The sequence below is a fragment of the Scomber japonicus genome, chromosome 12, assembly GCF_027409825.1.
Source record: "Scomber japonicus isolate fScoJap1 chromosome 12, fScoJap1.pri, whole genome shotgun sequence".
Lineage (NCBI taxonomy): Eukaryota > Metazoa > Chordata > Actinopteri > Scombriformes > Scombridae > Scomber > Scomber japonicus.
This window is the reverse complement of record NC_070589.1, coordinates 6,358,353-6,418,528: the sequence shown is the minus strand read 5'-3', so window position 1 is coordinate 6,418,528 and position 60,176 is coordinate 6,358,353. Positions and strand designations below refer to the sequence as shown.

At 39.4% G+C, this 60,176-nt stretch overlaps 3 protein-coding genes across 6 annotated transcripts; 2 read left to right on the top strand and 1 right to left on the bottom strand.

The window, feature by feature from the left end:
• Nucleotides 1-1,889: 1,889 nt before the first annotated feature.
• On the bottom strand, nucleotides 1,890-10,634 carry odr4 (odr-4 GPCR localization factor homolog). 2 transcript variants are annotated; one of them, XM_053329781.1, is made up of 14 exons: nucleotides 10,565-10,634; nucleotides 10,064-10,167; nucleotides 9,286-9,402; nucleotides 8,369-8,461; nucleotides 7,783-7,889; nucleotides 7,644-7,680; nucleotides 7,356-7,499; nucleotides 6,782-6,877; nucleotides 5,203-5,250; nucleotides 5,005-5,124; nucleotides 4,800-4,914; nucleotides 2,804-3,016; nucleotides 2,220-2,273; nucleotides 1,890-2,025 (listed from the first exon to the last, which is right to left on the bottom strand). In XM_053329781.1, the coding sequence occupies exons 2-14, from the start codon at nucleotides 10,160-10,162 to the stop codon at nucleotides 1,955-1,957; spliced, it is 1,314 nt and encodes a 437-aa protein (XP_053185756.1). In that variant the 5' UTR covers nucleotides 10,163-10,167; nucleotides 10,565-10,634; the 3' UTR covers nucleotides 1,890-1,954. The 2 variants fall into 2 exon arrangements, with proteins under 2 accessions (XP_053185756.1, XP_053185757.1); XM_053329782.1 differs by having other exon boundaries at nucleotides 2,804-3,010.
• A 598-nt stretch (nucleotides 10,635-11,232) lies between these two features.
• On the top strand, nucleotides 11,233-35,971 carry LOC128368890 (nucleoprotein TPR-like). 3 transcript variants are annotated; one of them, XM_053329794.1, is made up of 55 exons: nucleotides 11,233-11,478; nucleotides 12,257-12,361; nucleotides 12,804-12,868; nucleotides 13,064-13,154; nucleotides 13,349-13,452; nucleotides 14,433-14,597; nucleotides 14,681-14,773; nucleotides 15,022-15,102; nucleotides 15,313-15,400; nucleotides 15,770-15,907; nucleotides 15,993-16,087; nucleotides 17,049-17,246; nucleotides 17,346-17,453; nucleotides 17,535-17,758; nucleotides 18,140-18,303; nucleotides 18,436-18,560; nucleotides 18,652-18,800; nucleotides 18,917-19,079; nucleotides 19,380-19,514; nucleotides 20,319-20,459; nucleotides 20,557-20,761; nucleotides 20,875-21,077; nucleotides 21,173-21,313; nucleotides 22,226-22,342; nucleotides 22,630-22,833; nucleotides 22,936-23,132; nucleotides 23,220-23,367; nucleotides 23,586-23,723; nucleotides 24,451-24,582; nucleotides 24,724-24,854; nucleotides 25,031-25,241; nucleotides 25,354-25,503; nucleotides 27,292-27,405; nucleotides 27,600-27,683; nucleotides 27,781-27,993; nucleotides 28,606-28,644; nucleotides 28,987-29,163; nucleotides 29,416-29,527; nucleotides 29,609-29,802; nucleotides 29,898-29,968; nucleotides 30,061-30,260; nucleotides 30,374-30,553; nucleotides 30,734-30,846; nucleotides 31,319-31,393; nucleotides 32,082-32,312; nucleotides 32,400-32,601; nucleotides 32,968-33,158; nucleotides 33,641-33,721; nucleotides 33,835-33,926; nucleotides 34,098-34,210; nucleotides 34,341-34,439; nucleotides 34,582-34,723; nucleotides 34,842-34,939; nucleotides 35,195-35,293; nucleotides 35,556-35,971. In XM_053329794.1, the coding sequence occupies exons 1-55, from the start codon at nucleotides 11,328-11,330 to the stop codon at nucleotides 35,603-35,605; spliced, it is 7,530 nt and encodes a 2,509-aa protein (XP_053185769.1). In that variant the 5' UTR covers nucleotides 11,233-11,327; the 3' UTR covers nucleotides 35,606-35,971. The 3 variants fall into 3 exon arrangements, with proteins under 3 accessions (XP_053185769.1, XP_053185771.1, XP_053185768.1); XM_053329796.1 differs by having other exon boundaries at nucleotides 32,082-32,315; nucleotides 34,612-34,723; XM_053329793.1 differs by having other exon boundaries at nucleotides 32,082-32,315.
• A 15,555-nt stretch (nucleotides 35,972-51,526) lies between these two features.
• Nucleotides 51,527-56,449, top strand: dusp12 (dual specificity phosphatase 12). The gene is made up of 8 exons (XM_053330003.1): nucleotides 51,527-51,609; nucleotides 52,617-52,881; nucleotides 54,199-54,312; nucleotides 54,405-54,523; nucleotides 54,684-54,771; nucleotides 55,005-55,096; nucleotides 55,835-55,914; nucleotides 56,117-56,449. Exons 2-8 carry the CDS (start codon nucleotides 52,619-52,621, stop codon nucleotides 56,258-56,260), a joined length of 900 nt encoding a protein of 299 aa, XP_053185978.1. The 5' UTR covers nucleotides 51,527-51,609; nucleotides 52,617-52,618; the 3' UTR covers nucleotides 56,261-56,449.
• Nucleotides 56,450-60,176: the final 3,727 nt, after the last annotated feature.

Here is a 60,176-nt window from a genome sequence, read left to right as displayed (position 1 = left end):
GTGCCTGCTGAAGTTGGAAGTTGGTGGCAAGATGGAAGCATATTTTGTATAATTAATGTTATTTTTTTAATGGTAGAATTTGACATAGTTTTATTTTCTTGATCATTTGAGCTGTGTTCATGCATATATGGCATCAAGCCACAGATTAAAAATTGTGGGGTTTTTTTTGTTGTTTTTCACCAGATAACATCATTTAGCTGTATTTTTCCCAAATGACTCAGAACACAGGAATGTATCAAGGAGTCATATTTTGGCAGGGGGGTGAAAAAATGCAGTTTTAATAGGTTTCAATGGGGAGATTATTGTCCCTAAGGATTCCAGAGGGATTTTTTTTTTTTTAAATCTGACACTACTCCAAAATAAGAATGCATTAAAATGTTGTTGCTTATCAGTGACATATCCCAGACTGTGATAATACCCCCAAAATAATTCACTTTGCATTCAGTATACGTAAAATTATTCATTTTTGGGTTTTGTTCTTTTAATTCTAATTACTTGTTTTGAAAGTGAAAAATAATATTAATTCATAATCCCCTCCCACCCTCCCCACACACACCATCTCGCCACAAATCACTTCCACCAGATGTTACCCACTCTGACCACTAAAATCCACCTCAATCATTTTGAGCTTCCAGTCTAGCTGACATGTCAAATCACACACTTGTTGGTCGAAAGCTGAATAAATAGTTGAGCTGAGCTGGGAGCAGATCTGCCTACACTCAAGATGATGGTAATATCACCCAAGCAGACAGCAAAACAGTTTTTACTGATACATGTGTATAATAATCACACAGCACAGCTAGATACTGGTTTCAAAATAAGGGTCACTAAGTGAGCGAGGCAACTTCACACACTGCAAAAGCAAACATATAATGCACTTGACAAATCAACTTGTACACACAGCACAGACATGCAACCAAATGACATTATCTGGTCAATCACAACAGATAAAGCGACTAAATACACACACAGAATAATGGTTCTTACCAGAAGAGGTAATGTCCAGCTCTTTCACAAACTAGAACTGGAGACATCAAGAGAGCTCCGGAATCCACTTTCCACGGAAAGTGGACACGCCCTTGTTTGTTATTGCTAAACTTCCTCACTGAACCTTTAGTCACAGCTGGCACTGTCCATTTTCCTAAGTGATTATTTTTCCTGCACACTTGTTGATACAAACTAAGCACAGAGCATCGTGACCTGCTGACGTATCATCACTTTCCCAGCTGTCAAAATGAGAAATGAAACAGTCGGTCATGAGCCTTGGTTTTCCTGGCATGAAAGTGACAACATCGACATCAAGAAAGTGTGTGTATCTCTGTGGAGTCCGACCAAGAAAAAAAAAAAGGTGACCCTGTCTGAGCATGAGTTGCCCAGATTTCCCGTATGGTAGATCCGGACCAGTTTTTTGCTAATGCGGTCTTTTTGCAGACATTTCTGTCCCTAAGGAACTCTAAGTGGAAATGAAAGTGAAAGTTACAGATAACACGTACTATAAGAGTAGACATAGCATAATAGAACACTTTGATAGCAGACATCATGACTTGTACAAATGTTTGTTACTGTTCTGGTTTCTGGAAAAAATGTTTGTCTCATTCGCTGCTAAATGTTTACCAGTAAGTCTCTAACTGTGTGTGTCTGCTGCTGGTCACGTGCAGCAGCTGCAAACAGCTGCTCCTGCTGGAAACAAGGCTGATGTGAGGACTCAGAGTGAACCAAATCAGTAAAGTTAGAAGCTGTTAAACCAAAATGAGCTGAAAGAAGCTAGAATACTCAATTGAGCTGAAGTGATGTCCAGAGTCAGCTGATAAGTCTCTCTAAGTCAAATGTATGAACCCTCATTTTAATTGCACTTTTGCATTTTTGCATTCAAACAACAGACAGAAATGTTCAAATCAAAATACTTTATTCTGGGGTGTGTGTGTGTGTGTGTGTGTGTGTGTGTGTGTGTGTGTTAAACGTCGTTGAGATAGAGCATCGAGGCAGCAGTGGCAAGTAGGGCGGCAGCAGTAGCCATGGCAACACCTAAGAACACAGAAAAACATAATCGGGACTGTGCTCATACACACACACACACACACACACACACACACTGTGCTCATAAACACACACACAAATAATACAATATATGGCTCGGCTGCCGTTGAGATATAACAAGAATCTTAGTGGAGGTGTGCTGGAAACGTGTGTGACTATTTGAACAGTGCAGTGTGTTTTACCTATGTAGTTATTTCTCTTGGGTTCCTGTACTTTAACATTTTCCACAGCGGGCTCTGAAAACACAACAACAAAACATCAGTGATTTAATATAGTAATAAAGTAATACAGCTTGTAACTCAAAGATTAATGTGAAAAACAATGGATTTAAGAGAGGGAAACTGGATCATTTACAGGTCAGTAATTGTTCTCTGGCAGGGTTTTCCTAATTACATGTTGTAAAAAGTTTATTTAGTGATATGTGAAACTGTAGAAGAGATAACTTTGCTAAAGAAAGCATTTGAGGGGTGAAGTTGGTTAATAAAATACCACAAAGAGATTTTTACTACACTGTGCCTGTATTTAAATCTTACAGATTATCTATACTTCAGCTTCAGATTTAAATGACATTTGGATTTTATTATTTTAGATCTTTGGAAGTACGTAAGGGGTTATCTCCCCTTATTCTAATTAGTGGAATGTGCCATTTTCTGAAAAATTGGTCACAAACAATCCTGAGACTCCAAAAGAAGATCCTGTGTTAAGAAGTAATAGTACTAATAAGGTGAATTAAACCAGAGAAATAAGTAAGATATTATCATTTCACCTGTTGCAACACTGGCAGCACTGCTCTCTAAGACCTCAGCAGTTATTTCCTGCCTGGTATCCAAGTCTTGTTCGGCTGCGTCTATGTCCAGCATCTCCTTCAGCCTGTCAGTCACCTCGGACAGACCCTCGTCACTGAACTGGTACACACACACACACACTGGCCCGCTCACTTTCACAGGACAGAAGACACGACGAGGGAGAGAGACTAGCTCTGGAAGAGAGAGGGAGAGAGACACAGAGGGTGAGAGCTACTTGATAGATTATAAACAATACAATCATGAAACTGCTTGAATTGAAGTATTTCTAACTAATGTTACTGTAGTTAGTAATAAAGACACTGAAGTGAGACTGTGTTCATTGTGATGAACAGCTGCCACCTTCACTACAAATAGGAATTACAGCTACAAATTTGAAAAGTAAATCTGGGGTTGTGAAGTCAGTGCAAAGTGGGGTTACCAGACTTCCATTGCTCGCTCTTCATCCCTGATTGAGGCTACATTTGCTAATAACACTCAAAAAGACAGTGTTGATTGTGAAACCTATTTTAAAAAATAACTGTAAAAATGCTGAAGTCTCAGTCAGTTGGCAATGAGCTTCCCATTCATTTCAATTAGGAAGGGGGCAACTTTTATTTGTTCCTGGTTACATATTGATCCAGCTACCAAAGCATGAACTGCAAAGCATGTGCAACAATGCTCCAATCTTGATGTTTTTAACTGAAACCCAGTTAGACTAAGATAACAGTGCAGCTGTTCTTATCAAGTCGACTCCTCCCAGCTTCAGTTTTATGGGTGAAACTAGAGCGCATAAGAAATCAGGTCATGGTTCCCTCCAACACAAACAGATGATGAAGTGAGACTTCTATCACCTGAAGAATATATCAAGGATTAAAGGACTTATACTGTATGTCTAGTGGATCACATCAGTCCACTTCTCAGATCTTTACACTGGCTTTTTGCCTGTCAAAGAATTGATTTTAAAATACTACTGTTGGTTCAGAAAACACTGAATGGCTTAGAGCCAAAAAATCTATTTCTTATCTGCTGCTCTGTTATGAACCATCCAGACCTCTCAGGCTTTCTGTTCCAAGAGTCAAAACTAAACATGGAGAACCAGCATGTTGTTTTTTATGCTCCACATATATTGCACAAACCTCCAGAAAACTGAAAGTCTGCTGCAACTCTAACTTCCTTTAAAAGGCTGAAGACTTCTCTATCTGCTACTGCTGCTGTCTATTATTAAAACAAATAATGATTCATTTCTTATAGTGTACTCTAACTTCTATTCTTGTATTTTATAACTGTCCTATTTATATTTTAGCTTATTTTTGTTTTCTATTCCCTTAGCTCTTTATGTATTTAAATGTCAGTTTATTGTGCATTTCACATTTTAACATCAATTGAAAGTACATCAAGTTTTGGACTGTCGTGTCACCTATAAGTGAACTCCTGCTTTTATTTCCTCTTAATAGGAGCTTGACTAGTGCAGTTGGATACAGATGAGACACTCACATCATGACACACGTTTATCTTATTTGTTTAGTGTTCACCTGCACTGTTCCACATGTGTTTATCTTTTGGTTAAACTGGATTTTTGTAAAGTCACCTTCCTTTTAGGATACACACATGCTACCTCTTTGCTGGGATTGGCTGACCCTAAACCCACCCAAGACCATGACCTTATCGTCAATTATCTATAGTCTAAAGCATTTGATTGGTAGAGCATGTTGGAGGCGGGTAGCTGACTGTTTGTGTGTGTTTGAAGCGCTGTCATAGGCTACTTTTGGGGACAAATTTCAGACTTAGGACTAGTTAATAAGGGACAGCTTGTGCAACTGGTGAAAAAAACAAGTCCCCAATTTGTAAAAAGGTAGTTTTTTTGGGTCAGTGGTTATGGTTATGGTTATGGTTAGGGTAAATCTCCAAAAATGAATGCCATCCTATGTAATGTCTCCAAAAGTGACCATCATCTGATATGTGTGTGTGTGTGTGTACCTGTCTGTTGTTTGTCTCTGCTGCTTCCCTTGCTCTCCTCTTCTGATGCCTGCAGCTCCTCCAGCACCATCTGAACCCTTGTGGCCACCGTAGAAACCACGTCTCTCTTCAGCAGCTGTCCACAATGACCATTTCATTCTAAAATGATTTGTTTTTTCTTTCACTTTCATTTGATACCGTGTTGTCTATTGTAATAACAGCTTACCTTCTCAGCCAGTTTGGCTTTTGGTTTGTAGCTGTGCAGGTAAATTCTGCTGTGGATGGCTCCTCTGACTGACACACTGCCTCCACACCTCTGGACCACATCTGTTAACCTCTGTTCTTCCTGACACACAGGAGTTTAAAACAATATAATACAGAATACAACATAGAATGTGCTTATTTGTGTATGTGTATCTCTTACTGGTGAGATGAGCAGCTGAGTTGTGTACGTCTGTCTCACATTCCTCTTCTAGAGAGAGAGAGAGATCAGACACAGTAGGTTAGTATTATACTCATATCTTTCACATAATCCAGAGAATGAGTTAGCTTCAGTATTGTATTTGCATGCAAGGTAGGTCTACTCTCATCAGCAGTGTCTTGCTTTCAATCCAAATGTGACTGTTCAACCATTTTGCCAGACTCACTGTTGTTTAAGTGCCTTGCTCAATGGTATCTAAACAGTGTGTTGTGAGAGATGTGACACACCGGTGTATCAAATTCCTAGACTGCATAAGTGAAATTGGGTGTAAGGGGGCAATTAGAACTAAATCAAGGGGTCAGTATACTGTGTCAGAACTGCTTTTATTTTTTTCTACTTCATTTTGTTAACACATTCTAAAAGTTTGATCTTTTTATCGATTTTATCTGTTTCTGTCTTATAATCTCTTTTTACCCTAGTTTTTTTATTCTAAATTGTAATAAACTTGTTCTCTTATTGTCTCTTATTTTACTTATTTATTTAATTAAATAAAACAATTCTATTTAATTATTTCTTTTTTTAAATTAAACAGTATTATTCTTATTTTCTCTTGTGTGCATGTAATTAAATTTCTGTCTTTTAATTTGTTCTTTTTTTTAAATTCCTTTTCTTTATGTTGTCACTTGTCTTATCATCAGCTTGTCAATCAACTAATTGTAAATCACTTTGAGCTATATAAACCTGTATGAAAGGTGCTATATAAATAAAGTTTGATTGATTGATTGATTGAGTATCGGACAGTTTAATAGCTATGGATTTCTGTAACTTTCTGAAAAAGATGACCCAACACATCCATCACTATGATTGGTCAGCTGTGTGGAGTTTCAGAGAGGAGACAGTGTTTGAATTTCTCTCTCAAGCTGATCTTTCATTCTTGACACAACTATTTCTGGAGCTGCAAATGACAATGATATTTTATTATTGATTAATTGGCCAATTATCATATGGTTTAAAAAATGTCAAACTACTGCAAAGTAGTTTATAATACTATGAGACAGGAATGTAACATGAGTTATCATAGCAGCAGTAGATGTATCCTCTGTTTTAAAGACAGTGTAAAGTGAATTCAGACTTTTTCTTCTAAACACATTAAATAGGTCATAAATGTGTTTGTAAAAAATGTGTAAAAAGCATTTCAACCATTTAGATTTGAATTGTGGAGTTAGGCTTCACAAACTGTGTTTCAACATTTCTGTGTTCAGGATTTAGTGATTAGCATAAACCCGCCCCTGCTGCTGTAGAGGTATAAATACATTCAGCACACACTACTACTACAGTCTACAGTTAGCTGAGTTAGCCGCCGAGTTAGCGACCGAGCTAGTGAACGAGCTAGCAGCAGAAAGCTCTCAGACCATGTTTCTGGTAGAGGTGGTGACTTTGATTGACAGGTGACACTTGGTAGGGGGCGGGGTTTCAGCAGAGCCTGGGTTTGTTTAGTGGATCTCTTTGTGTTGGGACTCCTGCTGAGGTCTCTCAGCAGCCTTCCTTAGGTAAAGACAGATTTAGGTTAAATGTATACAACCTGTCCTGATGTGAGCTCTGTGTCCTCTGGCAGCTTCTTTCCATCAATCAGACAAACGCCACTTTCTATCTGCTGTGCCCACACTCTCAGTTCCTCCTGAAACACAGAGTGACCAGACAATAGTTCCACTGAAGCTTTTGAAAATGTATTTAATATTCAAGTCAGGGTTCCTACACATTTGGAATTTCAAAATTCCATACTTTTCCATACCCTAATTTCCAGACTTCTCTGTGTTTGTTTGTTGTTGTTTTTTCAGAGAATATGTGACATCTGTGTAAATATATCAGTGTATCATATTTCACATCATATTTAATTATTTTTAATAGTGGATTGTAGCCAAGTACCATAATGTCATGCAAATAAAAACAATTTTAGACACAGTATTTTAGAACAGTGGTAATAGTCTGGAATACTTTATTTTTCATTTTCCATACTTTTTAATACCTGGAAATTAATCAGATGTATTTCCATACTTTTCATACTTGCGTAGGAACCCTGTCCCTGTCAAGTGTGCGTGCATGTGTTCGTGTGTGTGTGTGTGTGTGTGTGTGTGTGTGTGTGTGTGTGCGCCAACCTTAAGACATTGATCCATGCTTTCTGTACTGGTTTTGTTGCCTGGCAGCGGTACTAACATATCCACATTCAGACAACATGAAATCGTGATCCAGGAGGAACACACATCTGACTGGTACTTCCAATCAGCAGGCTTGGCCATACTCTGGAACAGACAAGCACAATGATATGATTCATACAGAACAACTGCATGCTTTCCCTCACCATGGGTAGATCAGTGAGGGACTAGAATACTTTTTAAAAAGCAATCTGCATTGGATTAAATGTAGAATAAAAGATGTAAATTTACCTTGGGATCTCTGACATCGAAGGTTCTGCAGACTGTTCTGATATGCAGAGTTAAAGAACATCCACAATAAGTATGTCATTCATCTATCCTCTCAGCTGGTAGCTACCTGATCCAATAAGAAGGCTGCGTTAAAGGATACTTCCTAGTTTTGGGGTTGACGTGCAGTGTAACGCACTCTGTGACATCATCATCGGCAGGGCTCCACAAACGCTCCGAGGAGATCAGGTTCTCCGCTGCAAAAACCAACTACACACACACACACACACACACACACACACACACGCACACGCACACGCACACGCACACACACACACACACACACACACACACACATACAGGGATCAGGTGGATAGAATACACTCACAGATAAATGTGCGTATAAAATGTTTAAATGTCCTTCCAGTATTTATTTTATATTATGAGTGAATATTGGTCTCCAAATAAATGTTAATGTTGCTGTGTGTCTGCTGGATGTGTAAGTAGGTAGGTGTCTGTTGGCTGACAGACTAACATTTTTTTTAAAACACATTTTTATGTTTTTCTTGTTCTGCACCTAGTGGCTTCAGATTTTCAAAATGCAGCTTTAAAGGGAAATCTCTGCTGATTTTACACATCAAAGTCTTTTAAAAAAGCTGCATGTAAGGTGTTATTTTGATAAGGAAGAAGTGTGGAATGAACATATGTGGAAGACAATACCATTCATTCTGTGTTTATATGAGCCTCACCTGTCGGAGTGAGGTTAGTGTGTCCTTAGCATCAGTATCAGTGATGATGAAGACTCCTAACACAGACAGGCCTCCAGGCAGCATCCTGGACACCTGGAAACACATCAGATCAGTAGCAGATATATACTCTAACACTGCACAACAGATTAAAGGGGCCTTGTAATGCACATTTCCACGTCTTTATTTTTAATATGGGGCTCTACTGGAATATCTTTGCATGATTTACAGTTCAGAAAGCTCCTTATTTAACTCATACTGAGTATTTACCCTTCAGTTCATCCTCTGTGTGAAACAGGCTGTTTTAGCTCCTGATTCTCCCAATGAGCCTGCATCGCTCTGATTGGTCAGCTCGCCAAAGCTGCCCATCAGCAGACCTCTAGCTACATGGGAAGCTATGTCAACACTGGTAAAAACCACTTGCCTTTTATGGAACTGTATTTGTCTTTCTGTCATTTCAGCTTTTCAGCTTTGCTGTCTAACTCCAATGGATATAACCCATATGTTATACTATATATAAATAACTTCATGTATTTGATTCTATAGTTAAACCTTTACATGAAGCTATATATATATTTTACAACTGCTTCAACCCAATGGAAATCTTTCTGTTGTCTTTGTTTCTAAAAGTATTATTATTCCTCAACCATAGGTTCACACTCAACACTAGATGAGTGTGTATAGAGATAATGAACCTAATGTCTTGTTTTCTGTAGTGTATATACAAATTTGCTTTCTGACCATTACGTGCTATTCATTGAAGCAGGGGAGCATCAGCATGCACTTCAACAAAGCACATTTGTATAACAGGTATTAACTGAGCAGTCATTCCACAACTTTTACCTCAGTGCATACATCAGAGTGACATTCAGGATCATCACTTCTGTATTCATCGTTACACATGTGAATATTACACCTACCTGTCGAGCATGCTCAGTGAACCACTCTTTGTCCAGAGAGTTTCCAGCCGCTGCAGTGGACTCCTCTCTTTGAGGCGTCCGAGTTGCCATGACGACAAAGTCCCTTTGATTTGAGCTCTGAAATATATAATCATTCATATCAATTACTGTATCTTAACTTCACATAGAGTAAATCTCCCACATCATATCATGACATCAATCAGTATGTTTACTCACACAAGGAATTTGACCCAGGTATAGTGGCATTCAGTGTGCTTACACATTATAACAACACAACAATCTGACGATGACAATGACGGGGAAGAAACTGTTTCTTTGTTTTGTAGTTTTGGTGAACAGTGGTGATGACACTTCATGACAGATATATTAGCCAATATACATCCCTAACAGAATTTTCTCTGTCACTTGAATGTTTTTGCCCTTTGTGAAGTTGACCTAGTTACAATAGCTGTGAAAGTTAACTTAGAAGTCATCTACAGTACCAGTACAAAGTTTAAACACCTTCCCATTCACTTCAATGAGAAAGTGTGTTCAAAGTAACTTTTGACTGCTATTGTATGTTTGAATGACACAAAGCCATCACTTTAACATCTTGATGAAGTTAACAATATTATATACTTGCTTCAGTTACACAAACCCCATGTCTAAAACATGCCTTGGATTACTGGAGCAAGTGATATCCTGCTTTTTCATTGATGAGAAACTGTTACATATGGTCTGATGTTATCATTCTGAGGTGGAAACATGTTCACCATGAGTTACAGCTACACAACCTTACCTGTCCAATAAGCAGGCCTGTGACAGGACCTGCTTGTTGTTCACAGAGTTTGGACAGATATCCCTCCACAGCACCTTCCACTATATAACCACGACCCATACTGCCTACAGGAGAGTGTGGAAAGAGATGGGGAGGTGGTACAAAATGTGGTCAGTTCTCATTAGATAGATAGATAGATAGATAGATAGATAGATAGATAGATAGATAGATAGATATTACGTATGACAGTTACTGCACTTATCATTAACTTATCTACAAAGATGCAGCTGCTAACTGAATTAAAGAATTAAAAGCAAAAAGTTCAAACCTCATACAACTAAAGCTTCATAGATATATAACACTATACGTCTGTGGTTAACCGGTATAGTTAAGTGCCTCTGTAACTGTAGCTGTCCAGTAATAACTTACTACATTTAGCTAACCTGACGTGGCCAAAGTGGTATTTTAAATAAGTTTCTACGTCTTGTACTTCAACCCGTCCACGTACAGTGAGATAAATACCTGAAAGAAGCAAGCCAGAGAGTAAAATGTGCACCTAAAAGCAGGCAGCTTGGCAGCTGGCAGTGGTTCGTCAGCAGAGGAAAAAACTCTGTTTACCAAAGTGCTTTGCGCAGTGACGTACATCCGTCGCACGTCTCTGTCGCGATTGGGTTAACCGAGGTCAAAAATGGTCAAGTTGGACAACAAAAGACAAATACAAACAGGAAATTTATCTTCACGATAAAACTTGTAGGAACCACTAAATAATGTTTTATTTCCAACATTACTAATGTAGCGCTGTATGATCAGACCAGAGTTAACTATCATACTGAGAATAAAGGGGCAATCACATTTACATGTCTACTATGAAAACTAAAATATATGTGCTTCTTTCTGTGCTTGGTCAATTGACTTGTGTTTTTTTCAGCTATCAGACAGCTATCACGCGGGTTTCAATAAGAAATAGTAGTAGATTCAATACATTTTAAGGATTTTAGCACGATAATTTAACCTTTTTGAGGGAAAACCACACCAGAAACAAATGTTTAATCAAAGCAGAAATGTATTTACATTTTTTTAACTCGTCTGGAGATCTTTTAACTTAATCGTCAATTAGGGCTTTATTTTGAAAGGTTGCGGAGGTTATCCACTTTTGTACGAGTGACGCTTGACAGTTTCTTGGTTAGTTCTCAGCGGTTTAGTGAACAGGACAGAGACTCAGCACATTATTTCCCCCATAGTTTGGAGTTCATTCACCGTAATTTTTCGGGGGTGCTAGTCGGAGATGGCGGCCGTCCTGCTGCAGGCTCTGGAGCGGACGGAGTTGAACAAACTCCCGAAAGGCGCACAGAACAAGCTGGAGAAGTTTGTGACGGAGCTGCAGAGCGCTAACGAGGCGCTCCGGACTCAGCATGAGCGCTACAAAGCAGACAGCGGTAAGTTGCCACAGCAAACTCATATAGAAAAGTTAGCATGTTATATTTGATAGAAATGCAACGGGTTAATAATAATATGTCTTCTGGTCAATTCGGCAAATAAACCGGTGGCGTGTGAGGTTTATAATGCTGACAACAGCCCGCTAAACGTTAGCTACGTTGTTACTGTCAGGCTAACTGTGGCGGAAGAGTGTGATGCCAACACTTTTTAAACATGACATTTTTATTTGGTTGTCGCTTTGTGGTGTTTTGAGTTAATGCCGAAATTAAGAACAAGTCCCACATATTTGTTAAAGCTGCTGTAAAAGTCTGTGCTCTGTTTATATTTTTGTTAAAAAGCTAGGAAACATTAAATGACACGAAATTGCAGTGGAGTTTGGCATTACTTCTGTGACGTCTGAATGAAAGAAAGCCATGTTTCTCTGGAGTCCATCCCACAGTATGATCACACCATGCTTCCAGGGAGAAATGTCTTTTTTTGTTGGCTGAGAAAAAAAACATTGTTATTGTCAGTAATGTTTAAAGCGTGGACTATCTGCGATATTGGAATAAGTATGAAATATGTATCAATGACGCACATTATAATAAAGTGCATATGTCCATTTGCACAGCATGATGTTCATTTACAGAAGTGAAAACCTGTTGCTCTTTTTAACCTTAGTCTTTTGACACACAGCAGGGGGAAATTTGTGTAAAACTGCATGTGTCTCTGTTATGTAGTAATTCATAGTATGTGTATTGTATACTCATTCCTGTTGCATGTTTTCTGCCCTTACAGAGCAACAGTACTTTGACATCGAGAAGAGACTGGCAGAGAGTCAGGAACAGTTCCTTTCTTCCACCAGAGACCTGCAGACACTCAAAGAGGAACACAAAAAAATAAGTGAGTTTTCACACACACCTAAACTCCTCATAATTTACAGCGATCACCATGATGTTTTGTTTTGCTTAATTGATGAAAACACCCATTCTTCAATGTACTATGCTGTTGGCTTAAAATGTCACTCTCAGGTGTATATAGAGTTCTTTTAAAAACTGAAGCAGTGTTATTAATTCAAATTCAAACCATTAAAACATTCAATTGTCTTACACAGTCATTGTCTTTTACTATGCAGCAGAAGCATGTTGTCTATAACAACACAGAACAAGGTTAATAGTTCAGTATACCCCATTCTTATAGTCATAGCTTCATTTCAAATCCAGTATCTTGTGCCTTTTAACACACAGAGAGTGATGGGATTTGCTTTAAAGCACATGGACTCTCAAAACATTACCCATATAACTTATTGGCCTTCTGTGAATGTCTGTTTTTCCTCTCTGTGCAGATGAAGAGCTGACCACACTGAAGGGAATAGAGGGAGAAACATCTGAAGATAAACCAACACAGCAGGTAAACATATCTATGCATGTGGAACTGTGCATATACCCCATACACATGACATTCCAGCTACCAGTAAAGACAAAATAAAATAAAGTTTAATGAGCTGTTTATTTAGAGTCCCAAAAAATCAAATACTTTACTTTATCTGCAAACTCTGGGAAATATTATAGTTCACGTGTGTAATCTATATGTGTGTGTATGCAGCAAACCAAGACCAAGTATGAGATCGAGGCAGAGAAGCGAGAGCTGGAGAGGCTGCTGGAGAAAAAAAAGCATGAGGTGGAGAACCTGACAGGTGAGATATCACACTGTTTGTAATGTGATGATGCTGCATGTTATGTTTCCATCAACACTTATAATTTTCTCCTCAGGCATTTGATAATATTGCAAGCAATTTTTCAGACTGTCCAGTTTACACTGTGTGTGTGTGTGTGTGTGTGTGTGTGTGTGTGTGTGTGTGTGTGTGTGTGTGTGTGTGTGTGTTTGCAGAGGATGTGAAACGTCTCAATGAGAAGCTGACAGAGACCAACAAAGTCAAGACGGAGCTGATGCTAAAACTGGATGAAGTCCAGTCAACAGAGACCTCTGTACAGGTACACAGAACATTATGTGAAAGCCACTATTACTCCGTGTTGAACATTTAATGCAGTTTGAATGTGGAACTGCTTTAATATGCAGTTCTTCCAATGGCTGGACTATGTGGAAGTCACTTCACACCACCCAAATTCTTTTAAAATACAAAATCTGATATGTTTCTCCATGACTATTAACATTTTTAAATTTTGGTCTTTGAATTAAAAATAAATCATAAAGCATTAATTGACAGTTTAATTCTAGTGTGCTTTATCAGATGAGGCAAGACAGTTTAATTAGCATCTGCTTAAAAAAAAAATTAAAAAAAAAATGGTGAAACTGAGCTGGAAAGTTTTTTTTTTTACTGTCAACAGTTATATCCTCTAAACACTGAACCACTGTGTGTGTGTCACAATTTATCAGCTTCTATTTTATTAACACCAGATCATTACAGATTAAATGTCATTTACAAGTGTACAGCTGAAACGATAAGTCAGGAAACCAGTATGTGGATCTAAAGGAAGTGAGGTGGTAATTGTTTAATTGATCATTTTAATCAAAGTGACTAATATTAGATGGGTCCAGGTTTTTAAATGTGAGACTTCGATGCTTTTCTTTCTCTTACATGATAGTAGATTGAATATTTTTGGGGTTTGGACGGTTGGTTGGACAAAAAAGGTCATCTGAACATCTCACCTTGTGCTGTAAGGGCTTGAAAATAATTATTAGTGGCAGCTCTATTCAGGTCTGTTTTTTTGAATTTGAGATTTCAGTAAGAATAATATTTACTAGCAATTATAGAATAAGTTGTCTCTTCACATCTTTTATTAGATGGGTATTTTTTGTTTTTTGTTTGTCACAATTATTAAAATAATGACATTACTGCTGATCCAGATCATATTTATTGTATTGATTTAATTATACATAGGCACCTGGTCTTGTTTTATTGCATTGTATAATCTTTACTTAAAGTAAGCTGTCCATGGTTTGTGTGTGGTAGCACCGGGAGAAGCGTATGGAGCAGGAGAAAGAGCTGCTGGAGAAGAAAATCGAGTGGTTAACCACAGAACTGAAGACCAAGACTGAAGAAGTGCTCAACTCCAACAGAGACAAAGGCAAAGAGATACTGGAGCTGCAGGGGAATCTGAAGAGCAGCAAGGAGCAGGTAACACACACACAACATACACAATATATACACAAATGTAGAATCATGAAGACACAGCATCCTGATATCATCATCTTCAACAGGTGAACAGACTGGAAAGTCAGCTGACCTCTCTGAAGGAAACCAGTGAAAGCCAGAGTAAAAGAGCTGAAGACCTCAACAACAAACTCAAACAGGTAACAAACACATCAGCAGGTTTAACATCTAGATAGAATAATTACAGAAAGTTGCCTCGGGTTGCTAAAAAGAGCTTCAAAGACTTTAAAATAATCTTCTAACCGTCAGGAATACATCAATAGGTGATATCAAATGTACTTATACACTGGTACAACTTCATATGTACAGGACAATAATCAATTAGGCTGTGTTACCTTAAACAAATGTAGTATTATCCATTGCTCATGTGGTTTGTATGTATCTCCAGGCTAATGATGAGAGGACCGCCATGGAGGAGAAATACCGCAATGAACTCAACGCTCACGCCAAGTTGTCTTCACTCTACAAGGTGAGAAACACTGCAGGACACCTGGAAGAAATGTTTACCTTAAACACTTAAAGCATTATGAATAAGAGGCTTACTCTCTACACCTTTTTACTTTTATTTGAACATCTGAATTCTGATCGAAACAGAGTGATTCCCCTCTCCCATCTCATCATGTCCATGTTATTTTTATTTGTATGTAATCAGTATTTGGTGTGTTTGTTCTTCCTACAGAGGCAAGCAGCAGAAATGGAGACTAAGAACCAAGAACTGAGCAGAGCAGTGGAAGGGCTCAGCAAGCTGCTTAAAAGCACCGGGGATGGTACGACTCCACTCTTTATTTGACTTGTCAGAAAGTTATGACCCAGGTCATAAAAATAAAGTGATTATTCTGCACTGGCACCGCTATGTTTTGTTTTGTGCACTTTGTGGTTTGAAACACATCATTTTTTAATTTCTTTGCCACCGTTAGATGTTTGACTGTTACTAGTAGTATTAGTCTGTGATGCTAAAAATACACTTTGTACTAAAGGTTTGTGATTGTTTATCCAGATTCTGTAAACATCTGTCTGATTTTGACAATATATGGTATACCAAGCACCTCATTTTAATGTTAAAAATCTGCAAACCAAAAAGCCACTAACTGTTATGGATGATCAGTGTAATTAATGTCACCTTGATGTCCTCGCAGCCAACAAGGTGCTGGAGAAGAAGGTGTCAGAAGGAGAGGAAGTAAAGAAACGCATTGAGGCAGAGCTCAAAGAGAAGATCAAGAAGATGGAGAAAGAGCTGGAGAACTCTACAACCAAGGCTGCTGGCAAACACTGCTGTAAGTATTATGTAGAGGAGTTGTTAGTTTGCATTATGTGTGCATTGTGAGCAGCTTTATTTACCAGTCATGTGTTGTGCTGCAGGTGTCCCCTCTCTGACTGAGGAGCAGCTGGACTCCATGTGTCCTTCAGCAGCCGCCATCGCTGCCATCGTCAAACCTGGCATGAAGTTCTTCGATGTGAGTTTAATGAGACAAACGGAGACATATTTTCCTGCTATCAATACACATCATGTTATTGTATATCACATTTAAACATACCTGAAGGTCCCATCAAAACTATATCAATACATGTTTATTTCCAATTCAGTCCTTCATGTTGTAATTGAACATTTAACACTAGCTATCTAACCGAATGATGTTGTCTTGTTAACTGACACTATTTCACACAAGGTGGAGTCTTTTCTTCTCCTTTTTTTCTTTTCCTTATCAACTTTATTCACTTAATTCTCAAATAAATGATAGATGACAAAGCTTTCATTTGAATTCAAAGAGATTCAGTAATATAGGGATGAGTCATCTGGAGTTTTATGGTATCTTTTTAGTATGATTAATTGAATATGGTGTCCTGTACTGTTGAGTATATTGAGTTTGATCTTTTTTAAAGGCCCAACTAGGGGCTACAATTAGCTACAACTGTGGTATGTGGTATTGATTCATGATTTTTATTTGTCCATGTACAAATAAACATTAAATGCATTTAAAAAGAAAAGAAAATTAGACACCAAATGTCAAGGCAAGGCAACTTTAGTTATATAGCGCATAGGGGCAGCTCAGTGTGCTTTACATAAAAACAAAATATCGGAATGATTTAAAGTAAAAATTGGAAACATTAAAACATACAATTTAAAAAAAAAACAAAAAAAAAACAAACAACGTACAGAAAAATAGAAAAAGAGAAGTAAAAGTATAAGTAAAAAAAAAAGTATAAAATATGAGTAGAGCATAAAATAATGATTTGCTTTAAAATTATTTGCCAAATAAATGAAATGCATTAAATAAATTCAAGAAAGCCACTGTTTTCTACTACTTCTTGTAAGTTTTGAAAATCAGTGTGTCAAGATATATGCAGATAAAGCTGTCAAATGTCTCTGCAACTTGTAGATGACACAGTTCTTCCTCTCTGCCTCTGTGTTTTTAGATGTATAATGCGTATTCAGAGTGTCAGACTCAGCTTCAGCTGGAGAAGCAGGAGACCAGGAGAGTGAGCACGGTGCTGGATGAGATCGTCCAGGAAGTGGAGTCCAAAGCGCCCGTCCTCAAACGTCAGCGGGAGGAGTACGAGAGCATGCAGAGATCCATGGCTTCACTGTGTAACAAACTGGAGCAGGCTAGAACGGTCCGACACATGTTCCTGTTTGTCAAAGTGGACATTTCAGTATTCTGTCAAGATATTTTCTGATGTAAAACTTACATGCTGTTTTTTTGTTGTCATTAGGAGATCTACAGTTTGCAGAAAGAGAAAGAGGAGATCAAGCAACGCAGCGATGCCCTGGAGAGAGAAAAACTGAGGACAGAGAGACAGCTGGAGGATACATCTACACAGGTACACACACTCAGCTGATGACAGTGATGAAAACACAGATGCCTTTTTCTTTTCTTATTTTACTTTCCGTCTCTTGTCCAGGTGTGCAATCTCCTGGTGGAGCTGGAGGAAGCCAGAGGGAACCGGGTGAGCAAGGATGACGGCAGCTCGGCCGACATCTCCAGCACCACCGAGGTCAACAGCTCACGCCAGCTGTCCTTCCGCAGCGTGGAGGAGCTCCAGAGGCAGAACCAAAGCCTGCTGGGAAGGCTGAGGGAGGTGGAGGAGGAGAGCGATAGACGGCAGAACCAAGTGACATCAGCACGGTAATTGAGTACTATTACTGTTACAATGGAAGATAAGGAGTTGTTGTGATGTTAAATGAATAATGCTATTAATTAAATGTTGGGATTCAGTGTCTGTCTTCATTGATCATCCACTACTTTGATCGGAGACTGTAATATATCAACTAATCTTAGATGTAATACCATGCAGCTGTACAGACTTTCTCTTGACATCTCCTTGAATTCATTTCAGTGAAATATCTTGACAACTATTGAATGGATTACATTGAAAACTGTGTCCAGAAGATTAATCTTAATAACATCAACAATCATCTGAATCTTCATTTAGAGCCCCGCTTAATTGGTTTTAACTGTGGTCGAGACTTTGATGGTTCATGGTTCTGTCTCTCTGCCTTCTTCCAGTGTATCTGAATTGGAGGCCAGTGTGGATAAACTTCAAAAGGAGGTGGAGCAGCTGAGAGAGCACAGGAACCAGCAGAAACAGCTGGCCGACTCCAACGCCAGACAGAGAGACATGTTCAAGGCTCTGCTGACTCAGAGCACCGGCTTCAACCTGCCTCCTCAAGGTGACACATACATACAAACACTTTGCATAGCTTCTGTTTACCTAGAATGATTTTAATAGTAGTGGATATAGAACTTTATATACGGGCCATGTATATAATAATAATGGATCATGTTCTCATGTGTGTCTACAGGTCCAGATTCTTCCTCCCAACCTGCACAAGTTCGTCCCTCAGTCCCAGCCACTCGCTCCACTCCTCAGAGAGCTGCTGCTGCTGAATCTGCTCAGACTACTCAGACTAAAGCTGCGTTAAAACAGGTACATGCAAACATCTGCACACACACTTCATACGGTGGAAAGATATCTTCGCATTCAGAGCCCGTTCTAAGCAGTGTCTGTGTATTTCCAGCTGAACGATGCCTTCACTCTGTACAAGAAGGAGAAGGCAGAGAACGACAGAATGTTGAACGACACCAACGACAGGCTGCAGAGGCAGCTGACAGAGCTGCGCTCAAGCCACGCCAAGCTCACCTCTCAACTGGAGTTCAGCAACAAGAGGTGTGCTAACAAAGACAGATCAGAAATGTTTGGATTCTCCTCTCTGATCTTTTTTTGAGATCACTTTTCTGCTAGTGTATCCATCGTTTTATTGTGTGTGTCTGTGATAACATCAGGTATGAGATGCTGCAGGAGAATGTAACAGCCTACCGTAGAGAGATCTCAGCATTGCAGGACAGGAACCAAAAAATGGCTGCAACGGCCCAACGACACGAGCACATCATCCACACAATGAGCCAAGACCTGAGACAAGCTAACGAAAAGCTGGCTCTGGAAGAGGTGAGGAGGAGAAACTTTTTAAAACATGTTTTACATATCTCAGCATAGATTAGCAGACAGAGAGAGATATACATGAGACATGGTTGCACATTTACAATTTTACTGTACAAATGCATCAATACTTTGACTATTGCTAATAATATGCAAGGGAAAATAGTTTTACTTCATAGCTTGTGTTAGGTACATGTCTTTGAGAGATAACCCAAAGCACTTGTGTCTATATATAAACTTACTACTTCTATAATCTTGATTTATATATATATATGTATCATTTTCAAATGTTCCCATCTGTGTGTGCAGGTGCGTGTGGAGAACCTGACTAAAGAGCGAGATATATTAAGACAAGCAGAGAGTCGACTCAATCGAGAGAAGGAAGGCATGCTGGCTGAGCAGCGTAACCAGAACCTGCTTCTCACCAACTTCAAGTCAATACAGGTACACTGACAAGTATTTTATTCCAAAGTTTTGTAATATCTTATTACAGGATAACAAAGTTAAGCTCTTCTAATCAGCAAAAGTACTACGGTAAGAAATGTGTGAGGCTCACTCCTTATTTGAACCTCACATGCACAAAAACACCTCTGTGTGCTAAAGAGTCCTACTCTCTTAAAGCGACAGTAACATCCACGACTGTCCTAACAGAAAGCTTAAGACACTGTTGCATTTACAAAACATCATTTGTACAGAAACATGAATTAAATCAAATGAATTTAGCTGATCTTTTACATTAATTTATTCAGCAAAATCAATGATTTATTTCCATCCACATAAATGGGTGCAGTCAAAATACACCCTGCCCTTATTTATTTAACTCACATATAAAACATAATTTGGCTCCCACAGTTATCATACAGCAGTGAGTTTAGTCTCTGTTCAGACATGGAAACATCTCACTCATTTTTCCCTTATGTGTTGCATTAAGTTAAAATGCGGACCTAAATGATTAAATCCTCTATTTCATTAGTCTCCATTTAAACAAAACATCACAGTCAAAGGTAGAGATATCCTGAGCTAGTCAGGTCTAATATGTTAGCATATAATGATTGGTATCAGCTAAAATAAACCTGATCAAGAGCCGATTCTTTCATTTCTGCACACTATTATGTTTATCCCCCTGCTGGTGTTGTAGCGCAGCTCTCATCTACGTCAGCATTCAGCACAATCGAAACCAAATAAAACTTGATCAGAACATCCCTCAACATTTCCTTTGTCTTAAATTGTCTTTTTGTATGGGTCTAGTTGACTATAGAGCGCACAGAGACAGACACTCGCCAGCGACTGAACAACAAGATAGAGCATCTGGAGGCAGAGCTGGCTTCAATGAAGACCAAACTGGAGCAGGAAGTAGCACAGAGGCACACGCTCGGACGCACGATGGACGTACGTATACTCTATATGTTTAATGTTTGTATTCATTTACATGATATGGAGTAAGTATTGAACCAATCCAATGGACCTTCCACCACCCCCTTTGCAGGCCCAGCTGTTAGAAGCCAAGAAACAGCTGGAGACCCAGAACACCTTGTACCAGAAGACCAGGGACTTGTTGCGTAGTTCTGAGCAGCAGGTGACTATGCTGAGAAATCAGCTGGCCTCCGCTTCATCCTCTGAGGCTGTCACCACCTCCAGCAACGCCGCCACCCCGGCAACCAGAGCGGCAGGCTTCAGAGCACCATTTAGAGGTAAACAGCAGTCCCGCAGTAGTGACTGTTAAGCCTGAGGGGCACAGATTTCATTCTGGTAGTACTGTGAGTGCAAGCGCTCCTTTTCAACTGTTTCCTTTGTGTCTGTACAGGTGCAGTACGCTCTCCAGCTACAGCAGCCTCCCAGCAGCCCAGCCAATCAGAGCAGGAAGTGGCAGAGGCGAAAGCTCTCCTGCGTGCCGCTGAGGAACAGAACAACGAGCTAAAAGAGCAGCTCAAGAATGCTAATGCTGGTGTAGAGCAGTACAAATCTGTGGTACTGACTATGGAAGACAGTGTGAAGAAAGAGAAAGAGGTACACTTCTTCTACCCTCTGCCAAATTTCCACAACTATCCACGCACACACACACACACACACACTAAACCCCTCTTCTTGATGTCCTCCCTCAGTCCTGCTCCCATCTGGAGATCCGGCTCAAGGAGTCAGAGGAGGTGCAGAAGCAGCTGGAGAAGAGGATATTAGAGGTGGAGAAAAAGAAGCAGCAAGAGCAAGAAGAGAACAAGAAGGCTGTGGACGCAGTGGAGAAACAAGTAGGCTGTCCAAATGAACATCTGAAAATAATCACATACAACAACCTTCCAGAGATATTACACATATTGTTGTTCCTCCCTGTTTAAAACTCCATTCAGGCTGTGTCACCATTAGCAGGTGCATTAGAGTTTAATAGAGTAATACAATCAATAATAGCAGATTAGAAGGATCACACAGTTGTTTCTGGTGATATGATACTGATAGTAATTGGCGTTGGAGGCCCAGTGGTCCATAGATGTGAATGACTGTAGGGATGCTAATGAAATATGATGAAAAATGAAATATCTCAACATCTATCTATCTGATAACTATCTGATTAATTGTCAACATTCAGCAGAGTCATGAGGTCAAAATTTCCCTTTTGCACAATACTTTAGTTTATGACTAAAAGCTGCCAAACATATAACATTCCTATCAGGCTTTAGTTAGTATTTCAGTTGCATGCTAACACATTAAAATGTGATTTGGATCATGGTTAACATTATACCCACTTTACATCCCCAAAGGCATGTTAGCATTTATCTAGAAGCACATCTATGGCTTAGGCATAGCATGTGGGTGCATATATAATCATCATTTTTAGAGGTTTAGTGAATCAGCACAAAATTAATCTGCAACTATTTAAATAATTGATCAGGTCAATTTTGTAGGCAAAAATTCCAAAATGTGTTGTTTCTAGCCTTTTTGTTACATATTTAACTTCACACTAATATATCAAAATGAATAAGGACCTACTTCTGTGTTACTGGTTTCATGTTTTTAGGCACAATAAAAAAGGAGAACAGCTTGACAAATGATATCACATCAGCCAAAAAACTGTATGACTGTTTGTCGATTGTTCACACTGACATTACACTTCCTGCTTCATGAGGTATTTATGGTGTGTATGGTTTCCCTCTTGTCTCATCCAGGTGTGTGAGCTGCAGCGCACACTGAAGTCCAGCCAAGCAGAACAGCAGGAGGCGCTAGAGAGAGCTGCTGCTGCTGTTACACTGGAGCAGAAAGCTATACAGGACAGCCTGCTGCAGGTTCATTCATGCTCACTCACACACACACTCTCTCGCATACACACTGTCACACAAACACTTTTACACACTCTCTCACACACACACTCACACACACACACTCTCACACAAACACTCACACACACACTCTCTCACACACACACGCCTCTTAAGAATCACCTACATTCATAAATATAAAAGCTGTATTAACCTGTGTGAGCTTTGTTTTACAGACAGATAGTTTTTCCAGTGTGTGTTACTTGTCTCTCACTTTGCTCTCTCCTGTTTTTCCTCCTCCATCCTCCTCTCAGACTAAACTAGCCGGAGAGGCTCAGGCTAAGTACGAGCGGGAGCTCATGCTGCACGCTGCTGACGTGGAGGCCCTGCAGGAGCTGAAGAAGAGATCCCAACAGGAAGCAACACACAAGAGAGAACTGGAGGAGCAACTAAACAAAACCACCTCCCTCATGCTGGAGAAGACTGCTGCCTGGAACGCCATGGAGAGACAGCTGAAGGTGAGAGGACGAAATCATCACGGAGTCCTTCCAGATATCTTTAGTTAAATGAATGTAAAAGTTGAGTGTTTCTGATCGGTGTGTACTTTGACTCTCCCTCAGGATGATTTGTCCAGTAAGATCCGTCGCTCCGAGGAGCTGGGGACACAGAACAACCTCCTGCACCGGCAGATGGACGAAATGGCAGCTAAGAGTCGTCAGCAGCAACAGCAACAACAACAACACCAGCATCAGCACCAGCTCGATCTGTCATTCAGCGAGGAGGGAAAGACCACTGAACAGATACTAGAAATCCTCAGGTACATGTGGAAAAATTTCAGTTTTTTTCAATAAGAAAATCATTACGACAGAGTTTTAAAATGTGTGTGTGTGTGTGTGTGTTGTAGGTTTGTGCGGAGAGAGAAGGAGATCGCCATGGCTCGATGCGAGGCGTCTGAGGGAGAAGCTCTGCGCTACAAGCAGCGAGTTGAACACCAAGACAGAGAGCTGAAGGATCTGCAGGAAGCTGTGAATGCTGAGAGGGAGAAGATGCAGGTGGGAAATGAAAAGATAGAGGGTTTCAGTTAAAAAAGGAATTTGAGACTCAAATGTAAATTATGAAGCTATTATTTGGCTGTGAAACAATATAGAGTCTTTGACAGATTGTCTAAACAATTGTCTAACAAAAAGATTCTAACTTGCTGCTAAAAACAGCAAAACTTGCATGAGAGAATATAGTTTATTATAATGTGTCTGTGTTTTTCTTCTGTCAGGTCACAGTGAAGACTCTGGCCCAGCAAGAGGAGCAGCTGAAGAAGATGGAGAGTATCAGCTCTCTCCAAGAAACCAACAAGATGCTGAAAATGGACCGGAATAAACTGGAGCAGGAGCTGCAGCAAGCTCAGGCTAAAGTAAGAGTCACATATCGGTTGGCTCTAACTTGTGTTTGATTGTTAGCCGTGGCTAGTTTTTAATGCTTTTTGTCAGAATTAAGAATGAGTCAGTTTAATTTGGTCCCTGGACTTTGTGAAGCATTGAAAACACACTGCTATTTTAACAGTGCTGTAGCAGTGTTCAGAGATAAGTGTTTTACCTGAAGACCACATGTAGTGATGTAGTGATCATAAGATAATTGTTCTAAGTGCAGCCCAAAGGCTCTTTAATGTTCTTCCTGGCTAACAGGATAGTATTAATGAGCTGTAATCAAATCTCCACTTTCAACATTTAACAACAGAAACAGAAAAATAAGTAAACTCCATCATGAATTCAGCTGCATTAAAATACAATATGTGTAATTACATAGAACAGAAGAGGACTGAAGGGATGTTTTAATGGGCCTTAAATTTATCATTAAACATTAATGTTTAGAAAATTGCCAAGAGCCTATGGTGAGACGCAAATTAGTGGACACACACACACACACACACACACGCACACAGGCTTTAATGCAGTGAATCATCTCTGACATACAATGCAGCCAGATCCCATTACACTGGCCCTAACACAGTCCTACTGTCATCTCATGATAAAATATATGTCCAAAAAAATATAGACCTCACTACACCTGCCACTGAGTACAACTGCAACAACTGTAAGCTCATAACACATCTCCTTTTTCTGTCTCTTTGTGTCTATCAGCTGACCAAGCTGCAGTCAGACATCAGCCCACTGCATCACTCTTTATCTCAGCTGTCAGAGAAGAATGGCTCCCTGCAGGCTGATAAGAGGATTCTGGAGGAGGACCTGAAACGCTGCAGAGCCAGAGTGCAGGTAAGTGTACTGCTTCTCCTTCACTACTACAGGTAGACTGTCATGTGATCACATGTTCTGTTTTCTCACAGTTTCATCTTTAAATTTTCTACAGCTACTGTATGAACTTCTTTTTAACTCTAATGTGTGTCTCTCCTGCAGCAACTGGTGAGCCAGCATAAAGACGGAGATGTTGAAGAGAGGCAGAAAGTCAACACTGAGAGAGAGGCTCAGCAGAGACGCATCACACAGCTGATTGAGGAGACAGCTAAGCTAAAGACTGAACTGGCCAGGTAGAAAATGCACTGAAACTACACACACACACGCACACACACACACACGCACACACAAATGGATTGAATTCTGATACAGCAGGTCATTTAACTCTCACTGCCGGAAAAGGGGAAACAAAACTTCCGCCCTCCAGCTTTAAGAATAACATCTGAGGTGATTGTTTCATGTGCTTCAGATCCAACGCCAGCAGTAACTCAGCCCAGTCTCAGCTACAAGCCTTCAGAGACTCTGTGGCCCGTCTGACGTCAGAGAGGGACTCCGCGAAAAAAGACCTGGAAACAAAGACTAACGACATCCTCGAGAGGAACAAGACCATCACCCAGGTGAAGAAGATCGGACGCCGCTACAAGACCCAGTACGAGGAGCTCAAAGCCCAGCATGACAAGGTGGGAGAATCAGCAGCTGTGGAATTAGTTAAGGTTAAAGACTCCAGTAAACGAGCATTTTAGTATGGATTCAAATTGCAGAAGTGATCTTTGGTGTATCTGTGTGTTCCAGCTGGTGGAGGAAACAGCAGCTAAAGCTGGAAGCGAGGCAGGTTCGAGTCAGGAAGTGCAGCAGGAGCTGACTAAAGCCCAGGAGGAGCTCAACAAAGCCAGAGAGGAGCTGACCTCACTGAAAGAGGAGGTGCAGAAAAAACAGGAGGAGGTGAGCACAAAGATATTTTAGACCTTTTTTAGGTTTATTACACACAACATACAGCACCACAGTTTATTTATTCCAATATGTTTATTGACATTTTCCTGTGTTACAACTTGAAGACAACATACTGTAATAATATAACAGTTTGGAACCAGAATACATACATTATACAAGCACCTACATCTACACACACACACACACTCAACATGCACCAATATCAGACAGAGAACGAATGAAATAAAATATTTCCTCTCCTTGTTTACAGTTTTTCAGATAAAGCCTAAAATACCTTCCTTTAGATAAGCTGCATAGAGTTCTACATGTTCAGTCTGTGGGTTCCCAGTTTAGGTCTTTCTCTTTTCTCTCTAAATATATTTTAATTACATTTGCCACATGGAACTATTTACAATCCAGACTATTCATAAAACGTTTAGCATCATGACTGAAGGAGTAGAACAGCAGCAACATGGCTGCAACGTGTTTACTTATGAGATATACACACATGTACATATTTTTTGATGTTGTAAACTTGTCACATAAGTGTCATGAATGTCACTTGCATAATCACTGGAAACAGTTATCAGCGCAGGTGGCCGAGTAGAGACAGTTAAGGGTCGTTCACACCAAACGCGATGAACGCGATTTTGTCGCGCGACAAATGAGAATGCGCTGTCACTCGAGTTTTGACACGTGGCCTTTTTTGTGTAAATTCGCGTCATCGCGCCATTGCCAGCCCGCCCATTTTCGAGCGAACCCGCCCTTCATTGCTTCTTCTCTCATCAATCATGGCTGACAACATCACAGCTATCGCTACGCTCTACCTGCTCTGGGACTATAAGACACGTCTGATCAGGGCCGAGCGCCGCTGTCGCTTCTTGGTACACTAACATTTGGTACAGGGGTTGGGACTCTGCTGCAGAGTAGAAAGATATTTATAGATATCTATGTTTTCATTGTCATTGCTTATAAAACAAAACGAAATTTCGTTTGTAGCACCAAAAAGTATAAATATAGGTTAAAGTAATAGATAATGCACAGATAAGTAACACAATAATAAATAAATAATAAAAATAAAAGTAATAAGGATAATTATAATGTTCAGGTAATTTGAATTTGTCCATCTAACTCTAGCACTTGTATTGTTCATCAGGTGTGTTTTTATCAGAGTTATGTGTGTGTGTATGTGTGTGTTTATGTTTGAGGAGAGAATCCACAGCTCTGGGAAAGAAGCTGTGTTTGAGTCTGTTGGTTCTGGCTGGGATGGTTCTCAGCCTGCCTGATGGAAGGGTGCTGAACAGAGAGTGTCAGGGTGTGAGTGCTCCTTAAGGATGGGGGCATGGAAAGTGGTTTTTGTGGTTGTGGGGTCCAACAAAAAAAAAAAACCTGCTATCAACAGGAATATGAGGGCAGATGAGTTCAGAGCAAAGTTGCCTGAGTTAGTAGTCCAGCAACATACACATAATATAATACTCACAGAAAGATGCATTTACTGCTTTGCCTTGTTGAAGTACAATGAGTCATCAGAAAAGTCAGTGGGTAATTTGTAAAATGATGATAATTATGCAAAACCAAAATGTAGTAGAAAATAAGAACATTTATTTTATTTATTTTGCACATACAAAAAAAAAAAAACAATTGAAGAAAAAAAATGAATTTCTACAACATAAAAACACAAATACTAACAAAAGCTAAACAAAAAAGTAAAAGAGGTGTTCCAAGTGTATGGACAGATAACTCAGGATTCTGTTGGGCAAGATTACATACATAAGTCTTTAAATTGATTTGTTTCATCAGGCTCAGAAGTCCCGGCAGGAGTTGGAGGAGGCCCAGAAGGAAATCCAACAGAACAAGGACAAGTCCCAGGAGGTCCAAAACCAGCTGACACAGAACCAGAACCAGCTGACACAGGTACTGTAGCACATTCAGATTGACCTCAACTACCACTGTCTACAAACTGTCTGATCTGAGCAGGATGTGATAGATGTGATAGATGTGACACTTTCTGAGATGTTTAGAAAATTAGAACACTATTGTAAAAAAAAAGAAAAGAAATGGAGACTATTGAAACACATTGTCATCATTGTCAAATGTTACCTCTATAGGTGCAGTCCCAGCTGTCCCAGGCACAGACTCAACTTCAACAGAGCCAAAAAGAGCATCAGCAGGCTAAGACCCACACCCAGCAGGTAAGCAGCATTTGAAATGATTGCTAAATTTGTTCGTCAAATTCACACAACTTAACCACAAACCCCAACAATCAACCTCCTCCTCTCTAAATCCCAGGTACAGAACCAGTTGAAATCAGCTCAGTCTCAAGCTCAGGCCCGTCAGAACCAGATCCAGCAGATCCAGAGGGAGCTCCAGCAGGCCAAAGAATCCCTCCAGCAGAACCTGGCTAGTCAGAAAGAGCTACAGCAGACACAACAAAGCAGTCAGCAGAGCCACAACCAGGAAGTGACCAACCTCAAGACTGCTCTGAGCACAGCAGAGAACAAGGTGACTAACTTTCTCAGCACTGCCTTTTGTTGGTCAGTTGTTTAATTTGAAAGAGACCCCAAAAGGAAATGCTAGCCTATATTTGTCTAAGTATTTAAATGAATCATTTCTAGTCAGTCGTATACGTAATGGACTCACAGTATAAGGAGCATTGTTGTATTAACCCTCACATACTGTACATATTCTCCCCCATCACAGTATTTCCTCACATAATTAGTCTCTGTACCAAACGTCTGACCTCGCCAGTCACAGATAAACATGAGTTATCTTTAATCAAGCTTTCAGAGAGCAGAGACAGTTTATTCTTTAGTTTTTATGATCAATAGATATGTAAAAACACTATTCTATGGTCCAGTGTTACATAAAACATGACAACTAATTATATTAAATGTGAAGAATGGATATTCTTGAAAGTTTGGATGAATATGTGTCATATATATTTCCTTTTTTGGATATTCGGGTCACTTTAGAGGAAGACATTAAATTTCAGGCTCAAAGAAAAGAGTACAATTTTAAAATGGGTCAAATTTGACACTGAACACTATGTGAGGGTTAAGACATGTGAATTTTTGTGCAATACTTCAACTAGGAAATGTGCTTTCCTCCTAACAGGTGACTGAAGTCCAAGGCCAGCTGGACAACCTGCAGAAGGTCAGAAAAAACTTGATACATAAATGTCTTTATTAAGAAACAGCACTACAGTAATGTATAGTGATATGTGATGATAAATCAGTTTTTATAATTAAATGAAAGGGTTGCATGTACTAAATAGATGTATGCACAGGTATATATTTATCAAGCTAATAATTTGACATTTAATTAACTGGGGAATTAATTCATTTAGACTGATGTTGAATCTCTTTGAATTAATCATTGAACTTAATATAGTCTGTTCTTCTTCCTCATAATGTTTCCTTGTTATCAATATTCCCTGCTTCACACTTTCATTCCTTCTTTTCAAATGTCTCACCTAATTGTTCCTCTGTGTGTCAGACGGTTGGTGAGCGTGAAGCAGACGTTAAGCGTCTGCAGGAGCAGCTGAACGAAGCAAACCAGGCCAACGAAGCGAGCCGAGCCTCACAGAGCTCCCAGTCTATCCAGGCCAGCGACGCTAACCTTGCTAGTGCTAACCAGGCACAACAAGAGGAGCTGTCCAAACTCAGACAAGAGGTACTTCCACATCCTGCATTTCTTTATTGATATGTACATTTTTGCTAATTAGTAGGCAATTAGAAAGGAGAAGTAAATGAGTAATAAAGGCCTCTCTCTAATATAAGCCTGCCTCTAATAAAGGCCTGGTACATACAGACTCAGTTTAAAGTTGCAGTGAAGAAGAAAAAATGGACTATATTAAAGATGAAGAAGAGTTTCAACATAATAATGAAATAAAACACTTTGAGTAATGATGTCGTTTTTCTCCAGCTGTTGGACAGCAAGAACAGAGAGGAGCAGCTCAGACAGCAGATGGCTGACAAAGAGGAAAAAACTAAGAAGGCCATCATGGGAGCCAAGACCAAAATCAACCAACTCAACGGTAAGTTCCACAAATTGACAATTTTTTTTGTCACTTTTTGTCACATTAGTTTAAGAGTAACCTTCACCCTTGTACTTGTAGCTGCCAAGGTGCAGCTCAGTCAGGAGGTGGAAGAAGTGAAACAGAGTAAGGAGGACATGGAGGCGAGGATGAACGCTCTGAAGTCTCAGTATGAAGGAAGACTACTGCGACTGGACAGAGAACTCCGAGAACTGAGAGAGACGCAAACACACTCTGACTCCAGAGAGGAACCACAGGACCAGAGTGGAGCTAAGGTACACACATCATCTCTCTCTGTCTCACCAAAACATAGTGTGTGTTACATTATATAATTATACTGTAATAAAACCTGGATCTGGATGTGTTACAGGTGGCTGATCAGGCCAGATCTGCAGACCAGAGACAGATATCTTTAAAGAGTCCAGCCCAGGACAGAGGAAGGTAACTACTGAAGACACACACACACCAGAACCACTTCTATTCATCAAGCTCATCAGACTAATAACTTTTTTCTCTGTTTCTGCTTTTCTCAGCTCCAGCCTGTCCGAGCCTCCCACCGCCAACATCCGCCCCACCACCAGTACTCCATCTCCCAGCAACAAGCCCAGCCCCTCCCAAGGCAGCAAGACCACGCCCCGCGCCAGCATCCGACCTATGGTTACCCCAGCGACCATGCCCATGCCCACACCCACCGCCACTGTCATGCCGACCACACAGACCGACAGCCAAGAGGGTGAGAGCAAGAGAAGTTCAAGGACTCAAATTTGAATGAGCCATATATTTAAGGTTTAGATGATGGTTGAATCTTAATTGTTAAGTGTAAGAGTGTAATGTCTCTCTCTGCAGGAGCCTCTGTTCACTCCACCAGCACCAGTCTGGTGAACACAGCCTCATCAATAACTCAACCAACCAGCACTCAGACCACAGCATTCGTTCAGCCCACCCAGCAGCAGGCAACCAATCAGGACGCAAGCTCCAGCGTGGAGGCAGAGCGACCATCTACATCCTCTTCTCTGATTGGGCCAGGTGAGCAGAAACCTGAAGAACAAGAAGAGTTTGACTTAAACACCATAACACAGAATAAAATATTATATCCTGTTATACTGTGTAAGGTAGTGAAGTGTACTTGAATACATCTTGTCTTTGTGTGTGTGTGTGTGTGTGTGTGTGTGTGTGTGTGTGTGTGTGTGTGTGTGACTCAAGCAGGTTCAAAGAGGAACCGAGAGGATGAGGAGGAGGAAGAGGACAGCAGACCAGAGAGTTCACACACCCCTCCAACTTCCAAAAAACTTCGACTAAGACCAACAATGACACCACAGGTAAACACAAGACCCCAGAGACAGACTGTTCAGCATGCATGGCCTCTGTTACTCACTGTGTCATATCTATATTGTATATCTATATTCATCCTTCTGTTTTACTGCTACCACAAAGCTTAGTTGTGGCACTTCATATTTTTTAGCATTCTGATATTTTCTGATGTTATATTATTGATAGTTATTTCATCATGTGTTTTATTAAGACATGTGTGTCTGTGCATCTTCTGCTGCATATGCTTTTAAGTTGGTGAATGTGAATTAGTGAACACGCGAATAAAACTGAATATACAATAGAAACTAAAATTCACTGGACAAAATATAGACAGTTGGAAATGTGTGGTTTAAACAGCTGCCTACAAAGATTGAATTTAACTTGGTGCACTAGAGACATGAAGTGGCTTTGGTTGTGTCATGAGCTTTTTACTATAGTTCATTATGAAGTGTAACTACAGCTGTGCTCTGTGTGTTTCAGTTGGAGGGTGATGAGGAGATGGATGAAGACCTCGGGGATGAAGGAGAGAGACAGGACTCTCCTGATGACAGCCAGGTCAGTTACCTGTTTAAAAAAAGGAAGATCAAGAAAATAATTGACATTTGATAGCTAGTATTTTATACTGTTGTTGAAATAATAACTTATAGGGTTCAACCAGTGTGGTTATTTCAATTAATACTTCAACTATTTATGAAATGACCATTTGCTGTACTTAAATAGACAAATCTTTTAATAGATTTTAAAATAAGTTAGAATAATTATAATAATGACTTTATTTGTATAGAACCTTTTCATACAAGAAATGTAGCTCAAAGTGCTTAAAGTTAAAAGCAAAAAAAGTCACATTTAAGTTAAAAGCAATTAAATGTGATATCGCAGTTAGCCAAAAATGTTGCTGTATGTATCTTTAAATAATCAGTATGCTAATGTAGTGCACTTATAAAGTCTAATAAACACAATATCAAAATAAATCCAGTATTTTCACCCCATTCTGATATTTAGCTTTTTAGTTAACAGTAAAGTTCCATCTGTCTACTGCAGTAATTGTGGATGACACTAGTGCAGACACAGCGTGTCAGTTAATTGAATGATGTATAAAACTACTTTAATACTGACAATAATTTAATGTCTGATATTGTTTTTCTGCAAAAAACTAAACATGACATGACCTCCTCCTCTGTCATTAAAAATCCAGAATGTGTGAATATGAAATGGTGATAATACTTTGATATTTTGGTGGTAGGAGCTCCCTGAGGAGAGTTTTCCCGTCTTGACTGAAGGGGACGACATCGATGATGAAGGTGTGTCCCAGTCCGTCCCCTCTGATCAGATGTCCTTCCAGGCCTCCTCTATGATCAGAGACGTCATCGTGATCGACACTGACAGTGAGAGCCGCGAGAGCAAAGAGGCGGAGGAGAAGCAGGAGGATGACGAGGATGAGGAGGAAGAAGAAGAAGAAGAGGAGGAGGAGGAGGAGGTGCTGCTCGGTTCTCTAACTTGTTAAAGTGACTCATAGTTTGATCTGTTATGCAGAGTTAATTCTCTTCTTTTACTTTCTCAGTATAAGGAGGAAGAGGATGACGATGAAGACGAGGACGATGCAGGCGACAGCGGGATGAGGGGAGGAGAGGAGAGCAACGAGGAGAGCAGGGAGGCTGAAGATGAAGGAGCGGAGGAAGAGGAGCCATCAGAAGGCACTAGCGCTGAGGAGAACGTGTGTGGAGCATCGTCAGACTCTCAGCGCCCCTCTGAGCCGTCACACAGTGAGCACTAACTGCACCTCACACTTTCTACTGTTGATTGTTTATTGTATCCTTTGGATCCCCATTAGTCTTCATAGAGATGAAGACTATTCTTCCTGGGGTCCACATTAAATCAAACAATTACATAATTACAGCATTTATACAAAGTATTACACAAAATCATTCATCCTGAATTAACATGATTATAGAAATGTATATTAAGGAGTACAATGTAAATGTGTTAATATGATCAAATAGGAATAATATAGTTGTTCACATGATTATAAAAGACTTGCATGATTATAGAAGAGTGTACATGAGGTATTGAGGGACTGTTTTTACATCTCACACCGGCTAACCCCCCCGCCCCTTTCTGATCTGTTCCAGGTGAAGGCAGCAACAGCGCCACGTCAGAGTCAGACCCCCCCAGGGACCCAGTACACCTCCCCCCTACTTCCTCCCCTTCCTCTTCCTCACTCACACCCCGCCTGCCCCAACCCCGTAGGCCCCCACACCCCCTCCCTCCACGACTCTACATCCAGCCTCCAGCTCAAGAACTGGGACCTCCACACACACAGGTAGACACACACACACACACACACACACACACACACACACACACACACACAGGGCTTGATCAACATCGACAAATGTGAATTTTATATTACGAAGATGAGGCAAATACATAATTTAAATAGCTAAAGTGTCATTTGATCACATCAATCAGACACCATTTGATCTTTACATAAAAAAGCCCCTTTTGATAAAATAGAAAGTTGGGAAGGGGGCTGTGATTCACAAGATTGATGGTTAGTGTAGAGGTGTGTGTGATTATTTAACCCTTACATACTGTGTGGGTCAAGGAAAAAAATGTGTCTTAAAAAAAGAAAAGTGTTTAATTGTTACTCTAAAACTGATTGTGTGTGTGTGTGTGTGTGTGTGTGTGTGTGTGTGTGTGTGTGTGTGTGTGTGTGTGTGTGTGTGTGTGTGTGTGTGTGTGTGTGTGTGTGTGTGTGTGTGTGTGTGTGTGTGTGTGTGTGTGTGTGTGTGTGTCATCCAGAGACAATCCTCTCAGCTGCGCCGACAATCAACAGGACTTCAACGTGGTGGACTTCAACTAACTCCAGGAATAGGCAGTAATGTAAGACATGTTATGTGTGTGTGCATCATATATGACGTATGCTCATATATACAGTATGTACTCTGCATACGAGGTAAATGTTTTGGCTGATAAAGTGTGTTTGTGTTTTGCAGCAACATTTCTTCGATGATGACGACAGGATGGTTCCCAGCACTCCCACTCTGGTGGTCCCACACAGAACTGATGGCTTCGCTGAGGCTATACAGTAAGACACACACACACACCTACAAAATCAGAATGTATACAAATGCTTACTTTGCGAAAGGATTTATTTAGCAAGCCTTCTTTCAAAGATATATTCATGCACTGTACAAAAGCAGACTTGGATAGCAGTAGTAATATTGATTCATATCTAAATAGTCTTTCATCTCTTCAGCTCTCCTCAGGTTGCAGGTCTGTCCACCAGGTTCAGGTTTGGACCTCCAGAAGATCTGATGAGTCAGTCATCAGGCTCACACTCTGACCTGGGACAGCTGGCCTCTCAAGGAGGTACAACACACACACACACACACACACACACACACACACACACACACACACACTGTATATATGAACACCTCATCATGCCTAATCTAAAACACTTCTGTTCATTTTTGAACCCTTATCTTGTCTGGTGTAGGTCTGGGTATGTATGAGTCTCCTCTGTTCCTGGCTGCTCATGATGAGGATGGAGGAGGAAGAAGTGTCCCCACTACACCTTTACAAGTGGCTGCACCAGGTAAGAAACATACACATACATATCTATACTGTAGGTTATATCAGGGATCAATATGTGACCAACTACAGTACCATACATATCAGCATCATTGAAACAGTAATAGATAGATAGATAGTATTTCCTGACTCTCCGTCTCTGTCAGTGACGGTCTTCACAGAGTCTCTGCCCTCAGACAGTGCCGACAACATGGCATCCCAGTCCGTTCCCATGGTAACCGCCTCCACCGGGATGGCCTCGGCTGCAGACGACGGAGATGAGGTGTTCATTGAGCAGGAAGGAGACGGGTGAGTGACTTTTGACCAGTCAGGCCTGAAGATAGATCAGTTCACTGCAGCTTGTAGGTTGTCAAAGTGATTGAAAAACACACTCTAACTGTGTGTGTGTGTGCCTTTGTGTGTGTAGCCCTGGCATTGAGTCTTCATTGGACAGCCAGGCAGACATGGAGTCAACAGGACAGCAGAGTGATGATGCATCACTTCCATCCACCAGCCAAGTCCCTGGTATTTATTGTTTTTCCTTTACTGGAATTCAGATTTTAATAGAATGATTCTCATGATGAGCCCAACCAGCTGTTTCTTCTTTGTATCAGTGACTGCAGTAACAGGACTATAATGGTTTTTTCAAATTCTAACATTTTAAACTTTCAAATAATCCTTTTTTTCTCATTCCCACACACATATTGTTCATCATGTATTAATCTGGCAGTGTGTCCTCTCACTGAATTTTTGACATGAGTCTCACTGTTTTATTGACAGACACCAGCAGTCAGCGGCGCAGTCAGCCTCTGATCAGCAGCCTGTCAGGCAGAGGAAGCAGAGGGAGAGGAGACGCCAGGACGTTACTCAGCCGCAGAGGTAACTAACTCAAACTGGACTCAGGAACTAAACAGGAGGGACTATGCAGACCCCTAATTGACATTTAACCTCTACTTGATGCATAGACTTAAAACAAATAGACACAACTCACTCTGCATGTAATGATGAAGCTGTTTATTGAATGAAGCAGATAGCAGTATTAGACATGGACAAACATTACAAACATCATGGGGATGATATCATTAACAGATGATGAAGCATCACCGCTATTATAAACTGTTTTCTGAATGTTTGTTCTCAGGAAATTATACTCGAGGAAGAGGAGCCATGGGCAGAGGGAGCCTCCTCTAGTGATCCTGTCACCAGCACTAAATCTGTCATCTTATCCAACAATGAAACACAAATGTGCTCTGCTCTCACATTATTTTTGTTGCGTTTGGAGACACTGGTATCCATAGATTTGCTGCCCAATTAGAATCAATAACCACACTATAACAGGATAGATACAAGAGCTTTGTATGTGTGTCATATTTCCTCTGACATGTGTACGGTCACTTTGTTCTGTGTGATTTGACCTCAGAGTTTTTAGTTCTGTTTTATCTTTTTTTTTGTTTCACATGTATTCATGAGAGCAGTATTGCTTTTGTAATTTTGTTAGTGTCTGTATTGCTCTGTCATTGGGCTGTTAATACACTTGTTTTATTAATAAAGTCAAATAATGAGTAACAGCGATGTTGTGTTGCTTTATAATCATAGTGGGAATGGAGCATTGAATTTTCATTGTATCTTCCATATTTGGATATATCAACTGAGTTTCAAACAGGTGCTGATGAAGACATTTGTAAAGTAGAGCTGGTTGTGCTGAAGGACAGAGCTGCTTATCTCTTCTTCAGGGCTTCTTCTAATTACAGCGCAGCCACACTTTGATGGAGTTGGTCAGCTGAGGAGGGGGAGCGTTGGGAGCGGCCGCGTTGGGGTCGTTTGGTGCCTCGGCGGGAGGGCTGAAGATGGGTAGGGGTGCGAAGACTGCAGATGGGTCGGGTTTGGCCAGCGCCGGCAGGTCACCTGATATCTGGATTTTGAAGTACAGAGCTGCAGAGAGAACAGAGGATATGACTCAGCTGTTTACTACATCAATGATGAAAGATAAGCTAGGTCAGCATCTGAGAGGTTCTTACGTCCAGAGAAGACAAAGTGGTGATATTTGTCGCTCCTCTGGGGGCTCGGCATGGACAGAGCTGATGTGATTGGGCTGGGGAATCCCTTCAGAGACACTTTGAGGTTGATTTCTGCACCTAAAAGACCCTCTGTGTGTGTTTGTGTGTATGTGTGTGTGTGAGAGAGAGGAATAAAAATTTAAAAAACCGTAAGTACATTTAAGACAGTTTTAGACAAAGATTTTGCTAAATTGTGGCCAGGGTTTTAAAGGAACAGGCCAACATTTTAAGAATAATGCTTTGTTACAGATATCACTTTCATCTTATGTCTAAATCAGAGATGGTTCTGCAAGGGTGGGGGGAAAATCAATACAGTATAGTATGGCAATATTTTGCATGGCAATATTGTATCGATACACAGACACCAAGTATTGATTTTTTTATTGTAGGAATTGCAAATGAAAATGTATGTGTTTTTTCCTTTGGGAACATAATTTGCAGGTGAAAAAAGGATATCAGAATATATTTAAAATCGTGATAATATATTGTGACATGTATCGTGATAATATCATATTGTGACACAAGTATCGTGATCATATCGTATCGTGGAGCCTCTGGTGATTTCCATCCCTACTAGCTTAGCACAAAGACTGGAAACAGGGAGGAAACTACTAGCCTACTTCAATCAAACATATCATCTGAAGGCAACAAACACTTCCCCAAAATGTCACACTGTTCCTGCTTGTAAAGTTGGTGAGTCGTGTTACTGACCAGCCAGGTTAGCGAGGCGGCTCTTCAGTGGGCTCCTGGATTTCATGTTGCAGGGAGGAGTGCTGCCTGGTGGGTAGGTGAACTTCTGCATGAGTTCTCCTAGAAGAAAGACAAACAGTTTGTCATGTCCACCAACTGTCAAAAGTAATATAGTGTACATCTATCTGTGAAGAGGTGACAGGGCTCCATACAGAGACTTGAAGCTCATCAGGTTAGATGTTCTCTCTGACTTCCTCACCATTCTTAAAGAAGTAGATGGTCTCTGGTCTGGCCTTGGTGGCTGGTAGTGACAGAGCAGCAGTGATGCCTCCTGTCAGACCTGGGAACTCTGAGGTCAGAGGTTTGGGGAAGCCGGGCTCCAGCATCATGTTCTTGTCAAAACGCCAATACTGGTCTCCCTGGTGAGGAAGATGAGGAGGAGAGGTGGAGAAGAAAGGTTGGTGAAATGGTATTTAAGTGTGATCTTTTAGTCGGCAAGTAAAAGGACAGAAAACCAGATCTTATTAAGTTCTAAAATCTAAAAGAGATAGATAGAATTGCTAGTAAAATACCCAAAATGGTATTAATAAAATAATAATAAAACACTGAGTATATTTCCCTGTAATATGGTATAGTGTGGTATAGTATATTATTATTGTAGATATAGTGATAGTACTAGTAGTGGCAGTAATATTTCTACCTTGATGATGTAGGTGTTTCCATGGCAGTTGCTGCGTGTGAACACAGTATCGATAGGGGAGGGGACACCCAGAATGTCTGTGATGCTCTGTGGAGGAGCAGCTGAGCGAGTGACGGGGTCAACTGACCAGAACAGCTCACCTGAAACACACATGGAACTGATACAGCTCACACTGACTCACATTAACATGCACAGATCACACAAACAACTGAACATGGAGACAATATAAGTTGATGTGATACAATATTTACCCCTAGGGCCTGATGGTTTTTGATAAGACACAACACAAACACACTGACCTTTAAATATCAGGATGGTCCCATTGCTGAGAGCTGTCAGTCCATTCATGGGAGCATCACTGCAAAGGTTAATGTCGATAAGGAGGCCTACACACACACACACACACACACACACACACACACAGATTTCTGTCAGAAATGACTGTCCAGTTGCTTATTTGACCTGAGAAAATCAAATCTGTTAAAACACCATTTTAGATGTCATCATTTGAAACTTAAATATATATTTGGTCAAAGTGGGACACACATATATATCCACTGGACTGTTTGTCCTACCTGCTCCTGCTCCTGCTCCTGGTCCCTGAGGACCTCCGTTTGCCAGAGAGGTCCCCAAAGCCTGGGCGACGTCCTCCAGGGTGCTGGGTCTGGGACTGGGGCCTGTAAGACCCAGGAGATCTGCCAACAAAAGCATTAAAACACATTTCCATTCAAGTTCTTTTAACTTTTTAAACATACAGTCAGCAATTCAAACTAGCACACACATATGAAGTTCAAACTGAAATTGAGGTCATCTGTGTTTAAGTCACCTTGAATCGTCCCTGAAGGAGCAGATCCTCCATTAGCAGGTCCTCCATTAGCAGGTGACAGCACTAGGTGGATATTAACAACTGCAGGATCAGAGGGGCTCCCAGGACCAGAGGGGTTCGCAGGATCAAAGGGGCTCCCAGGACCAGTGGGGTTTGCAGCATCAAAGGGGCCTGCAGGAACACCGAACCCCCGAGACTGAGCACTGTGGCTGGGCAGAGAGGAGCCGAACGCAGGGGAGTCTAGAGCACCACCGTGAGAGTAGGGGATGGATTCTGGCAGCTGAGCGATATTACTCATACCTACAGGAGGAATGAAAGAAACATCTTACAGTCATGAGCAAAACAATCTTTGGAGTATAAAGATAAAAAGGAAGGAGACAAAGAAAGAAACACTCCAAACCATTTTTGAGTGGACTGATAGGTGCAGCTGGAGCCTGGGCACCAGTGGTGTCAGTCAGGGGGTTGAAGGGTCCTGCTCCACCTTGACACAGCAGACCCATCATCATCATGAATTACTGATAAACTGACATAATCACAGTTATAGTTTTTCACTTTAGAACAACATACCTGTGGACCACTCCTCGCTCTCACTGTTGGACTTCTTCTTGCCCTTCTTTGATTTACGGTTTCCTGAAGAAGAGGAGAAAACAATGAGAAGAGGATATCGGTTTTATGAAGACAGTGAGCCGGCACTGAAAAAGGAATGCCTCTACAGATATGGTGTAATGAAAGCTAAATTGGCTGTTAAGGGGACATTGAGCTGCTGGTTTGTTGGGTTTTGAGTGTCGGCTGTTAACCTGCACTTGAGGTCTTCAGAGGCTGGAAGCCCCTCTGTTGAGAGATGGGAACACTGGCATCTGTGGACAGAGCGTCAGAGTGTCAATGTGGTACACAGAGAATGAAGACAACTATTCAAATCTATCAAGTCTTCATATATCTTCATGTTTGTTGCCAAGGTATGGTCGGATATGGTGTGTGCTCGTGTGGTTGTGATTGTTGGCCCTTACCGCAATGCAGCTGGTAGTCATGACAACAAGTGTTGAAGCGGGTGCACTGTGCGTCACACTCGCATGTCCGACCGCGCTTAAACGCCTCACCGCAGCGACCCTGGCAGGACAGAACTGAGAGCAACACACAGACCACAAAGAACATTAACATCAAAACTGTCTAAAATTCAAGGCTGCATTAGTTAAATTTGGCCACCAGGGGGCAGAAAAAGTCACAAATTAAGCTCAGAGAATATAGCCCTGAAAAATGATCGGCTCTTAAAGTTGTCATGGCTAAAATATTAGGAATAAGTTGCCTGTTTACAGACACAAAGAAAGAGTATTAGTTGTAGCATTCGGAGTCATGTCTCTGGCAATTTGATGAATATCTCCTTTAAGCTCCAATTTTGTTCTCCACCTACTCTGGTGAAAAACATCTGCTGCTTTTAGCTGCTAGATGTTCTATTTTTCTCATAAGCTTGTTGCTAACATTGCCTGCTTGCTGTTTGGAGCTGCTGGAAACAGGCTTGTTGAGAGAAATAAGACTGAATCATGTAGTAAATATATCTTACAACCAAAACCAGGAGCTAAAAGAAGCTAAAAAAAACTGCCTGGAAAACACGACAAATGTGCTAAAGAACACAAAAGGGTTCCATTATTAAGCCAAAACAATGGGCTAAAAGATGCCAAGTATTTCCATAGAAAATAAAACAAGCTAAAAGACTAGAAATGTTCCACAGAAATTAGAACAATAACCTAAATTGAGACTTCAAATTTCCAACGATAACCAAAACAACAAGCTAAAAGACTAAATAAGTTCCACAGAAACCAAAGACACTCGAAAGCAGCAAAAAAAAAATCCAAAGACTGAAACAATGATGCTACAAATTCTATAGTGACGTGATGCAAAAGTACATTCAAGTCAATTGATGTGATAACAGTAAAAACATTTTTATTAATAGTGTGGGGCATCAAGCTATCATGTGAGTGGTCTTCATACATATTATTTGCTGTGTCGTATTACTTTTTGCTGCTTCCATACCCAGCAAACATATCTATCTCATCTTATTGAGGTTCTTACCGGAGGTGCACACAGCCTCAAAGTCTTGGCAGCATTCATTATGTTGCTGGCAGGTCAGATCACAGTTACACTGCTGGCCTCTGGTGAAAAGCTCACCACAGCGACCCACACAGCTGCCTGAAGGAGCACATTTAAGTTAGACTGTCATATACATTCATATGGCATTAAAGCTTTAGGTACATTATAAGACTATCATATCATAAAAGATTTGTTTGTTGCAGTCGGTGCATTATCAGGTAATATTAATGCAGACTATGTACAATATTGACTATTATAAGGAATCATTACATCATAAGGCAGTATAGGTGTATCATTAGGCAGCATAGAGGATTAAAAGCATTATAAAGCATGGAATATTCTTAGTATTAGTACTATAAATGAAGACTTTCAGTTATTTCTAAGGTTTAATAATGCATTATCATATACATACCTGGATCAGCTGCAGTATAGGTCACGGCACAACCGAGCAGCAGAAGCCACATCTTCATCATCATCCTCATCATCTTTATCCAAGACTCTGTGGAAGCAAGACCGAATGTAAAAGCAACTGAAAGGTGAGTGTTAAGATCAGAGTAGTTAACTTCTCAGTATTTCACTTCTCCTGTTCTTCTTCTCTCTGTCAGTCTGTTGCTCTTATATATATATGAGGCGAAAACACTGAGAAAGGACATTTTTAATTAGCATCACACACACTACACCCACAATCTAATTAAAAACAGCTGAGGTCTATTTAAACTTCCTACACTGACTGTAAATGGACTCCCACACACAATAATCCCCTTAAAGAACAAAGACGGAGAGTAACTAATTACTAATGACTCCAGTTACTTTAATAAGCTTTTATTTATCAGTACAGCAGCTCCTGGTTTCATCCTTTTTTTATTTAATACTTATAATATTTCATGTTTTACTTGTTCAGAGTTATATAGCACCTTTAAAAGTAATAAAGACATTAATTAGGGGGCTTCATTTTTAAATAATAAAAGTACTTCCAGTAAATGTTTGCAGTGTGGGGGTTTTTTTCTCTTGTGAGGTCTGTGGTGATATAACTCCTACCTGCTGTCCTATATGAACACTTTATTCCCTGCTAACCAGCTGCAGGAATGGGCCAACTTGAGCCAGGCAGAGCTGACGTCATGTGGTTTCAGTAGTTTTGCGGTGGAGTTTCAATTGTTCAGCTCGGTCCCTGCGTCATAAAAAGTGTCCACATGTGGGTGAGTGAGGGAACACAGCCAGATAGAGGAAATGAATGAGAGAGGTCAAGCTGGTGAGGGATTTTGTATAATGTAGACAATCTGCTTCATTTGGGATTTAATTCTCTCTTTCTAACATTGAGACAAGTAAAGATAAGAAATCTAAGCACAATCTGGCTGATGCAGAAATATATTTTATTTATTTAATTTTGTAAAAGCAACAAAAACAAAGTGCTAAAGAAAAATATTTCAAAGACCACCCATTCTATGTGATTGCAGGAGTAACACCAGTATATATCATGAACAATCTAATCTAACCTCTACATCCATTATAACATTGTTGGATTTCAATATTTGACTAAATAATCTTCACTTTCTACCTTTTTCCAGAGCGTTCAACCACATCACATGGTCATCATCTGCAGACAGGGTGTGTTCAGTTGTCATGGCTCAGCTGGCAGTGGACAGGTGGTCACATGTGGATCTGAGATGTGAATCAATATACGATGACCTGTAATAAAGGTAACTATAACAGCAGTTAATTAAACGCAACTATAAATGATCAATTATGAATGCATTTGTCATCTGTTCTTTTTCATCAAGTAAGGACCAGCTATATATCTGAGTTGATCCCATCATGCAATACTTTATATTGCACAAGCCTTTATTTATTGATCCTTTCCATGAAACAATGAAAACAGAAATGAACAAGAACTTTAAAGAGATAGATGGCATAAACATTTTTTAAATGAATGACTAACCAGATGCCAGCTGTTGAATATGCTGAGTTATGAATTTATGACTGACATCATCTCATCTGTATCGTTCTCTCTTTATTGTTATTCATTACCCTCTAAAATGCTGAAAGCAAACAAATATATATACTGTTTCTGTATATACTACTATATACACTATGAGTTTTTAAATGCTATTTAAATACTACTAAAGAGTTTTCTCTCAGAATGTGATTCTTGTTCATATACATATGAATTTATGGTTTTCCATTAACTATTTCTTAGTATTATCATTTTAGGGGTATTTAATGCCTTTATTAGATAGCTGACAATAGACATATGTTAAGAAATAAGTGGAGACATGTGACATGCAACAAATGTCCCCTGGCTCATACACACTGGTAAGGTTTATTCTCAGTGCTTAAACTCATAGGCATGAGGGCAACCCATCCCCAACCCCATCCCCAACCATGAACCAATTCAGTTAACATAACACCACAGGTTCAACACAATGAATATGCTGTATTTAATAAAGGTGATGGTGGAGTGATGGACAGGCAAAGTGACTGACTACAATGACAGAAAGACAAAATACATTTAGAGTACTTTTTTCCAAAGCTCTTTGGACAGTTTTTATTTTTGCTGCTCATTTACACACACACACACACACACACACACACACACACACACACACACACACACACAAACACACACACACAAACACACACACACACACACTCACACACCAGTGGCAGCAAGCTACCATGCAAGGTGCTGACTCCACCATCAGGAGACTATCATCATGTATAGAAATATTTTATAATCAATTCAAATTCTACACATAGAAGCTGTGAGGTAAACAGATATATGATGTGAAGTATATCAGAAGCAGGACAATCTGTTAGACATTAGCTTGTTGACACTCTTTCAGTCCGTCTGGTAGAGAGAGAATACGATGTGAATGAGTCAGTGCAACACAACCCACTCTGTTCCCGTACACCTGCTGCTCGCCTCTCACTGCCTGTATGTCACATGTCTCATTTCTAACAGTTTATTAGCAGTGTGATGGACAGGCCTTTAATGAGCCGTCAGAGAGAGCCGCGGTCACAGACACATGTTGCGATTGGTCGTACGGTCTGATTAAAGCGGCTCGTGAAACTTTATTAACACCCCAACATTGTCACCATGTACAGACTGTGGGATGCACGTTGGCGGGCAGTTCACACACACACACACACACACACACACACACACACACACACACACACACACACACACACACACTGTCAGTAGGTGTTGAGAAACAGGAGGCCAGACAGACATTATGAAACTTGTAGTTAAAGAGCAGCTGGCTCTTTAACACAATAGAAAAGAAGAAAGGACATTTCTTCAACCTGACCATGTCATTCTCAGCTCAGTCCTTTTAAAATCAGACAGCACATGTGTGAAATGTGTGTGTAGCTCTGTACAGATGCCATGGGAGTGGACAAGATGTTTGATCCACGTTTACTTTTATAACATTTTATGACTCTTTCTTTCTGGTAATGACGCTGTGATGGGGTTGTGGGTTGCTGACCAGTGTCTGCTGGCATTACATCATCTCTCTGATATCCCTTTATTTGTTGTTTAGTTCATTCAGACTTTAACATCCTCATTTTCAATTTGGACATATTGTGAAATCTGTGTTTTGATTCTTTTTTTTTTTTTTAGTTCCTACATTGAAATGAACTTTTATACTTATTATGCTTATATAATATTAGTCTTAGAATCAGAAATTCAGCCTGAGACAGAGGTTTCCATTAGGAGTTTGTTTATCATATTCATAATGACATGACTAGAGCTGCAATGATTAGTTGATTCATTGTTTGTCCACATAAAATTGACACTAATAATATCATTTTCATTTATTTCCTTTTTTTTTACTAATATTTTTTGTCATTTTTAAAGGATAAATTCCAAACATTACCTGGTTGCAGTTTCTCAAATGTAAGGATTTGAAGCTTTTCTGTGTGGTAGTAGTTAACTGAATATGTTTGGGTTTTTGACTGTTGATTAAATAAATGAGGACATTTGAAGACTAAATAAGACTATTTTACTATTTAACAAACAAAACATTTGACATTTGACGTTTTTGATAAGTTCATAATAGATGAATCGTTCTCAATACTCTAACAGTGATCAATTGAAGGATACCTCTATATTTCCAATATTCTTTAGACTGAGAAGACTTATGAGTTTGATACACGCTCAACCAATAATGATCCTTCTGATTTGTCATATAAATATGAGTGAGCCATCAATGTGTTTATTGATCATTCATACTGTATAGCTGTAACTGAGATTGAGATAGTACTTTGACATTGCTGCTATAGTAATAAATTGCAAATTTCAGGTACACAATGTAATCAATGTAAAAAAAGTGCATATTACCAAGAGTCAGTGAGGTTATAGAAGCATTATGTCATTATAGAGATAATCCTGAGGCTGTATGTATGATTCAACATTAATAAACAAATAAACATTAATAAGCAGTAAACTGAAACTGAATTGTAGGATCTGAATTAGTAAGTAGATAGAGAGTTGAATACAATACATTTTCAGAGCAAATTCATTCAAATATCATAACATTACAATTAGTTCAAATGCACTTTACAGTGACGCATATTTCTGCCTCAGTATCCTGATGACATGCATCTACTACTACTACTACTACTACTACTACTACTACTACTACTACTACTACTACAAAAAGCTAGATATAAACTTGACTTGGACTTTGACTACATGACTACAGACTGTCAGACTGTCTTAAATGATTGTCACGTCACTTTCTAACTGTTTCAAACTGCTGACCTCTAGTGGTCAAAGTCTGTACTTTCTGACAGAATGTTCACTCCCATCACTCCAGATAGATAGATAGATAGATAGATAGATAGATAGATAGATAGATAGATAGATAGATAGATAGATAGATAGATAGATAGATAGATAGATAGATAGATAGATAGATAGAAATGTATTGTCATTGTTAAAAACAACGTAAAAAACTGTTTGGCAGCTTCAGCATGGCAGTGCAATAAAAAAGAAAAACACAGACAAGTTAAATAACACACACATTCATACCTAACAATAATAAATAATACATAGAATAAAATCATCTATTAAATGAATTCCAATAAGAAATATAAATTTGTCTTAATAATATAAATTTGTCTTCCTCATTATACTGACATATGAATAACATTAAAAGTCATAAGATAAGTTCAACTTCATTGATCCAGACCTTCAGATATGTTTTCCTGTCCAGAGAGAATTTCAAATTAAATGTAAATAATACGATTATAATAGTTATGACTGAAATATCTGTCATACTAATTACTACTAGTGTTACTACATTTGACAGAAACAGAAGGAAAGATGTTTAAGAGGGTCTGTCCCTCCCTAACCCTGAACCCTTAGACAATGTTACAACCAAATCTATCTGTCTTTACTTCATACAGTGATGTCACCAGATTAACAACTGTTCAACATTGACCTGCTTTCAGACATGTTTTAACTGTTCATAATTCAATATTTTTTAACTTTGACCAAATAACTTTGATGGAAATCAAAAGACTTGAAAGGAACATTGTCTACAGACCCTCTTAAAGCGTTTTCCTTCTTTTAGACATTTTTTAAATTTCTTTTTCTTTTAGTCATGAAGTCAATTTCACCACAAGAAGTTAAAGTTGGAAGTCAATAAAAATTGGAACGTGTGTGTGTGTGTGTGTGTGTGTGTGTGTGTGTGTGTGTGTGTGTGTGTGTGTGTGTGTGTATAGACTTACCATCACCTGTTGTGTTAGATTGTTTTTAAACCAAGTGTGAACATGTTAGTAAAAGTGTTAAACACAGTACCAAGACACATCTACATGCTGAAAAGGAAGGAGTTCAAACTTGTACACAATAAACATCTATCAAACAGTTCAAACACATACTGTATACTAAAGAAAAAAACAATTCAAACTTATGTATGTCCTGAAAAGCATTGAAAGAGTTATCGAACTTATCTAACTCTTTAGGAAAGCAGTGAAAACATTTTAAACATATCTATATACCTCAGATGTATAAAAGAGTTCAGTATCTATGTCCTGAAAAGCATTGAAAGACTTTTTTTGTTGTTTTTTTAAGTTTAGGAAAGCAGTGAGGTAAATCTTACCTATATACTAAAGAAAAAAAAGTTTCTAAAAACATATCTATATACTAAATATGTATAAAGAGTTCAAACATATCTAAAATAATTGTAAAAGTTAAAGGAAACTTATCTAAGTTCTATCTATAAATTGTTTGGATTTTTTTTTTTTTTTTTTTTTTGGAAAGAGAAAGGAAGAGGGAATAAAATGTTTCCAATATGTTTGGAGTATGTGTGTGTGTGTGTGTGTGTGTGTGTGTGTATGTGTGTGTGTTACATCTCGGGGTCGTAGGGAGAGTGCATCATCCAGGCCATCAACATCTCTGCCACTGTATTAAAAGCAGAGGTGGAGAGTCCACCAGGCTGGGGTCCATAATGGAGGAGTGGGGGCTCCTGGGGGACACTGGGCTGCTGGACCTTTTAGACACACAGAGAGGAGGAGAGGAACAACCTGATGCTGGATTTCCTTTGAAATGGATGGATCATGATCGGAGTGTTTGGAGAGTTTGAACATGCTTACCTCTGGCTGGGCTCTCTCCAGGCTGGCTGGTGGAGCAGAGGTAGAGGGCTGGGGGCCGGTGGGGGTCCTCTCTGACAGGACAGCAGTAGCCCTACGGAGTCTTCTCTGTGGAGGTTCCTCAGAGGCTCTGGAGCTGCTGTCCTGCTCCCTCCTTCTCTTCCTGCTCCCACCAGCCTGTTCATTACACAGATAGACAGATGTATGAGTACTACACTGTTCATCATTAAAGGAACACTAGAAGCCTCTATATCATAGCACACACTTCATGTAACAAGTACAGTCATTACAAGTCATTATGATTGGATTCATTCACTAGTTGAACTAAATAACAACATAACAAGCAACTTATGTTTCATATTAAATGTGATGACTTCAGTCTGCTCTGACTCAATAAGTGAGTATAGAAGAAATACAAACATTAAGGCAACACTTTAGTGAGGTTTTAATGATTTGTAATTAGCATTGTCTGTTGTTAAACCATTTCATACTAAAAAATACTCCATTTTAAACTTAAATTGTCAAAGTTTTAAAAAGAGTTGTATTATTATTGCGTTTTATTTATTTAATTATTTAAAAGGGACATTGCACATTAATGGACACGGGTATCAATAAATACACATGTAAATCCACCAGAGTTTGTACAACTGCTGTTGTCCCCTGGCACGTCACACACACACACACACACACACACACACACACACACACACACACACACACACACACACACAAAACAAGAATACATAACAAGTATAAAGTGTGTGATAATGTAAAGTGCATATCAGAAGTGACAAGTTCATATGAACCTACAGATTTCACACATACACACTTATATTCATACAGTGCAATACATTAAAACAATAACACTACACACACATACAAGATTCACAACGAACCAGTGTAATAAATCAGTACATCATTGTTTGTATTGTGCTGCTCTGTACATGTATGTACTTTCTTGTTGAGTTATGTGCTTTAACATACATATTGTTAAGTCTTGTGCAGTTCCATACATATTTTAATGTTGAGATTGATGTATTTTAAAGGTTTAGGCTATAAAGGCTTAGGCATCTGGCATTAATCCATGTGTTATACTTTTCCTTAAAGGTTAAGTGAACTAAACTGATCATGATGTCAGATATGTGAGGATTTTACAACTGGTCTCTGAGGCAGCAGCCACACATTCAACTTACTGATGATTGAACATAAAGCACGGACCGAGGCGGAACCAAACGCACCAAACGTCGGCACAACGACACATCATGGTCCAGGCTGCACATGAAGACTTGCAGGAGGACAAACACTCAGTGGATCAGCTGCTTGCTGCTCCCAGGAGATGGAGAGAGGACAGTTGAGGAATGACACTTCTTTTAGCAGGAGCAACTTGGCTCTGTGATGTGACTGGCTGCCAGGGCAACAGTGGAGAGGAGGAAGTGTGATCTAGGCAGACTGACATCTTGGACAGCAAGGCTACATCATCACCACTGTTTCTCCAGCAGAGGGAGCTTCATACTTGATGTTCATCCTCTTGAACTGAGGTGTAGCTACGACAGAGCTTTCCTCCCTCCTATATCTTTAAAACTTGACTTGATACTCTTCCGGTCAAATTCAAATAATCACTTTAATGTATGATAACTTAACTAAAACACACTTTCCACTAATATGATCATGTTATCTGATACTGAGTCTGATGCAGCCTTCAGTACATTGTGATCCATGTCGTATGTTCACATTCAGAGGAAACAAAAACAGAATTACGTCTGAAGTGACACAAATAACCCCATAAAACAATTGAGTCATGATTATTTTTTCTATTTATAACTTTTCTGAATGTTTTTTGATTTTGTCTTAATTTCAGGACAGTGTTACCAGTTAAATAGAGGCTCACACAGTGTAATGCATTGGTGTAAAACTGAAGTAACTAATGATTAATAATGATTTCTTTTATTGTTTTAGTAATCTGATTCTTTGTTTTTGTCTTTTTTTGTAACAGTACATTTGTTGAGCATGAATGATCTTTTTCAACATTGGTCCACATTCACACAGACAAGATGTCATCAGTGGTAGAAAGCAACTAAGTTAGTTTTGAGTCAATGTTATTTATATAGTGTCAAATCACAACAGAACTTTTTACATAGAGCAGGTCTAGTTCTCTTTATTCTACAGATACCCAACATTCACCCATGATGAATAAAACTCCCTTTAACGGGAAGATACCTGACTGCATCCAAGATAGCTAAGGTCAAGGGTCAAGTGTTTTACCTGGGTGGTGTTGGCACTGCTCTGGCTGCTGCTTGGCTCTCTCCTCCAGTAGATGTGATCATGGAGGTGAGTGGGCACATCGCACATCTGGAACCATAAATATGCAGTTTAGGGTGAGAGTTTAATTCAACATAACTTGACTGAACTGAACACTTAATAAATGAGTTAATATCTTAAGTACACTGAGGTTTCCTTTCAAGGATAAGGGTTTGCATGTTTTCACTGAAAGAGGTTTTCCTCTCTGTAATCATTCCTCCTGTTCAGACTTGAACATTTGTGAAGCTGTCCTTTAAATAAATTTTAATTTTTTTCTACTTTTCTGCATGTATATACACAACAGCTTTTCTGATTTAGCTGCAATATCACATCAAAGTTAACATTACTACAAAAAAATATTGATCACTTATGAATTGTTCACTAAAGAGATGAATGAGCGTTTATCTTGATTAAATATCAGGCTGAAAGTAGAAACTTTGGCATCTTTAAACCTTCAATTAGCAAATTGTTAGTTGTGCTTCAGCAGTTTACTGAAGGTCTTTAAATGCAGCACTGAGTAAAAAGCTATATTTGATTTTTCTGAAGGATTTTGCACTTTGCTTCATCAGCAATGTATAGCTACATTACATATTTCAATTTAATATTTGCTTTGATGCTTCATTGAATAAACCTGTCTTTGCATGAATATCAGTTGCTGCTGTAGAACATTCTATGTCTCCAGGCTGAAATTCAGTAAAACGGCTTGGGGAAAAAAGTCGTTTAATGATTAGAAACTGGCTAAATTCTCACATTTTCCATGATGAACCAGTCACTGAGGTCACTTAAGGTCAGTGTGTCTTGATATTTCGCTGCTAGCTTGCACAGTTTTTCAGAAATCGTCGAGTGAAAGTTTCTCTCCAAAGTTTCAGAGTGAAATGTTGATTTTAGAAGGCTTTTCTTACATATAGACCTTCCATAGCAACCAGCGTCCTACGTCATCCCTAACATTAAACTGCGTTCATTTACAATGGTTTTAATTAACAGTTTAAATTCAATTAGAGATAATTAATAAGGTTTTGTGGAGGTCCAGTGTATACCCTGCTGTTTTAGTCAGCATCATTTCATTGCCTAGCCCACACAGCAATATTTGGCCTATTTTAGTTCATTTTATGTCAATTTAAGCTTCAGGTGAATTAGAGCACAGTCAATAAACGTGATTAATATTGTTATTTCAACAACAAGCACTAGTTGATAGACTAAAAGACGGGAAAATATATCTCCTTAACATGTAATTAGCATAGCTGTATAAATAGTAGTGTTGTGTTTGCTAACTATAGTATAGGCTACATAATTACAGTTACGCCCTAATGATGTGTTTTGTAACAGAGAAGCTGAGTTCATCTGTTATTTGTTGTGCAAAATGATTTTGGTTAAATATAGAATATTTATTTAAGACGATGACTGCTTCAACTATTCATTTATGGGGGAAAGTAGACTTTTTATGATGAGAATAATATCGATTGCTGTTTATTTATTTTGAACTTATTTTATTTTATTTTTTTACTTCTTATGAGTAAAAATGATTACATTCAAAACATTAAAAAGCACACATTCAACAATTACAATAATTCCAAAACAATTAACCACTATAATGACACACTGAAGAACAGCAAAGCAATTCAAACAGTAGACATTTGTAAATATTTACATATTTTCCTTTAATGCTATTGTTGCTTGTTTACATGGTGCCCTATGCATATAATTGTTATGTCTGTTTTTTTGTTAGTATTATTATTATTATTTTTGTGTTTTTTTGGCGGACTAGTGAAAATGATCGCGGAACTAAAGAGCGCTCGTGTATGTTTCCGACCGGACAGTTTAGAAAACAACCAAATACTGACGTGATTACACAGCACAACTCCACATGTAGTTTTATTGCAGTGTATTGATATTAAACTAGCGTGTCTCTTGTTATCAGCGGAAGAAGAAGCTTTAACACTAAGAGGTGAGTTACTCTCACACTGTCAACTTCATACACGTTTTATGCTCCAAATACACAGTAATGAATGTGTCACTTCAACCTGTCACTGTCTGCTCTGTGTTTGTTTAACATGTACTGACAATGATGGAGGACTAAATCCACAGTCCTTCCTCTGTGTAAAATGTATTTAAAAGTTGATGTGAAGCTGATATGAAGCTTCAGCGTCCAAATGAGTCAAATCTTCATCTTCTATGTTTCAACGTTACAGTGTTTTTAGTAGCAAAGTCTTTTTGTTACTATACTTCCACCACAGCTCAACAGGAAACACTAAGAGGGAATTTGATGGTAAACAGACTGTAAATGTGTCAGATATCACTTGATATGACTAACTCACACTGATGAAGCTCAATAGAAACTGATCATCTACTTTTAAATGACTGTGTGGACACACTGTGGATTTAGTCCTCGATCACTTCCATTGAAAGCACATTATGAATGAGATCTTTTAATAGTCAGTATGAACAGGAGGAATGATTACTGAGAGGGGAAAAAAACTTTTATTGTTCATATGGACACCTGACTGCTGGTTTAAGACATTTTAAGGATGTTTCTCTTATCTGGTTTTACCTGGTGTTGAAATATGACATAAGTAGTGGTACGTTGCCTGTCACCTCACCCTGACTCTGTTAGTATACTGCCTCTTACTCAGTGACATTACTTGATGTGATTACACAGAATATTTTCCCAAATTATTAAGCAATGTAATACAAAACGGGACAGATAAAGTGTTTATTTCAGTAAGAAGGATTATCTGTGGAGGAGGGCTGCATATCTACACTTCTCAAATGAATACATGAGTGTGAAAAATGTATTTTAATGAAGAAAAATGTGAGATACATCCCGTCATCACTGTATGTTTTTCACTTATTAGTCTCACACTGTATTCCACTGACTCACAAAGTGTGCAGTGATACATGAGTTAATTGTGAGGTGTGAAACAGAGCAGATGTAACTGTCATGTCTCTCTGCAGTCATGCTCCTGGTGGATCCCGGTCTTTACATCGGAACTGCGGCCGACCTCAACGACAGTCAGGCGTTGGTCGATGCAGCCGTCACTCACATCCTGTCTGTGGACTCTACAGACCCCGCCTCTCTGCTGCCTGCTGATTGTGGCTTCAGCAGGAAGTGGATCAATGTTTTGGATGAGGTGACCTCTGACCTCCTGAGTCACATGGATGACTGCTTCCTGTTCATTCAGGAGGCGGTGGATGCAGGCCGGGCTGCACTGGTGCACTGGTAAGGGTCAGAGGTCAACGGGATGCTGACTGAAATCATGTAATGACATTAAATTAGTTGATGGCTTATGTCTGTTTTTAATATTAGGTCAGCTGGTTTATTTATCATCACAGCTGTGCCAATCACAGTGAGTCAAAGGCTTAAAGCAGCCAATATCTGTGGAGCCAAGAGTATGCTGCCAGAATAAACCTTTAGAGGTTCATTTAGATTAATTATTTAAAAGCAAATGATCAAATTTGCATTTATAGTTGGGTAACTCACAATAGACCAATTCTAAACTGAATTTATAACACAGCCTTTAACAAAAAAGAAAAAAGAATATAAGGTCATAAACTGAAATAACATCATGACACGAGGCTTTAGAAAGCTTCTCCTCCAAAAGAGAGAGGATGTTATACAGCTGTTCTCACAGGCTGAGCACTGTTCCTCATGACCTCATCCTCATCTGTGATTCTCAACAAAATACCCTACATTTTAAATACAATCATAAGATGATTTTGTAAGTACATAAGTACTTTTGTTTTATTTTCATGATTGATTTTCATTCATTGCTTAATCTTTGTCTTTAAAATGACAAAAAGCTGAAAAATGTTCATGATTATGTCATAGAACTTCAATCTTCAATCATGAGAAAGTGTAACCAGTGAATATTATTGACATGTTTGATTAATATATGATTTTTAAAGTTGAATCGATTTAAAGGTTTTCTACTTAATGCCTCTGTAAACTGTCACTGTTACTGTTTCATCCACCAACACACAGTGACAGGAGCTCTGACAGGCTGGTTCACTGAAGATATTTTGATAAAAACAAAGATATAAATAATCAAATGCTGGCTGAACTCCATGTTTCAGGTTCCTGATGTTGTTCAGCTGCTTCACTGTCACACTGTGATGAGAGCCACAGTTAATGTTATTAACAACAGCTGTTATTTTCCTGATATGATGAGTCAGCATGTCAGTTAGCCAGCTGTTATTTTGTTCAGTTTTATGAGCTTGTTTATCTGCACATATTCTCTCCTAATTACTCTTAAATGTAAACACGCTTATAAACATGTGTCTGAATAGATTATAATAAATGAAATAATTGCATGTAAATAACAGAATAACAGAAGTATCTACAATCATTCTAGTGTAGCACAAGCTAAGTGAATGATGGTAACAGGAAGTGTGAAAATGACCCATATATGGTAAACTGACAGAAAGTGTGTGTGTGTGTGTGTGTGTGTGTGTGTGTGTGTGTGTGTGTGTGTGTGTGTGTGTGTGTGTGTGTGTGTGTGTGTGTGTGTGTGTGTGTGTGTGTGTGTGTGTGTGTCAGTCAGGCTGGTCGGAGTCGCAGTGCCACCATAGTAACTGCTTATCTAATGAAGAGATACCAGCTGGACTTCACTGAGGCTTACAGCAGACTGAAGAGTGTCAAGCAGGATGTACAGTAAGTGTGTGTGTGTGTGTGTTTCCAGTATTGTGCAGTCTATTATATTGTTGTTTCATCATTATCGTACAGGTAACGTGTGCATGTTTCAGGGTCAACAGTGGATTTGAGGAGCAGTTGAGTCTCTATGAGGCCATGCAGTGTGAAGTGGACACCTCCAGTCCACTGTACAAACAATACAGACTGACCAAGATCACTGAGAAATACCCTGGTAACCACACACACACACACACACACACACACACACACACACACACACACACACGATGCTCCTTACATAGATCATTATAATTGCAGTGTTTTCCCATGTTCTGTGTGTGTGTGTGTGTGTGTGCGTGTGTGTGTGTGTGTGTGTGTGTGTGTGTGTGTAGAGTTGCAGCACGTACCCAGGGAGCTGTTTGCCTCTGACCCGGCTCACTCCAGCTCCTCTGAAGTGTCCTATCGCTGCAGGAAGTGCAGGTGAAACATGGCAAAGTTCATACACATGTGTTTAGTGTCGAAAAGGTAAAAGGTGATGACATGTTGATAAAACACCTCAGGGCATTCTGATGTTTCTGAACTGCTTCCACGTTGTTGTCTTTAGCTCACTAGGTCTCATGCTTTATTCTCAGATGAGTTGTATTCAGCTCCAGTCTGTTATTTATAGGTTTGTTCTTGTTACCTGCTGTTAACCTCCTCTCTCTCCTCTGCAGACGAACTCTGTTTCGTGGCTCCAGTATTCTCAGTCACACAGTAGGAGACGGAGCATCAGCCTTTAGTCACAAGAAGTCCCGTAACCTCACTGGTGAGAGGACCAAATACTCACACTCACTGTCACTTAGAGGCAAAAAAAAAACATGTGATCAAATTTACTCATATTTCTGGTAAATCTGCATGAGACAATGTGAAATAATGTGCATTCCCTTCCACTACTCAGTATTATGAGTAATATTAGAATTGGGGTTGGTAGGTTCATAAAGATAAACAGCTGGTGGTGCTAATTCTCCAGTCAGTGGGATTATACAGTAGAAGAAGAAGAAGAAAGCACAACAAAATGATGTAATAAAATGAACAGTCAAAGCTCAAACGATGGAAAAACCATTAAGGAAAACATGATGGAAACATGACATTTCTGTTTGTTCCCAGTTGCTTCACACAGATCCAATGTTTTCATCTCTTCATTGAAAGCTTGAGTAAAGTCAACTTTTCCACCTCAGCCATGCATAAAAATGTTTCTGCAATTACTAAGTGAGACGTTTTGTCATAAAACAAAGTCCTTAGATTTAACATTTACCAGTAATCCATTCAAGTGTGATAGTTTCCATCATTATTACACACACAGCACACGCACACCTTTATCATCCAAGTTGATAAGTTTTATATTGACTTTATTCACATCATGACTCCACTCACCTTCAACCTCAGCAGATGTTTGGATTATCTCAGAACAGCTGTGCACATGACGCATAAAACCTTAAAAATCAACCACACACTGAGGGTGAGGCTTCTCATAATCAATGGTATGCATTGTGTTGTCTCCTAGGAGAAGTGCAGTGTACGTCATACTTCATAGAACCAGTGCAGTGGATGGAACAAGCTTTAATCGGAGTGATGGATGGACAGGTATCACACATATACTTCACTTTTTGTTTCTAAAAGGTCTTTAACCAGGACAGACTAATAAGATATGTGGAGATTATATGTTAAACACACTGCTCTTTTTCTCCCCTCTTCTCTTTTCGTGTGTGTGTGTGTGTGTGTGTGTGTGTGTGTGTGTGTGTGTGTGTGTGTGTGTGTGTGTGTGTGTGTGTGTGTGTGTGTGTAGCTGCTGTGTCCCAAGTGTAGCTCTAAGCTGGGCTCGTTCAACTGGTGTGGGGATCAGTGTTCGTGCGGTCGCTGGGTCACTCCGGCCTTCCAGCTGCACAGAAACAGAGTGGACGAGATCCGACAACTGAACATACAGAAATAACACACACACACACACATAATTGAACACAGACTCTGCAAGCTGAAAAGGAGATACCAGTCAGTAATTAGGATGATGGTAGCATTTTGAAAAAGAGTTGCATTTTTATACTACAGCACATTTTCCAGTGCAAAAGTTCCCTTTAATTCAAACCATGGAAGTGCTCTGTAATTCTCATATATCTTTGTAAATAAAAACATACCTGTAAATATCAAAAGAAGCTGTTCCCATTCATCTGTCCCTAGCACTGAGTAAATAAATCTGTAATTTTACATCTGCAATTTCACTAACATTTCAGTTTGTTTGTTTGTATAATACAAGAAGAGATGTCTTATTGCTCAAGATGGATCACACATGTCAAAATTCTTTCTCCCTTGTGTCTTTATTTTGAACTTCCCATCCAGCATGAAGGGAGCGTTCCTTCCACCTGATAGAGTAGTTTGGTTCAGATTCAGACTGAGATCAGAAGTGATGGATCCAACACAAAGCTCACACAGTGATGAATTACTGACAGCTCTGTTTCTTCTGAAGGCAGATGACGTTACTCAGCCGTAACTCAAATGACATAATAGTTTCTGCAACTGCGGCCCGCAGAAACTCACTGGAAAGTGTCAGTCAGGATAATCAATGGCTAACAAAAAAATTCCACTTGAAGATGTTCTTGTTTTTTGATGTGTAGATTTGTTTAACATCTTGAGGTTCACTGCATTGCTTTGGACAGTAAGAACCATCGTAGCTCATGTGATCTGAGTCTGTCTGAAGATCCAACCAATAACAAATAATGGAAGGAACAAACTACTCACCCTAAAAGGCTTTAAACTCTTTTATAACAGAACATTTAGTCAGTTTTAAAAGGCTTTCATTCCCACACTGGAGGTTTAAGGTAACATATTGTGTCACATTTATAGAGAGAGACATGAAATAGAAAGCAGAGCATTCATTCAGAGCATTGGAATTCTCTAAAGATAAAGATAGGTTAGATATCTCAGATATGCATCAACACTACATATCATATAATAAGACCATCATGGATATATGTGGGCAGGAAAATGCTGAATGCATGATTGTAATGACTTTTACTCACTCTTTCGAATTAAAAAAAGAAATCTCTACACACCTGAGTAGTGGCAGGTGTGTAGGAGGAATATGTAACCAAAAATTGAAAAAAAGCTCCCGAACACTGTCTCACTCACTAGTGTAGTTTTATTAAGGTAGGTAAATATGTAGGTATGTAGAAACTTTATTGATTAAAATAAAATACTATACAGTATGCAATACAACAATCTCTATATACTATATGCAAGACCTCCATCAGCTTCACCCTTTTAGGTTAAAATGAGTATATGGCTACACGGGTACAAAAAAGGATCATTTACAGTATTTCAGTTTAGAGTGAAGTTGCCCTTTAGTTAGTTTTGATCTAATGTGTAGCAGTACATCAATGGGTCAGCTCAAGTTTCTGTTGGCTGACTCAGTGCCAGAATCTGCCACATCTGGACCAAACCAGGACTAACAACATCCTCTGTAAACCAGATGTGAGCTGAGAGAAAATGTTGAGTTTCCTTACATATATATACCGTCACTGTAATAAAGTCATTCACAGACAAAGCCACCAGCGCTGATAACTTTCACTTCCTCTGCTTTGAAGCCCAGTGTGACATCATTTATAGTTACATATAGGCGCCACAAGATGGCACATCAGCACTTGTAAAAACACTGACCTTTCTTTCAGCTGCTTGAGGAGAGATTTTTAACAAATAGGCAGCGCTGGCCCCCTGAACCACTGGAAGGACTTGTAATATGAAGCAGATGCAGGATGTGTTGAGTTTGTTGCAAACAGCAGCTGCAGCATCAACACATGAACAGATGACAGAATATGAAATGGAAAAATGACATATGATTGGACTTTTCTATAAAGTGTTGTATATAAATTCCTGAGACTTGATTTTACTGTGTGGTCATAATATTAAAGATGTGCAGTTTAATAATTAGTTATTCTAATTACACGTTTCAGTCAAACTCAATCAAAGAATATATGCAGTGCAAATATTTATGAGGCTTTTCTATCCATCTCTCTCATTTCACTCTTAATCACAATTGTTATAAACTTAGTCAGATTGAGTCAGCAGCTGGTTGAAGTAAATGTTTATAAAATGTGACTTAAAAAAATTCAACTTTAAAAAATAGATTCATGGCCAAAAAGCCCCCCCCCCCCCCCCCCCCTTAGCTCCACCCCTGTTGTAAAGCGTGCTAATCCACCACACAGTCCAATTTCTGACCAAATTTAATGCACAGACTCTTATTGTAAGGTCTTTAAACATGCATCGGCTGCATATTAAACCAACTGAATCCCCACTTTCCTTTTTTTTCATAGCGATAATGTCACCGAGTCCAGATCTCAGTGCCAGCGGATGTGTGTAAGTACAGTATGTGAATTGTCACAGTGAGTGTTATTGAGGTTGTTCCACCAGTGCTGGACAGTAACCCTGCTGTCCCTGTCCAACAGACGCCTGGAAAACTGGAGCAGACACACTGGAAATTTGGTGCGGAGTGGAGGAGGAGGAGGTGGAGGAGGAGGAGGAGGAGGGATGAACACCACACAGCCAACTAAAAGAGAAGGTTATGTAAAAAGAAGTGGAAAACGGTTTAAAATAAGGTGAGGTGAAAATGTGTGAAAATGACAAAGAGAGGAAAGGAAGGAGAAGGAGAGAGAGAGGGAGAGAGAGAGAAAGAGAAAGAGGGGGGAGTGTGGTTAGAGTTTTCCATGCTCTCATAAGCACTGGAATTAGGAATCAATCAAACGGAGCTTCCCTTACAGTGTGTGTGATCGAGTGTGAGTGTGTGTGTGTGTGTGAGAGAGAGAGAGAAGACCATAACTGGCACACATATACTTTTCAGGAATACTGTAAATACCTGCTAAGATCCTCCAGTTGCACACCAAAATACACTTTATGACATCAACAACTATATAAAAGAAAAGAGAAAAAAATCTCAGACACTGATCATATTCTACGAGTCCTTTTCTACAGTAGAATGTAACATATTCATCTTTGGCATGATCTCAAACCGCAGCAGTATTAAAATTTCCACTTATTATAACTGACAAATGACCGAAGCCTTATGTACAAATAATGACATGTTATATACTGTACTTGCAGATGGGATTGGTATTAAGTTGCTATAAAACAATAACAACCTTCATTGTGTTTTCTGTTCTCTGTGGTTGACTTTTCTCATTCTGTAGCATTTCTCATGAGTTGTGAGTACTTCTGCTTTTGCTTTTTTGGTCTGTTTGCATGTGTTGAGTGCTCAGCTTTACATAAGATTTTCTATGTAGATAACATAACTGGGAGGCGCCACAGTCAGAACTTTTTAAATCCACCACTTAGGGTCTTTTAAAGTCAGCAAAGATATAAATCTGATGTTTTGCAGGTTGTACAGCTTTTGACGTAATGCATCTACTCATGACATTTTAACATTACATACCCCCTTTTATTATTACATATGGGGAAATAATGATACATATTAGCCTTTAGGAACCCGATGAACCCCGCCCAACCCACCTTCACACACACCCACACACACCCCCACACACACACACACACACACACACACACTGATGCTGATGGAACACACTGTTACTCCCACCTTTTGTTCAACTGCCCATAAAAATATCATCAGGATGCTCTCTTTAACTTTACAACCTGCAAGAGCATCAAAATAAAGTGCAGGATTAAAGAATATTTGGTGAAGTGCTTTAAACAAGACATATGGTCAATATTTCATTAATGGAGGTAAATGGTTTTGTTCTGCAGAGACAGACCAGAGACATGTCAGTGGATTCCCAGGACAGCCAGTACTCTCATCTTAATGCTCCTGATCGTGGAGTGTCTGCTAATAAAGTTGACATTGAATAATA

Bases quoted from the DNA above. Each gene is read 5' to 3' on its own strand.
- LOC128368890 (XM_053329793.1), top strand. From the start codon at position 11,328: ATGGCGGCCGTCCTGCTGCAGGCTCTGGAGCGGACGGAGTTGAACAAA. The intron at 20,762-20,874 runs GTAAACAGCAGT...GTGTCTGTACAG, and splicing joins CTTCAGAGCACCATTTAGAG to GTGCAGTACGCTCTCCAGCT. The intron at 29,803-29,897 runs GTACACACATCA...GATGTGTTACAG, and splicing joins AGGACCAGAGTGGAGCTAAG to GTGGCTGATCAGGCCAGATC.
- dusp12 (XM_053330003.1), top strand. From the start codon at position 52,619: ATGCTCCTGGTGGATCCCGGTCTTTACATCGGAACTGCGGCCGACCTC. The intron at 54,772-55,004 runs GTGAAACATGGC...TCTCCTCTGCAG, and splicing joins TATCGCTGCAGGAAGTGCAG to ACGAACTCTGTTTCGTGGCT. The intron at 55,097-55,834 runs GTGAGAGGACCA...GTTGTCTCCTAG, and splicing joins GAAGTCCCGTAACCTCACTG to GAGAAGTGCAGTGTACGTCA.
- odr4 (XM_053329781.1), bottom strand. From the start codon at position 10,162: ATGGGTCGTGGTTATATAGTGGAAGGTGCTGTGGAGGGATATCTGTCC. The intron at 7,681-7,782 runs GTATCCTTTAAC...TCTGCATATCAG, and splicing joins GTCAACCCCAAAACTAGGAA to AACAGTCTGCAGAACCTTCG. The intron at 2,274-2,803 runs GTGAAATGATAA...TTGTGTTTTCAG, and splicing joins TGCTGCCAGTGTTGCAACAG to AGCCCGCTGTGGAAAATGTT.